Source organism: Saimiri boliviensis, chromosome 10 (assembly GCF_048565385.1).
Source record: "Saimiri boliviensis isolate mSaiBol1 chromosome 10, mSaiBol1.pri, whole genome shotgun sequence".
NCBI lineage: Eukaryota > Metazoa > Chordata > Mammalia > Primates > Cebidae > Saimiri > Saimiri boliviensis.
Genome location: NC_133458.1, coordinates 14,926,985 through 14,997,992, shown reverse-complemented (window position 1 = coordinate 14,997,992; position 71,008 = coordinate 14,926,985). Strand labels below are relative to the sequence as shown.

The following is a 71,008-nucleotide window of genomic DNA, read 5'->3' as shown; positions in this document are numbered from 1 at the left end:
GTCTCAGATTTTTCCACTTCAGATTAAATGATACAGGAAATACGCACGTCTGGATTGATCTAGGTTAAGTGATGCCCCGAAAGGAGTATTTTAAGACATCTTGTGCCCCCTCGTGGAGGGGAAGGAACATTAGAAAGAAAATCTTTCTTTTTTTTTTTTTTTTTTTTGAGATGGAGTTTCGCTCTTGTTGCCCAGGCTGGAGTGCAATGGCGTGATCTCGGCTCACCGCAACCTCTGCCTCCTGGGTTCAAGCAATTCTCCTGTCTCAGCTTCCTGAGTAGCTCGGATTACAGGCATCCACCACCACACCCAGCTAATTTTTGTATTTTTTACTAGAGATGGGGTTTCTCCGTGTTGACCAGGCTGGTCTCGAACTCCCAACCTCAGGTGATCCACCCACCTTGGCCCCCCAAAGTACTGAGATTACAGGCATGAGCCACCGAGCCCGTCCAGAAAGGAAATCTTTTTAAGAACAGGAAGGGATGGGGATGAGGAAGGAAGCTCGGTTGCCAAGGTAACCATGAACCTCTTCCCAGCCATCTACATCAGTCCTTTTCTCTCCTTGATTTCCATCCAAGTGATTTCTCTCTTTTTTAAATTTATTTATTTTACTTTTTAAAATTTATTTATTTTACTTAGGTGCATACTATATCTGGCATTTCTCCCCATGTTATCCCTCCCCTCCCTCCCCACCCTCCACTGTCTCTCCCCTACCCCCCCAACTGCCTCCAGTGTGTGATGCTCCTCTCCCTGAGTCCACGTGTTCTCGTTGTTCAACACCCACCTTTGAGAGCTCAACCATTACACACACTGTCCTCTTCTTTGTCCTCAGTCTTGCGTATTTCTTGGATCACCATCTGTCCCTCTGTTCCCTCTTTGCTACCGAGGAAGGGCTAGAAGATAGTACAACAGGAAGTTTTTTAAAACCTAAAACCCAAAACATCATCAAAATAATTTCTAAGTGCATGTTTCTTTTCTTTGGGTTTTTGGTGTTGTTGTTGTTGTTGTTGTTGTTGTTGTTTTTGAGACGGAGTCCTCTGTTGACGAGGCTGGAGTGCAGTGCTGTGATCTTGGCTCACTGCAACCTCCGCAACCCAGTTTCAAGTGATTCTCCTGCCTCAGCCTCCTGAGTAGCTGGGACTACAGGCACCTGCCACCATGCCCAGCTAATTTTTGTATTTTTAGTAGAGATGGGTTTTATCATGTTGGCCAGGCTGGTCTTGAACTCCTGATCTCAGGTGATCTGCCCGCCTTTGCCTCCCAAAATGTTGGGATTACAGGCGTGAGCCACTGTGCCCGCTTTGAGTGCATGCTTCCTGAACTAAAGAAACCACCCTTCTGCCTCGAATGAGAACAGTCTCCTGAACATCTTGCCTCTTTGCCTGACTCACAGCCTGAGGTCTAAGCTCCCCCAGAATTTCTAGTCTCAGCAGAAAGATCAATGACAGGAGACTCTCCAGGTGATGAAATTAACCAATTAAGTAACCTCAATTGGCATCCTCCCATTTGTTCACCAGCTCACCTCCTGCCACAGGCATATCCTATTTCTCTCAGCCGTGTATGCACAACCCCCTCCACAGGGCACACAGGAATTTGGAAGAATAGAGAATCAGGCAAGGTATAGCTCACTTAGAGGGCTGGAGTATGGTAGCCTAGGCCTGGACACCTGTACATTGGGAACTTGACTATGTGCAGGCAAATCACAGGTTCTGCACATGCAATTTTTTGTTCTCCCTGAGAACAGTAGCATCTTTTGTAGAATTCTAGCTTTATTCCATTGCTTTCACATTGGCCAGCAGTCAAAAACCTAGTTACAAATATCCACCGCCCAGTCTCTGACTGAGGGCTCCTGGGAAGGGAGGTTAGGGCTCAGGAGAAGGTGGGGTTTTTGCACAGATGTCTGCCCCACCCAGCTCAGTGTGACACTCCAGGCACAGAGATAGAAGCCAGAATCACTGGGGAGGAGCTTCTTAGAACTCAGGATGAACTGCCCGTCCTGGGGCCTGGAGGCTGAGAGATTCTGGGTCACCTCAGAGTCGACCTGGCCAGTACTCACTGAGTAGAAGAGCAGCTGGAGGCCCCTGTCTGCAGACTGTCGGTACCAGTATAGGTAGGGGTTTGATGTCCCCTTCACAGTGCACTCCAGAGAGAGGGGGCTGCCCACAGGCTGCACCAGGGTGGCTGGCCATTGATGAATAGTCTGAGATTTGGCCCCTGTGGGAAAGATAAAGAGCCACTTACAGAGGAGCACCCTAGCCTGGCTTGCCTTCCCCAGACAGAGGGGCAGCTCAAACTCTTGCATGGCGCAGGCACATGGAACCCATCATGAGGAGTAGATTGGGGTGGGGGGCGCCAAGGATGCAAAGCATCACCGGGCCAGGGAAGACCAACTGAACAAACTTTCTCCAAGGAGATAGAAAGAACCAAGACTCATCAGGTCAGCCCCTAAGGCTAAAGTCCCATATCTATTTCAGGCAATCAGAGGAATAGACTCAAGAGAGTCAAATTAACAGCTAAGACTCTGCATTCACTGGGTTAGGGTGAAGGTAAGGATCAGAAAAGAGGCTTGCCAGAGAGGAGGGCACCCACCAAGGAAAGTGCCCAGGAGAAGGACAAGGGGAAAGCAGAGCATCATCCAAGCCAGACTTCCCTTCAGTTAGTCTGGGGGACAGATGCCTCCTCTTCTGGGCCAATGATGTGGCCAGCCTGCTTCCTTGGGGAGATCTGCTGTCAGAGTAGAGGAATCCTACCCCTTTGAGCTAGAGAGGAAATGAGGCTAGTCTTTTTTCTAAGAGCATGGTGAATCACCCCCAGCCGCCCTGGGAACCAGCTGTACTCTGCACTTATTATCTTTGCATTCCTGCTGATGCCCTGGTATGTAAATATATTTAATGACTCATTATTTACCTGTAAACTACAGGTAACTCTCTAGCTCCTCCAGGAGATGTCAGAAGCCTGGGAATCCTTCAGAGAAACTGTGATACTGACAGAATGATGAAAAAAAGGATTTTAGTTTATCTGAAATTGGAAACTAGAGCTAAAGATGTTACCTGGGAGATAGAAGGATTAGGGCTCAAGAGATTCAGGTCTTTTGGGGTAATCAAAGCAGAAATGCTCAGTTCTGAGGGCACGAAGCTGCTGTGACAGCCGAACAAGGGATCATCTGCATCATTTCATCCCTCGCAGACAGGTATTGAGACCTGGACAGGCAGAATTAACTCCTGAACTGATCAAAGTTGGACTATGTTCCATGTGCCTCCAATGGCCCAACTAGATCTAATTTAGCCTCTAAATACAACATGAGTATCAGGAAACATCACGGAGCCTTGGAATCACAAGGATTTGGGTTCCTTTCACAGCTCTGCTTCTTGCTGGCTTGGGAACTCTGAAGCAAACTCCAATTTTCAATTTTCTTATCATCTATAAAATGAAAATAATGATGACAATACCTAAAAATTGTTGAAAGATGCATTGTGCCTGGTGCACTGCAGGCAGGCACTCTTACATGCGTTGGCTTTTTTTTTTTCCTCCAGGAAAAGCGTGTGTCTCCAGCAAAGATTGGGAGATTTGGAATGAATGGGGTGGAAGGTGGGGGCTGAAGGGACCACAGAGCCACAAAAACCACTGTCAAGCCACCAATTCATAATAGCTAAGGATTCATAAAAGCTAAGGATGGGAATCTGCTAGGCAGCTGCTAAAACATCATATTGCTAAAGTGGGACATAGGAGCCTGAGATGCTGGAGGACATCAGCACACCCTCAGAAGCTCCTCTTCCCTCTGTCTTTGCCATGCTGTGTACTCTGAAGGATTCATTTTCAGAACAGTTACTCAGTTTGGGTTGGATGTGGTGGAGCGGTCTGAGATGAGAACCCAGGAAAGAAAGCTGTAAAAGCTGCTGAACAAGGACAATAAGCCTTAAGCAAATAAAGCATTTGTAACACGTTCCCATTTCATCAGAGCCTAGTGATGTCATATACTTGTTATTGTTGCTGATGCTACAGTAACACAATTCCAAGTTAATGTTGGGGTTCTTGCTTCTGACAGTTTCGGCTAGAACACATTTCTTGTTTGCATTTGAATACACCATATGTATAGGGGAATGTTTTGGTTTTGGTCTTTTCTAAATGGAATTAATCCTCTTATAAGATGTATTTAAATGATAAATCAAGTGGTAAATGTAGTTTGCTTGTGGTGAACATTTGGAACATATGAAAAACAGCTAGAGCCAACACAAGAGCAGTTTTCATTGGCTGTTCCACAGTTGTTCAATCTCAGTTTTTAATAAATCTGATAATATAATGTCTATGCACCTTAAGATTGCAGGGAGTGAGGCCAAAATAAATATGTGCATACACAGCCTATTCCTCCCTTTATTTCCATTTAATTCTCTTTCCTCTTTGCTTTTGAAATTTTTATTTAGTCCCAAGTGGGGATGGGGTTGGAGAGAAAGTGGACAGGGGGTGGCGAAGAAGTGGTGGGAGACACAGGGGGAAAGAATGAGAATTGCTCTTGCTCTCGAGGGGACCACATAATATTTTCATTTGGCTGGCAATCTTTAACACCAGCATATCCCATAATATCTGACTTAACTCATCAGCTGCATCAGCTCAGTGTCACTGCCATGTTAGAGAGCAATGCAATCTTCCTTCTCAGAGATGCTGCAGCAGATTGGAGGGTGAAGAGACATATCAGTCAGATCAGAGTAACCAGCTGGCTCCTGGCTCCCTGATCATTGTCACAACTCAGTAGCTAGAAGCTCCTTCCATATGGCTGATGCCTTTTAAAAATATCTTCTCAATCTCCATCCCCATCTGCAATACTGTTTAGTTATTCAATCATTTAAGTCATTCATGTATTGAAGAGAGGATGGGGATATGATCCCTCTGCTCTGTGTCAGTAGATCTATAAATGGGAGAGCCTGGCACACATCTGGCCTAGGTGTGGAGGTGTCCTATGGAAGTAAAAGCTGGCTGGGACTGTGTTGTGCTCTCTCCTTGCCCTTCTGGTCATCTTAACATGTTCACCTCTTTCCCAAGCCTCCTTTCAAATCTTTTTGTTACCTTCTTTGGTTTTTTCCCTCCATACTAGATTCTTAATGAATCACTGCCAACAAGAGAACGCTTTATACATGAATAGAATGGCAATAAGAACTAACTCATCTTTTCAATTTTAAAACTGAAATATATTCCTATATAATAGATTTGGAAGATACTTGCAAAGTCTATTTGTTCCTCTACAGAAGAGTTAAAAATTAACTGGGCTAATGGAAAGAAGGGAGAGTCAGCCAATGAGATGCTCCTGAGCTTCCTGAGCTTTGACTTACCTCTTCTCTTCCACCTCCTGATCAAGGAAAGGGATGAGACAGAGATGGAGAGAGAAGAAACGGAAATTCAAAAGTTTTGACGACAGAGGAAAATTGTGCTTATTTCCAGAATGAGATGAACAAGGTCCTGGGTCCTTACATGTCATACTGGTTAGAGACTGGTAAGTAGAAATGACTTGTGGTTAGCAGAATAATGGCTAACAAGGATGTCCACATTCTAATCCCCAGAATCTGTGCATACGTTAGGTTACATGGCAAAGGGGAGTTAAGATTGAAGATGGAATTAAGGTTTCTAATTGCAGGGTCCTTAAAACAGGTAGAGTAGTCACAATTATCCAGATGTGCCCCGTGCAATCACAGGGGTCCTTCAACATGGAAGACGGAAACAGAAGTAAGTCAAAGAAAGAGATGTGGACATGGAAGTAGGCAAGAGAGATGCCATGCTGCTGGCCCTGAAGATCAAAGGGGGTGTGAGCTAAGGAATTGTTGGACTCAAAAGTAAGTGCCTCTTCAAAGGATTTAGTTTATTTAGTTCCCACGTTCTTTATTCCCCAGCTTCAAGGCCAGACTTCCTTATCCTTTGGGCCTCCCTGCCATCGTTCAGCAAAGAACTTTTCTGCTCCTCCTAATCTACAGAGCCCACATCTGCTATTCACTCTGTAAATTATCCCTCCCGCCACAATGACTCTTCCCACCTGTACTGCCCTTACCCCTCATTACACACACATCTGTGCTCTTCAAGTTAACCAATCAGATTCAGCTTAGATTGTGCAGTCCAACTCCAGCCAATGGAGGCAGGACACAGTAACAAGAACAAACCGTATTAAAAATAAAAACCTCTTCCCTTCTTTGTTCGGTGTGCTCTCACGGCAACCAGCCTTGTGAGCAGCACTCTTCTGCAAAAGTAAATGTGCCTTATTGAGAAATCCTTAGCTTGAGTGCTCATTTCTTTTGTGACTCTGAGCTTTTATTCCCAACAGGAACGAAGGTGGCCTCCAGAAGCTAGAAAAGGCAAGAAAATGGGTTCTCTTCTAGAGCCCTCAGGGTAGAATGCAGCTTAGCTGACACCTTGATTTTAACTTGGTGAAACCTGTGTCAGACTTCAGAATCATAAAACTGTAAGATAAGTTTGTGTTTTCTTAAGCCACTAAGTTTGTAGTAATTTATTATAGCAGCAGTGGAAAAATACATGGCTCTAGAATATATCTTAACAAAGGGACCTGAGGTAGTCCTCAAGAATCACTAAAGATCTCAGGATAGATCAGGAATGGCCATTTTCTCATTCATAGGAAAACAGATTAACTGAGAGAAGCCATCAAGCCTGAAGAGGCACCATGTTTGAAATGTATAAGGCACAATGCACCCACCATGGATTAACACAGCCTGAAGGACAGATAGACACACCAAGGGTCAGCAGATATCAGTGTAGACAGGTGGTGATGACCGTGCAAATGAGAGTCATGAAGGAAAGTTAAACAATGACCAAAGGGGGACCAAGTACCTTCCCCACAATGGCTTTGATAAGTGCTTTTATGAGCGCCCCAGAATTTAGACACCACCCAGGGAAAAAAGGAAAGGGAGAAAAGCACGAATTTTCTAAGAAACCCCTGAATTAATCATGTATACCTCAATAGAACAGGGATCTAGATATAAAATAATTTTAATTATAGAACACAAGATTATATTTTACCCACCCATATTTGATGCCAATGAATTTCATATCTAGCTTACATGCACATAAAATTCAAGCTGAGATAGGTGGAAAACAGAAAATTAAATAAGAATTAATATTTGCCTTCTAATAACTTACCTATTTGGAGGAAGTAAAAGATAGGAAAGTAGTTTAGATAACAAATACTAAAAGAGTTTAGGAACTCTTGCTTCCACTTATGATGAAGGAATGTGTACTCAATCAGTCCACTGTGCAATTTTCCTTGAGCTGCTGTAACGAAGTACCAACAACTGGGTGACTTAAAACACATGACATTGTCTTGTGGTTCTGGAGCCTAGAAGTCTAAAATCAAGGTATCAACAGAGCTATGCTCCCTCTGAAACTTGGAAGGAAATTTTTCCTTGCTATTCCTAGCTTCTGGTGATTTGCTAGCAATTTTTGACATTCCTTAGCTTGCAGCTACATAACTTTAAACTCTGCCTTTGGCATTACATGGCATTTTCCCTGTGTGTTTCTGTCTTCGCGTGGCATCTTCTTACAAGCACATCAGTTATATTAGGAGTCCATAGTACGTAAGTACGACCTTATCTTAACTAGTCACACCTACAATGACCCGATTTTCAGAGTCACATTCTGAGGTACTGAGGGTTGGGATCTCAACATATTTTTTTCTGGGTAGGTGGTGGGTATAATTCAATCCATTATACCCCCCAATAATAAACAACTAGAAGACAGGACAATATACATTATAAATTTTTTTTTTTTTTGAGACGGAGTTTCGCTCTTGTTACCCAGGCTGGAGTGCAATGGCGTGATCTCGGCTCACCGCAACCTCCGCCTCCTGGGTTCAGGCAATTCTCCTGCCTCAGCCTCCTGAGTAGCTAGGATTACAGGTACGTGCCACCATGCCCAGCTAATTTTTTGTATTTTTAGTAGAGACGGGGTTTCACCATGTTGACCAGGATGGTCTCGATCTCTTGACCTCGTGATCCACCCGCCTCAGCCTCCCAAAGTGCTGGGATTACAGGCTTGAGCCACCGCGCCCGACTATAATTGTTTTCTAATATTGGACAATAGATGGCAAAAGACTGTGATCCATAAGAGAAAGGAAACAAACGACATGTGCACTGTGATCATGTCTGTTTTCTACCCAGTATTTCCTGGGTTGCTATGCAAAAAGGAGGGACCCAAGCAGAGCATGGTGCCCTGAAATTCTTACTGAGCTGAAGCTACAGCTCAGAGAAGAGACTATGTACGGAAACAGCCTTACAATTTTCATGGGGTCTCATTGAGTTTTTGACTAAATACTAAGCTGGCATCCATTGGGTGAAACTCAATGGGGCAGGCGAAGAATAAATACTGGGAATTCACAACTGCTGGTGAACTGTGGTATGAATAATTACTAGATCTTGGTCAAGACTGAGAGAGATACAGTCTTGTGTATACAGATACAGAGGCTCTGACCAATCAGAATAGCTCTGTTGAACGCCTGAAACATTTAACAGACATCTCAGAAAGCCCATAACTTAGAGTAGGACTCAAATGGCACAGAATAAGCCTACAGTACATTAACCCTAACAAAGCTTAGAAGAGCCCTTGAAAGGAAAAGCAGACAAGTTGATCTGCAAGCAAGTTAACTGCACACTAGAATAAAGCTCAACTCTGAGAGAAGAAAACAAAATTCATACAATAAAAAAAGTAACATAGTGTTGAGCATCCAGTCAGAAATTATGGGATACACTTGGAAACTGGAAAATGTATCTATGCTCAGTAGTAGTATTCGGCAATTGAAATCAACCCAGAAACAACAGAGATGGTGAATTAAAATAATGGGACTTATAAACGGCTATTATATTAAAATGGCTATTATAAATATGTTCAAGGATTTATAGTAAAACACAATGAAGAGAGAAAAAGAAACTATAAAAAAACTAAATAGAACTTCTAGATCTCAAAAAATATCTGAAACGAAAATTTTGCTAGATAAACTTAAAATGAAGCAGACACTATAGGAGAATGTCTATGCACTTGAAATCAGGACGACAGAAACTGTCAAAATAAGAGGAGGAAAAATAATGCTGAACAACTACAAAAACTGGAAGGAGTCTCAAGAACTCTGAAACAATATCAAGCCACCTAGCACACATATGACTGGAGACTTCAATATAGAGGAAAAACAGTGGTGACAGTAAACAAATATTTTTAAAACAGTGGCCAAAATGTTTCAGACATGAGAAATATTATCCACCCACACATCCAGGAAGCTTAGCAAAACCCAAGCAGGATAAACTCAAAAAAGTTTATGAAAGAGATTACTTCCAGGTACGAGGCTCAGTGTAAACTGTCACATAAGAGACAGACTCTGAGTTGGTCTGTGAAAAAGGCAAAGGGTTTTAGACTGATAAAAATGAGATTAAAAGTCAAGAAAGGATGAATGGTGTAACCAAAGATACAGAGGCTGAAAGTAAGGACATCAGTGAAGAATTGTAAGAAGATGAACCTAAGGGAAGAAGATAATACACGAAGACAGGTTACAGTAGAATTTCCTAAAGCTTAAAATATCTGTGTCTCCAAAAGCTTTGACAACAAAAGCCAAAATAGACAAATGGGACCTAATGAAACTCCAGAGCTTCTGCACAGCAAAAGAAACACTCATTAAAGTGAATCGGCAACGAACAGAATGAGAAAAATTTTTGCAATGTACCCATCTGACCAAGGGCTAATATTCAGAATCTACAAAGAACTAAAACAGTTTACAAAAAAAAAAAAAAAAAAAAAACAAGCCCATTCAAAAGTGTGTGAAGGATATGAACAGCCACTTTTCAAAAGAAGACATATATAAGGCCAAGAAACATATGAAAAAATGTGCATCATCACTGGTCATTAGAGAAATGCAAATCAAAACTACACTGAGATACCATCTCAAGCCAGTTAGAATGGTGATCATTAAAAAATCTGGAGACAAATGCCGGAGAGGATGTGGAGAAATAGGAACGCTTTTACACTGTTGGTGGGAGTGTGAATTAGTTCAACCATTGTGGAAGACAATGTGGTGATTCCTCAAGGACCTAGAAATAGAAATTCCATTTGACCCACCAATCCCATTACTGGGTATATATCCAAAGGATTATAAATCGTTCTATTATAAGGACACATGCACACAAATGTTCATTGCAGCACTGTTTACAATAGCAAAGACTTGGAACCAACCTAAATGCCCATTGATGATAGACTGGACAGGGAAAATGTGGCACATATACACCGTGGAATACTATGCAGCCATAAAAAATGATGAGTTGGTGTCCTTTGTAGGGACATGGATGAACCTGGAAACCATCATTCTCAGCAAACTGACACAAGAACAGAAAATCAAACACCGCATATTCTCACTCATAGGCGGGTGTTGAACAAGGAGAACACATGGACACAGGGAGGGGAGCATCACACACTGGAGTCTGTCGGGGAGAACTAGGGGAGGGACAGCAGGGGGTGGGGAGTTGAGGAGGGATAACATGGAGGAAAATGCCAGATATAGGTGATGGGAAGGAAGGCAGCAAACCACATTGCCATCTATGTACCTATGCAACAATCCTGCATGTTCTTCACATGTACCCCAAAACTAAAACACAATAAAATATATATATATTTTTAAAAGTCTGTGTCTGAGAGAATTCTATGATGGAGTAACAGAGGCTGAATTTACCCTCAAACCTGAAATAATTAAAATGCATGAAATACATAAAACACTGGACAACAGATGGCTCAAGATCATGATCCCTGAGAGAAACGAAACAAATAAAGGGAACCCTGTGATGGCCTCAGTTTATAGCCTAGAGATGTTTTTCAGGCAGTATTGCAGGGAGGAGAAGCCCAAACAGTGCCTGATAGTCTCTGTGAGTTAAGGAGACTTGAGTTCATGGGTTGAGGAGGCCAATATGGCTAAAATTCCAGGGAAGAGACCCAGGGAGGAGAAAGCAGTGGGTGGGAAGAGCTCTGGAATGTGCATTGGACTCTCAGTGACTCTTCAACTGCTCTGACCAGTGCATACAAGAAAACAATCTGAAGCCAGGGAAAGACCACTTGATGGATCAAGCAGAAACAACTCAAAGTCCACACAGGGCCAGGAACAGATGGGTCCTTCCATCAGCCAGAGTGGGAGACCTCCTAACACAGAGGTCATTTAGGAGAAGTCTCAGAAATGGATCACCCCAGTAGGGGGTGCAAATTTGCTGTCACTAAAGACTGTCCTAGATACAACTTACAAAGCTTCAAAACAAGACTCAGAAATATCAAATTGTTTCTCTATAATCTGTCTGCATCACAAAATAAAGTCCTAAAGTTCTTTAAGTGATACAAATACTCCAGTAGCTAGAAACATAAAATTCAGGCCAGGTGCGGTGGCTCATGCCTGTAATTCCAGAACTCTGGGAGGCCAAGGTGGGCAGATCACAATGTCAGGAGACTGAGATCATCCTGGCTAACAAGGTGAAATTCCATCTCTACTAAAAATACAAAAAAATTAGCTGGGCATAGTGGCATGCACCTGTGGTCCCAGCTACTTGCGAGGCTGAAGCAGGAGAATCGCTTGAACCCAGAAGGCGGAGGTTGCAGTGAGCCGAGATCACACCACTGCACTTCAGCCTGGATGGCAGAGCAAGATTGTGTCTCAAAAAAAAAAAAAAAAGTTCAAATATCTGATATCTGATTTTAAAAAGTCATATATGCAAAAAAAAAAAAAAAAACAGAAAAATAGGAGAGAAAAACACTCAAGAAAAACAGATCCAGAAATGATGCACATTATGGAATTAGCAGACAAGACTAATAAATACATATTCAATATATTTGGAAGGATAGAAGAGAGTATACCTATGTTAAGAAGAGATACGGACATTTTTAAAGACAAATAAAGCTTCTATCAATGTAAAATACAATAAATGTGATTTTATAATACACTGGATGGTATTAAGAGCAGATTATGTATCTCAGATCGAATTTTAAGACAAGGTAATAGAAATCACCTAACATGAAAAGACAGAAAGAAACTGACTTTAAAGAAAAAATGAGCAGAGCATCAGTGAGCTGTAGGACAACATCAAGCAGCCTAATATTGAGAGTCCTATAAAACTGGAGGACTAAGCTGGGTGTTGTGGCTCCTGCCTGTAATCCCAATACTTTGAGAGGCTGAGGCTGGTGGATCGCAAGGTCAGGAGATCCAGGCCAACCTGGCCAACAAGGTGAAACCCTGCCTCTATTAAAAACACAAAAATGAGTTGGGCATGGTGGCGTGTGCCTGTAGCCCCAGCTACTCGGGAGCCTGAGGCAGGAGAATCTCTTGCACCTGGGAGGCAGAAGCTGAAGTGAGCTGAGATACTGCCATTGCACTCCAGCCTGGGCAACAGGAACTCTGTCCAAAAAAAAAACCAAAAAAACAAAAACAAACAAACAAACAAACAAAAACTGGAGGACTAATACAGAAAAAAGAAATTTAATAACTAATAGCTTAAACAGTTTTTAATTTGAAGAAAAGAAAAAAACACAGATTGAAGAAGTTTTGTGAACTCCAAGTACAAGTTACATGGAGAACACTTTAACAAGATATATTATCATCTAATTGCTTAAAACTAATGATTAAAGAAAAGTCTCAAAAAGAAGTCAGAGAAAAAAGTCACACTATGTACAAGTGAACATAGTTAAGAATGACTGCAGTCATCTAACACTAGAAACAATTTAGGCAAGAGTGTGAAGGAACATCTTTAAATTATTTAAAGCAAAAAAATTCCTGCTAACCTAGTAGTCTATATCCAGTGAAAATATCTTTCAGAAACATTGGCACAATAAACTTCTCAGGCATACAAAAACTAAAATAATTATTCACCGGGAAACACATACACTATAAGAAATGTTAAAGGATGTCTTTCAGGCAAAATGAAAAAAAGTCCAGATGGAGTTGTTAAGCCAGCTCTCTTTGAGGGAAAAAAAAGAAAAAGCCTGGATTTATAGCATTTTGACTTATTTTGTGAATATAAATATTCCCACCATGACCAAATTCAAGCAAACAACAATTTTTAACAACTGGCTCACAAAATTTCTGGATATGTAACGACTGGGTCCTATGAGCTAATGCAAACCAGCTACAGACTATTACAGATAGAATATCCTTAGTAAATATGTGATAAATATAAAAAATCGTATTTGTGTTATTTTTAAAATCTCTTTAATAAAAATAATTGACTTTCTATTTCCAGCAAAAACAAAATAAGGTACAAAATATATAAAGCACTGGTTTTCAAGACATGAGACACTGTGCAAGGAAGGACAAGAAAAAATGAGGTGAGTTTTTATAATAACCCAAGCTTACCACCTTGAGACAACTTCCAGACCATGGCACACAGCGGGGAAATCCAGGGGAAACCATCAAACTCCTCGAGTCAGGGAGACACAGCTGAGAGTTCAAGGAGACTAAGGCAAGTAGAGTTCACAGGGCTGAGGATGGTAGAAGAGAGAGGTGGGCAAAGAGAGAATTTATGAGGTCTTCAGAGGGCTCACTCTTAGTATTCAGTAGGGTATTAACAAGAGCATGAGTGTGAGAAAACCACCTGAGACTGGGAAAATAACTACACAAAGGATTGAAGAGAATAGTAACCGAATTTCATGTAGGGCCAGTAGTAGTGTATAGTCTCACCAGCCAAACTCGAAAACATTAAAATTCACGGGTGCATTGGAACAAGAGCTCAGAAGTGTTTCGACATGGAAGTGGGGAATAATGATCTTTAAACTAAATGCTGCTCTGTTCTCATCTAACAAATGATTAAAGCCAGGTACAAAAGAATCAGATTATTCCAAGAACCATATTTTAAAACATAGTTCAAAAATATTTATAGAAAAATAAAAAGTCCAACACAAAATTAAAACTCAATGTATGGAATAAAATAAAAAATTATTGGGCATGCAAAAAAGTAGAAAAAATACAGTGTATAATGAAGGAAAAAACTGACACAGGTGTCAGTAAAAATAGTAATTATTATTAAATTTAATTTAAAAATAAATAAGTTAAACTAGAGATGTTAAGCAGACATGAAAGATATTTTTAAAAGCCCCAGATCCAACTTCTAGAGCTGAAAATTACAATATCTGAGATGAAAAATACACTGGATGAGATTAATAGTAGATTAGACAATGTAGTAGAAAATGTTAGTAAGCTATAAAGATATAGCAACAAAGGCAAACCAAAAATGGAGAATAGAGGAAATAAAAATAATTTTTGAAAGTAAACAGACCATCAGTTGTTACAGGACAACTTCAACTGAACTCACAAAACGCTTTCTTTTTTTTTTTTTTTTTATTGCATTTTAGGTTTTGGAGTACATGTGAAGAACATGCAGGATTGTTGCACAGGTACATACATGGCAATGTGGTTCGCTGCCTTCCTCCCGATCACCTATATCTGGCATTTCTCCCCACCTTATCCATCCCCAACTCCCTACCCCTCACTGTCCCTACCCTAGTTCCCCCCAACAACCTCAGTGTGTGATGCTCCCCTTCCTGTGTCCATGGGTTCTTCCTGTTCAACACCCGTGAGTGAGAACATGCAGTGTTTGATTTTCTGTTCTTGTGTCAGTTTGCTGAGAATGATGGTTTCCAGATTCATCCATGTCCCTACAAAGAACACCAACTCATCATTTTTTATGGCTGCATAGTATTCCACGGTATATATCTGCCACATTTTCCCTGTCCAGTCTATCATCGATGGGAATTTGGGTTGGTTCCAAGTATTTGCTATTGTAAACAGCGCTGCAATGAACATTCATGTGCATGTGTCCTTATAATAGAACGATTTATAATCCTTTGCATATATACTCAGTGATCGGATTTCTGGGTCAAATGGAATTTCTATTTCTAGGTCCTTGAGGAATCACCACACTGTCTCCCACAATGGTTGAACTAATTTACTCTCCCACCAACAGTGTAAAAGCATTCCTATTTTGCTACATCCTCTCCAGCATCTGTTGTTTCCAGATTTTTTAATGATCACCATTCTAACTGGCGTGAGATGGTATCTCAATGTAGTTTCGATTTGCATTTCTCTAATGACCAGTGATGATGAGCATTTTTTCATGTTTGTTGGCCTCATATATGTTTTCTTTTGAAATGTGTCTGCTTATTTCCTTCGCCTACTTTTGAATGGGTTTGTTTTTTTCTTGTAAATCTGTTTCAGTTCTTTGTAGATTCTGGATATTAGCCTTTTGTCAGATGAGTAAATTGCAAAAAAATTTTCCCAGTCTGTTGGTTGATGGTTCACTCTAATGATTGTTTCTTTTGCTATGCAGAAGCTCTGTAGTTTAATTAGATCCCATTTGTCTATTTTGGCTTTTGTTGCCATTGCTTTTGGTGTTTTAGACATGAAGTCCTTGCCTATGCCTATGTCATGCATGGTATTGCCTATGTTTTCTTCTAGGGTTTTTATGCTGTTCGGTCTTATGTTTAATTATTTAATCCATCTGGAGTTAATTTTTATATAAGTTTTAAAGAAGGGGTCCAGTTTCTGCTTTCTGCACATGGCTAGCCAGTTTCCCCAACACCATTTATTAAACAGAGAATCCTTTCCCCATTACTTGTTTTTGTCAGGTTTGTTAAAGATCAGATGTTTGTGGATATATGGCATTAATTCCAAGGCTTCTGTTCTGCTCCACTGGTCTACATCTCTGTTTTGGTACCAGTACCACAGCATTACATTAATTTTTATGATAGTTTCCCAGGTGTCTAAATATGTCAAAGCTTGTCAAATTGTACATTTTAAAGACGTCTATTGTTTGTCAAGTGCATTTTAATAAAACTCTAAAAGAAAGAATTATTTTGGATACAGTGTTTGAACAACAGAAAACCACTGAGAAAGTTTAAGCAAGAGAGTGTCAATAATTAAGATCACCGTATATTCTCACTCATAGGTGGGTGTTGAACAATGAGAACACATGGACACAGGGAGGGGAGCACTACACACTGGGGTCCATTGGGGGGAAATGGGGGAGGGGCGGGGGGGTGGGGAGGTGGGAAGAGATAGCATGGGGAGAAATGACAGATACAGGTGAGGGGACGGAAGGCAGCAAACCACACTGCCAAGTGTGTACCTATACAACAATCTTGCATGTTCATCACATGTACCCCAAAACCTAAAATGCAATAAAAAAATCACATTTTAACGAATTAATCACAATTAATCATAAGCAGTCAGGAAGAAAAGGTTTTGTGCTGCAGATTTTCCAGAGAGACAAGTAAGCTAGTGTATCATGCATGCAGTGCAGCAGGGCAAAGCTTCATAAAATCCCTCTTAAACATGTCTGTTCTTTTGCCAAATTTCCATTCTGGTTGCCAGCTACCTTTTTCCTCCTCTTTCTTTCCACAGCCACTGTCATCCTCATTATAGCTGCAGACAATTCAGCTCTTGAAAGCGTATCCAGCAAAACAAAAGTGTAACAGCAGATCAGCCCCACTTGGAAAGCAGTTGCATAGAAGCCTCTTTCTATACAAGCTCAGTCCTTCCTTACTTTGCCCTCTTACCTATTCCCCTGCATCTAAACTGACTCACCAAAGTATTCAGGAGACAAAATTAGTCTTTATCCAGAGAGAATTTGCTACTTGGAAAGGAAGATGTTCTCTTTCTCATTACATACAAAGAAAAAAGTTGATAAAATCACAGAAATTAGTTTGAGAGAGAGGAAGATAATAAATGTTGTTTGGTGTTCTGACCTTGAAGTTACAGTGGTCCAATTCAATCAGAAAAGTGCGAGTGAAAATCTGGATTTTTAATGAGACATCAGGACTAGAAATACTGACTTTGGGGGTCATCTGTGGAGTAAAAATAGTTGAAATATTTGGAATGGAAGAGATCTCCAAAGCAACAAGTGAAGAAAAAGGAACAAAAGTCCAAAAATAAAAACTGTTGAACATCCACACTTACAGGTAAAAGAAGGGAAAAAATAAGCTTAAGAAATTAGGAAATTTGTTCTAGAGGCAAGACAAGAAATGGGACGTTATCTTGGAAGTTCAGAGAAGACTGTGGGTACAAAGAAGTGGCAGCAGGATCTAAAAGAACTTTTAAAACTCAGTAAAATTAGGACTGAATGACCTCACCGATGTCATCGACTAGAGGAGGTGAGAGTAGCAGATTCAGAGCACTCGTTTGACAAGTTTAAAAGCAGAGCGAGCAAGGGATAGGATAAAGGGAATGGTAGAGTTGAATACAGACTTTCGTTCCAACATACTTGCAGCCTGAGGAAGAACTATGAAAAGACAGGAAAATTGAAGATGCTTAAGAAAGAAGGTATTGGCAAAACAAAGAGGCGTTAAGTATTAATTCTTGGACATCAAGAAAGGAGAATTTTTTTCCTCTGAAATAGCAAAAGAAGAGAAAATGCATAAAAGATAGACTTGCACTGAGAAAGGCCAACATGCATACAGAAAGAGGCTATATCTAATGATCGATTGAATGTCATATTTTTTAAAAACCACCATTTCACCCATCAGATTGACATAATTAAAAGAATTAATAATATCTGATGTTGGCGAGCACGTAGGGAAATAACATGCTCTCATGCACAGCTAGAAAGCTGCAAGTCTTTGTGGAGGGTAATTTGGCAATGTTTATTAAAACAGCACATAACATTTGACTCAACAACTTACTTCTAAGGAACAATTCCGTAAAAATACATGCACATGTGGGAAGAAAATTTTGCCAGCATTTCTGTTATAGGCTTATGAAGGGGAAAATACAGACAATATGTAAATATCCATCAGTAGAGAAATGGACAGATAAATATCCATAGCATAAACTACATTTTAACAGCAGTTAAAATGAATGAAATAGAACAAGATGTGGTAACGTGGACATATTCCCAAGAGATGTTGTTCAGTAAAAAAAAGTTGCCAAGTAATTAGTACAAAGCAATATCATTTATATCAAAACACATTCAAAACATACACAAAGCAGTCAGCATATATGTGTTTGTGTGTGTGTGTGTGTATATATATATATATATATATATATATATATATATAATTTGTGACCACACACACATATACACAGATACACATTCATTCATTCAACCAAGAGTAATGGGGTATCAACTATCCATTTCCATGAAGTTTATTTTAGTAGAGAATGCAAATATTTAGAGAGAAAATGGACCGGAAAATGTACACAAGATTGATAATAGTGGTTATTTCTGGAAAAGAGAGCAAGAAAAAGAAGTGTCAAGATAATCTCTGTTTGATCTGCAGTGTTTATATTTTTGAGGTACATGTATTTATAGACTGTGTATTGAGAACCACCAATTATGAGTTCAAGTTGCACTCCACTGTACTTATCTGAACAAGTAAATAAAAGAATTCAGAACATTGGGCTTGAACTCCAGTTTCTTTGCTTCACTCTATAGTAAATGCCTATTTAGAATGTCACAAAAATGTGTCAGAGTGAGAAGAAAGAAAAAGAAGAAATGATACGAATGGATGATCCAAGAGAGAGTGATATTATGTGGAATGAATATGCTGGAAATTTTTTTTTAATGTCAAGAAAGACCTATCTTGTCAGACAAAGGCAGGCAGTTTTTGTCCCAAGTGGTATAAGATTTAAGATCCTGAAGGGTTACTCAATGGATAGACTGTCCCCATAAATAAAAGCCAGAGAAACAGAAACTAGAAAAGAACATGAATCAGTTACTGAATCATCTTTGGATGCCAAAATAGGTCAACAGAGAATGATAAGTCACAGATTTCAAGGGATCTGTAGACATTAAACGCAAAGACCTCAAAGAATGACGAGAGAGATAGGGTGGTAGAGATGGCCAAAATCAGTTCCCCCCACACACCCACCCACCAGGGCCCGTCCTGTGGTGCTGGTCTTGGAGAGCTCACTAGTAGAAAAAAGTAGAAATTTTAGTATCCAAAGGAGAAAATCATGGTTTAGATAGGGCAAGGATGCGAATCTAGAAAACACTGAGAAAACAAGAGAACAGTATATAAACACAGCAGACAATAACTGCATAATGTGAACCACAATAGGGATGAGACTGGGTGTGACCAACAGGATGGCTCAAAAGAACCAAGTCAAAACAGCCAGGATGAGGGTCCAGTGCACTGGCTCCGGGTGTGGTTAATTGGGATAATGGAAACACTGGGGCAGCAAAAAGAGGAACCATTCAGAAGAAAGTCAGAAGACAAGGATCTAGGCGTCTGGTGGCTGTCACTCCCAGAGCAAGATACATCAAAGAAGGAAAATCAAGTTCAAGGAGCAAGAGACCAGCATACCTATGCACAAACACACACACACACACCCCTACACACGCACACATACATGCGCGCGCGCACACACACACACACACACACTCACTTTCTCTCATACATCCACCCTAAGTTTCCAACCGTAAGGTTTTTGATGAATCATACCAGTAGCAACAATCACTTGACCTATCAGGCATGTTTATTTGTGACTATGTTATAAAGAGAAGTGAGAATACAAGGAAGTTTTACTTCATATCTCTGTTTAAAATGGTGTTGTGCTGTGCTAAAAGTAACGTGCTATAATATAATTGAACTGTCACCGACTAGAGGGTGTGGAGACAGAAGAAACGTGGAAAAAAATCGGGGAAAGTAAGGAGTTCCCAAAAGAGGTGTCTTATGAAAAACAATAAACTTCATGTGCAAACTGAAAATAAATGACAAAGAAAGTCCCAAATCGGTTTTAAAATTAGTAGACTAAAGAGATATAACGAATGGATAATTTCTTTTATTCTAACAGATAACATATTATATTATGAACATTTGCTGGGTCCAGGTGCCATCTAGTTGTTTTTAACATTATCACCCTTAAAGTAAAGCTACATAACCCTGAGAGGCAGTTGTTATTTATCCCATTTAACAAATAAAGGCATTGAAGCTTGGAGAGACTAAATTACTTGCCCAGAGTCACACCACACAGGCAGCATCTGGGTCCAATCTAATGCTAACTGTCTGCAAAGGTCACGTGTTTAATCTATGCACTGTATTACTCCCTATCATAGAGCAAGAGCAGCAGGGATTTGCATCACAGCTGTGCAGACGCACTGCAGTTCCTCTGAAATCTATTAGTTCTTCTTGTTCCCCAGGCACTGTTCTTAGTGTTGTGCATATTTAATTCAACTTTATCCTGACAGAGGCCCTATGCTGTAGGTGCTTATGTTATCAGCTCCACCCCACAGATACGAAGCTGAGGCAGAGATGAGTTAGATGATTCTGCCCTCGGTCAACAAGATTAATATTTGAGCCAAGCTACCAAGCCAGGAATCTGACTCCAAAGCTCTCAGTAATAGAGAAAAGTAGAAATATTAGTATCCAAAGAGAAAAAAAAAATCGTGGTTTAGATAGGACAAGGATGGGAATCTAGAAAAACACTGAGGAAACAAGAGAACAGTATATTCTACACAGCAGACAACACCTGCATAGCATGATCCACCACAGGGATGACACTGGGTGTGACCAACAGGATGGCTCAAAAGAACCAGTCAAAACAGCCAGGATGAGGGTCCAGTGCACTGGCTCCGGGAGTGGTTAACCGGGATAATGGAAAAAGTAAAGGATTGGAAGGTAAGAAGGAAAGAGAAAAGAGCATGAATCAGCTACTGAATCATCTTTGGATGCCAAAATAGGTCAACAGAGAATGGAAAGTTACGGATTTCAAGGGGTCTGTAGACATTACAGGCAAAGATCTCAAAGAATAACAAGCAGAGACAGGGTGATAGAGATGGCCAAAAGCATCAGTCCCCCGCCACCCACCAGGACACATCCTGCAGTGTTAGACTCTGTTACAGAGATAAGAAAGCAAATAAGGAGGGTAAAGAAACTACCTGCAGAGGCAAGTAGCTTGTGAGATGTGGGCAGAATTCATGAGGTGTGCTAAGTATAGATAAATAAGTTTGTAACCTCTGGGGCACGTAAGACCAGATAAAATGTTGTCTGAATGTGCCAAACATAGACAGCAGAGAATGAAAACAGCAAAAACAAACAAACAAAAGGAACAGAAAGAAAGTAGTTGGTACAAGCGAGACTGACCACATACACAAACGGAAAGAACCTTGCGAGCAGGCTCCAACGAAGACAGAGTGGCAGACACAGGGAGGATGAGTAATGATGAGAATCTCATTAAAGGAGTGGCACTCGGCAACAGGACCTACAGGAGGGAGGGCACTTGGCTCTTACACAGGACATTATCACAAAGCATTAACCATTGTTTTTCTAGACTGAATAAGTAAAACAATTATCATCCGGGAGTCCTTGAATTATATTTACATAAAAAATAAAATCATCTCTTTGGTTGATTATAGTAGAAAACAATGGTTTAGGTAAATTGTCTCCATTCACCATGAGTCCATATATTCATTAATTCCCACCATGAAAGGTCTTCATAGTTCATTACGGTCAACTCATTATATTTGTGGGTGAAAATAATGAGGACTAAAGTTGTTAAGCAATTTTCTCATGGTCTATTCAAGCTCAAAGAAAAGGTTGCTGTATAAACTAGACCATCAATTTATAAATTTAAAATTCAATAATGAAAAACATGATTTCCATGGATCCTGGGGATGTGCTCTTCAGCCAGTACATTATTTTCCTGGAGTGGAGACATGTAAGAAGACAAATGATAATTGGAAGGTCACTTTGTGAGCTCGGGTGGTTCAAATGATTTGTTATATTAGCCTGGCTTCATCCGCTATGAATACTTAAGAGGAATTCTCTTGCTTTAAAAACTACTCATTTATTCATGTATTTATCTATACCTCTATAGCATACTTTTTGTATTATCTCATTAGATCACAGTCACATCCTCTTAGCTTTCTGAGAGGATGAATGTAGAATTAAAATGTTAGGTCCAAAAATTATAGGATAATGGAGAACTTGAGTTGAGTAAGTGGATTGATTGTCCAGATGCACCGATGCTTGACCTTTTGTGTGACCTTAAGATCTTTGGGAAAAAATATGGAAATTGTATATTAAGAGTCTTATTTTTTCTTCCTTTTCTCTTCTTTCTCCCTCTGATTTTCACATCCTAGAGTCCACCCTAGCCACATAAATGAAGCCGTCACCAATCCACAGAACTGTCCTCTCCACTCCCATATTGAGTAATGTGGTGTCACTTCCCATGGGAAGGGGAATAGAGTTTGTTGAGATAGTCTTAATAGATAATTATTTAGTTTACCTTATCCGTTCTTCTAACTAAGCCTCAATGCTCCCACATAATTATATCCCTATTCATAAGATTCACTCTTAATTAGTTATATCCCTCTAAGCAATATTCACACTTCATATATCCTTACATCTTTTTTCTTTGAGCCTTTAAAAATCCGTAGTATCTCTTGACTCTTCACAATATGATGATATTGGGATCCTCAAACTTTTGTTTCTTCTATTTCCTTCCATTCAATAAATTTGCCATCTACAATTTTACTTTCACACTGTCAGGGTTGATAATATTACATTCTTTTTTTTTTTTTTTTTTTTTGAGACGGAGTTTCGCCCTTGTTACCCAGGCTGGAGTGCAATGGCGCGATCTCGGCTCACCGCAACCTCCGCCTCCTGGGCTCAGGCAATTCTCCTGCCTCAGCCTCCTGAGTAGCTGGGATTACAGGCACGTGCCACCATGCCCAGCTAATTTTTTGCACTTTTAGTAGAGACGGGGTTTCACCATGTTGACCAGGATGGTCTCGATCTCTCGACCTTGTGATCCACCCGCCTCGGCCTCCCAACGTGCTGGGATTACAGGCTTGAGCCACCGCGCCCGGCGCGATAATATTACATTCTATTAGGTAGCATAATCAAGTATGTTCATGCCTTGTCTATAGGTTAATTCTAAAAGTTGAAAAAGATTGTGGGTTTATATTATTAGGACTTCATAAATACCTGGTCACTACAAAGTCATACAGATACAATAACAGTTACTCTCTTTTATAATTTAATTTTTTTTCCTGGAATAAAATTCTATTTTTCTTAAAACAGTTGACTTTATCATATCCTTAATTCATTTATTTTGATTTATTTATTTGAGACAGAGTTTTGCTCTTTTCCTCCAGGCTGGAGTGCAGTGGCACGATCTCAGCTCGCTGCAACCTCTGTCTCTTGGGTTCAAGAGATTCTCCTGCCTCAGCCTCCTGAGTAGCTGGGATTACAGGCACACACCACCACGGCCGGCTAATTTTTTTGTATTTTTAGTAGAGATGGGGTTTCGCCATGTTGGGCAGGATGGTCTCCTGACCTCAGGTGATCTGCCGGCCTTGGCCTCCCAAAGTGTTGGGATTACAGGTATCAGCCACCGCGCCCGGCCTCCTTCATTTATTTTTTATGCTATCAACCTAAAACGTTCTACTGTGGCAAAAACAAACAAACAAACAAACAAAAAAACCCGCTACTTGTCCCCCCAGTATCTGTTCTCCAATTTCTGCTCCAGCAAACCAAAATTAAATTTAATTGGGACAAGAGACATTTAGAATTTAAAAAATGATGACACATTTTTCAGATTTGCTTATAGTCAGGTCTAGTCATTGACTTAGTTCTGATCATGGACTGTCAGGTTCAGTGTGTGCATCTTTCAAAGAGTCCCAAAAAGACTCTTTCAGGACTGTGTGGCCATTCTTTTTCTCTTCCTCTATTCCACTTTTTGGTATCGGAAGGATGGCTTGCACTCAACCTAGTACTCCAAAGACAGCAATGCAGACCGTTGTTCTGGCTCCTACATTTTGACGTAGATGCTACAGCTGTCTGAACTACTTACACTCAGTCTTTCATGTGAAAGGAAAATAAACTCCCACCTTGCCAAAACTGCCCTGCAGCCTTCCTAACAGCTCAAGACTGCCTCACTCTGGGCTTTTTTTTATGTGACAAAAAGAAAGAAAGAAAAAAAAAAAATCTTTTTTGGGGGGCAGGAGTTGTTTGAGCTATGAATTTTTAACATCTCTTGCTAGCAGAAAAATTATAACCTAACTGACATAAACTGAGAAAGAAACTTGAATATGTGCTTGACTCATTTACTTCATAAAGCAATACATGGAGGATGTTCAGAGTTTATTTTGGGGCACAGATGTAGGAAATAAAGTAGGACGCAAGGATAGCTGGAGTGAATCTAGTGACAGGTATTCCTAATCAAATGTATTTTAGAGCTGGACATCAGTGGAAAACTATGGCTTCATTTAACTGGCCAGGGTGGACTTCACGACATGAAAATCAGAGGGAGAAAGAAGAGAAGAGGGAAAAAAATAAGGCTTTTAATATAAAATTCTCCATACAGTCCATTTTTATCCCAAAGAACTTGAGGTCACAGAAAAGGTCAAAGCAGAGGGACAGCTGAACAGTCAATCCACTTATTCAACCCACGTTCTCCAATTTCCTATAATTTCTGGACCTAAGTTTTTAATTGTACATTCACCTTTCCATATCCAAGATTATCCCTTTATCCACAATACCACCCTATTTCTGCTCACTTTATTCTTTTCAAAACTCTGTCCTTCCTTCCTGCCAGCTTGAGATCAAAATCCCCAGAGCTCTGGAGTAGACCAGAAATATGGCCTCTGTGTACCTTTGTCATACTCATATATAGACACAGTGGGAGTGGGGGTGAGTAGAAAATCACTTAGCCACAGCGATGGTGTGCAGGAAAGAGACGATGGCAGTCTTGTGGATAAATTGCTCACACGCAGATGCTCAGCTGAATCTATAATGAAAAGGAAATCTGAATGCTTGGCCAAGGGGAAGTAAATTCCCTGAGGTCAATCCTTTGTTGGGCTCTCTGATCTTCAGTAGTGGGTCAGTCAGACCACCTGCCCCGAAGCTCAGATGCTATCCACATGATTTGTTTGCTGTCACTGTGTCCTAGCCAGAGTCTTGGGATTTAGGTTACTCTTGCATTTAAGAGAACTTCACTGGGAAAACAGATAATAATACTTAACAATGATACACTACTTATATACCACTTCTGTGTATTTTTACATATATTATCTAATATGATCCTCCCAACCAACCTGAGAGACAGGCAGGTGGTTCATTTTAAAAATAATCTGTCATTTTAAAAATAAAATTTACTGTATATTTAGTTTATAATAGGCATGCATGAGGCATATGTTTAATCTTTACAACAGCCCAAGACCAAGACCATATTTTACAGTTGAGTCAACCAGGGCACCCAGTTAGTAAGTTCTACTGCTATAAATAAATTGGCAATGATTTTTAAAAATGACAATGTCTACTGCTGATGACCTATGAAACAGTAGCATGTGTATTTCTGTAGAGCAATCTGCTATACATATATGAAGCCATAAAAAAGCAAATATCTTCTGACTTAGCAAATCTTCTTCCAAGAATTTGATCCAAGAAAATAATTAGACATCTAACACCTCAAGTACAAGAGTATCCATTGCAGAGTTTTTTAATTGTGAAAAAACAATACTGGCCGGGTATGGTGGCTCACGCCTGTAATCCCAGCACATTGGGAGGCCAAGGCAGGCAGATCACCTGAGGTCAGGAGTTCAAGACCAGCCTGGCCAGCATGGTGAAACCCCATCTCAACTAAAAATACAAAAATAAGCTGGATGTTTTACATCTCAAATACTATAACCAAAATACTAATAAAGCATTAAGATAGAATAAAGCCATTTAATATATGCAGAGATGGGAAGTTTTTCTGCAAAGTATATTAAAATGTGAATTCCAGCACAAAAAATATATATATGTAATCCTAAGGGGGGGAAAAAGATGAAGATAAGAAATCAAAGTATAGTGAAACAAACTCCAAGATTCAGTAAAATTAAACCTCAGGATGGCCAGGATGTTGGTTCTGCGGTAAAACCAGGGGATAAAGAAGCTCAAATTAGAACCAGAAGTAAGAGCATTCCGCTAGAATATCTTAAGGCAGGAAATGAAATTTTTTTGGTAAGAAATAGCATGCTGAGGAAGATAAACGAACTTAGTGAGAAAGTGAATGTATGCTGCAACCTAGGGCTTTCTTCACGAGCTCACGTGCAGAGCTGCTCCAAAGCCATCACGGGAGTGATACAGGGGCTCAGCAACACGGGCTTCCTTTGCCAAGGCTAATCAGGGTTCTCAGCACTGGCAAAAATAGATACCAAAGTTTAGTCCCCATCTCGGCACCATTCCTCAGGTGTTTGAGGAGATCACCCAGAAGCCTGATGACTTTGAATCCTTTCTATCATTAGAGAGACATAGTTTAATTTAATAGGCATATGTACATATTCTCAAGAAGAATTTCCCTTCCATATTCACAATGTTTCTATCAGCACCAACATTCTTGGACTTACTGAACGACTTATTCATCATTTTGATATCATCTCTAACCAAAGAACTTATTTTATGGCATTGTAAGTGCAGACAGAGTTAGGCCCATAGAATTGTCTAGTTTTATCATGTGCCACACCACCTAGAAGCAGCTTGATTGGTAGAAAGATAGAATGGCCTACCAATGGGCCAGTGAGAAGACCACCCTCTGAGAGGTCGGGACAGTATTCTATAGCAGTAGCGTATGCCCTAATCTAGTACACAATGTATTGCTTTATCTTTCATTGCCTAGGAAACAAAGAGTGGTGATAGGGATAGATTCTTCCTACCAAAGTGAAATTTTGCTTCCTTTCCCATACCTTGTACTAATTTCTGTCCAAGGGAGAAATTTTTCCACCAAGAAATAAAGTCATTGTTTCATCAAGTGGGAAGCTGATACTGGCTTCTGGTATTTGGAGCTCCTCATGCTGCTAAAATAACAGGCAGCAAAGGTGGTCACTGACTTAAATGAACAATCCCATGACCATTCATAGGAAATTCAGTGGCTGTTCCATAACAGTGACAAGCAGAACAATGCCTGGAACCCAGAGAATTCCCCAGGGTGCCTTTTAGCATCCCCTTGTCCAATATATCTAGATAATAAACTCAGCAGCAAGTCAATGAAGCAAGGTTCCCAAGGACTGTGGACTCAGAACCTCTGGGAATAAAGATGCAATTCACCCTACCAAAAAAGAACTCTGCCCTACTAAGGTGCTGGTAGAGGAAACAGACAGGGACTAGGAGGTGGAATAAGGTTGTTTAGACTATTAATTTAAACTTCATGATCAGCTACAGAAGCAAGGACTGGGGCAGCGATGTTTTGTGTTGTTTAATGCTTTCTTTTCCTCCCCGCCCTACAAGGCACACATTATGGGGTGAGCCCTGGAATAGTGGCTAACGCTTTAGGTTTCAGGAGGATCCAACCCAAACCTCTGTTCAATCTCCTGGCTTCTTAATGCAACTCAGACATTTGCTTTCCCAGATCCCTATACTCCTGCATCCACATTTACAAGTTCTGTTTCCTCCATACATCAATTTGCACACAGAGTATATTCATTAGGGTAACATTAGCTGCTGTAATAAGCAAACTCCAAGCTACTAAATGGCACACCCATGATGGAAGCTTATTTCTTGCTCATGTAGACTGCTAAATGGTTGCATTAGGATAACATTAGCTGCTGTAATAAGCAAACTCCAAGCTACATAATGGCACACCCATATTGGAAGTTTATTTCTTGCTCATGTAGAGTCATAAATGGTTGTTCCTGGTTGATGGGAGTTGCCTCTCCAAGGAGCAATTCATAGACTAAGGAGTTGTGATGGTTGTTCCCATCTGTCATTTTAAAAATGTAACTTCTGAGATCCTTCTGCTCAAGGATCCTTCTGTTCAAGTGAGTAAAAAGAAAAGAAAACAGAGATAAAGCACACCTGTCTATTGAGCTGTTTGGTCTGGAAGTTTTGTTTTGTTTTGTTTTTAATTTAAAGCTGGGTGCAATGGCTCATGCCTGTAATCCCAACACTTTGGGAGGCAGAGGCAGGCAGATCACCTGAGGTCAGGAGTTCAAAATCAGCCTGACCAACATGGTGAAACCCTGTCTCCACTAAACACAAAAATACTTTAGCCAGGCATGGTGGCACATGCTTTTAATCCTGGCTACTTGTTATCTGTGACTGCAAACACAAGAGAGAATTAGTCACCTGAGCCTCTGGTGATATCTCTCTCTCTCTTTCTCTCTCTCTTTCTTTCTCTCTTCTCCCTCATCTACCAGCTTTACTGTGTCTTTTGTATTGCCCTAGACCCCCCTCCCTCTATCGCATAGCCCATATGAAAAATTCCAAGTGGCCCTCCAGGCAAAGCCATATTGTGATTTTGCTATCTTAAGTAAAATGAACAGAGGTACATAATTATAACTAATTATGACAGATTATGACCATTATCTAAAAAAAGATAACCCAGGGTTATCTGAACCTTTTCCTTAAAAATGCATGCCTGTCTGTACTGGAAAAAAAAAAAAATGAGGCTTCCCCACCAATATTTTGTTCAGAAATCTTGTTTGCTTCCACTTTTGCTTCTTTAATTGATTACAAAGAAAGTTGCCTTTTAATATCCCAAGGCAAAAATAATTGCTAATGGATTTTCCCACAAGACACCTGAGGAAGCACACATCAGGGTTCTACTCCACAAAGAGTGACATTAATGACCATAGTAAACCCTCTTGGTTGGTAGACTAAGAGCCTGCGAAAACCCAGCTTAAGGCCACCAACAGTTCTTCCATTGTTAGCACTCACTCTGTCCCCAGCAGAATTGCTGATGAAGCATGGAGACCTGAAGTAGCATAGCCGATAGCTGGATCTCTTTTGATCAGTAAATTTTATTGACAAAAAAGAAAGCGTGATCCTCTTTGACTGCCCTCACTTTTTTGATATAATGGATATAATGAAATATACATCTTCTTGCTTTTTTAAAAAAATAAACACAAAACCTTAAAGTCTCACTCCATTATTACATAAAGCAATTCATCTCTGATTAAGCAATTATACCCACATTGATATATGCAGCACACGCGCACACACACACATACACATACACACACACACACACACACACAAAGGTGAGTCAATCTGATTTAGTCCCAGGATTTAAAGAGCAATTTGAGAGTAGTTTGCAGTACTTAAGCACGCACATTGGAATCTCCCTTGCCCCCAGTGTTTTACCAACACATTTCCTCCAAATAAAACAAAACAACTCTTCCCAAGGAGAATTTTCAAACCAGCTGCTAAGAGGAAAAAACCAACAACATTCTTTATCACTTTACATTAACTTATACTGCAGGAATGTCTCACAAGCCAGCTTATCATTCTGCCAACCAGTTTATCTCTCTGCCAACCAGTTTCTTAGAAGCCTTTTTTTAAAAAAAGAAAATTATTTAATGGTGTTTAGCAGACGGAAAAACCCTAGATTACAGAGAAAGGCACAAATTATAATCATACACAAACTTCTGAGTTCCAACAAAATGTCTTAAAGGCCCTAGTCATCTATTTACAAATATGTGAAATTATGTGTTTCCATTTGGAAAAATAGACTGAGTGACATAACTGAAGAGCACATTTATTACTAATAAAGCAGATGAAGCAAAAGTAGGCACCTGACATATAATAAGACAACTTCGATATAATTAATGTAAACTACAGAAAGTCCCCATTTTTAGGAGTATTGAATCCACCATCCTTGCCACCACCACCACGACCACCACCACCACCACTACCACTAAAAAAAGAAAAAGGTATTTAACTGGAAACAGAATTGTTTTATAAAAATACTTACAGAATAAAATTTTGTCAATATTCTTCTGAGTGTTCAGAGTTTAACGCATTCACCAAGGAAGCTATTCTAAAATCTTAAATTGTCTAGTTTTAAATAAGAAAAGAAAAATAAAAATAGAAACAGACCTCATCCCCCTTTGTTGTTGACCTCTTAAAACAGTCAGTTGCATACAAAGTTATTTCTAGTTATGAGATATAAAAGTCCATAATATTTCCCACTGACTTGGCTTATTTGAAGTCTATCACAAGATATATATAGATTCTCCTAGGACACTGTTAACTTACCATCGCTATTAGTCTTTAGAATGAATTACATAAAATCAGAATGCATTTGCTATGTCCTTTTGTAATCAGCTGCCTCACTCAATTCCTACCAAATTCAAATTAAAGAAAATGATGGCTCTTGGAGACCATTAGGAATAATTATCCTTTCTACAATCCATAATTTAATCGTGGATAATTATGTGATATAACAATAGAATAATTAGATTTATTTCTCTATCTGTGTTTGTGTGTGGCCTAGTCATGCCATGTTTGCCAAATTATATTTTTAAATGACCTATTAAAATTAGTCAACTCCATAAATGTAACAGCTAGAAAAGATTTAGATAATTGCAATGGATGTGGTACTCAAGACTGTATTTTATTTTCCTTTCTTATTACTAAAAATATTAATTCAATAAAAAATGTTTTATACTGAATTCTTTCAATAGGCTAGATACTATTAGTAGATAAATAAGCAAGTCTGACTTGGAAATTATTATGGAACATCAGTCCTGAGGAGGAGAAAGACAATCATCAAAAACCACACAAAAATAAATATAGATTTACAATTAGAAACATGATGAAAGAAAAAACAGTCTTCTGTGAGTGTGATTTCAAAAGGTTTCCCTGAAACAGCAACCTGTGAACTAAGACTTTTTTTCATTGCAGTAAAACATACATGACTTAATATTTACCATTTTTACCACAATTCACTGACATTATATATAGTCACAATGTTGTACAACCATTGCCACTGTCTATACCCAAAATGTTTTCATCATCCTCCACAGAAATTATCTACACATAAAACAGTAACTCCTCCTTCTACTCCTGTTATCTTCTCTCTGTTTTCTATCTCTACAGATTTGCCTGCTCTTGCCACCTCATCACCACAGTCTGAATGTTTGGGTGCCCTGAAATTTTGTATGTTGAAATTCTAACCCCCAAGTGAATGCTATTAGGAGCTAGGGCCTTTAGGAGGTAATTAGGTCATGAAGTCAGAGGCTTCATAAATCAGACCAGTGGCCTTATAAAAGAGGCCCAAGAAAGACCTCATACCCCTTCTGCTACATGAGGACGCAACAAAAAAGATGATCATCTGTGAACCAGGAAGCAACCCCTTATCAGACACCGAAGCTGTTGGCATCTTCATCTCGGGCTTCCCATCCTCCAAAACTGTGAGAAATACTAGTTTATGGTATTTTGTTCTAGGAGCCTAAACAGACTAAGACATTGATACAACTGGAATCATACAGTATGTGTCCTTCTGTCTCTGACTTATCTCACTAAGTGTAATGTTTTCAAAGCTCATCCATCTTGTAGCATCACATAGTTTGGATGCTTTTTCCCCTCCAAATCTCATGTGGAAATGTGATCCTTCAATGTTGGAGGTGGGCCTAGTGGGCAGTGTTTGCATCATGGAGGCGAATCCTTCATGAATGGCTTCATGCTGTCCTTGCAGGAATGAGTGAGGTCTCAGTCTATGAGTTCATGAGAGATCCGGTTGTTGAAAAGAACCTGGCATCTACTCCCATTCTCTCTGCTGGCTCCCCTTCATCTCCACCATGACTGGAAACTTCTTGTGGTCCTCACCAGAAGCAGAGGTGGGCACTATGCTTCATGCTCAGCCTGCAGAACTGTGAGCCAAATAAACCTCTTTTCTTTATAAATTACCCAGCCTCAGGTATTCCTTTATAGTGTCACAAAACAGACTAACACAGAACACATATCAAAATTACATTCTTTTTATGAGTGAATAATATTCCATTGTATGCATATACAACATTTTGTTCATCTATTTATCTGTTGATGGGCATGGATTTTTTCTACTTCTAGGCTATTGTGAACAACGCTGCCATGCCAATGGGTGTACAAATATCTGTTCTAGTCCTTGTTTTCCTTTGAATGTACACCTAGAAATAGAATGGCTAGATCATATGGCAGTTCTGCGTTCAATTTTCTGAGGAACTGTCATACTGTTCTCCACAGTGGCTGCCTCATTTTGTATTCCCTCCAGTACTGTACAACAAGAGTTCCAATTCCTCCACATCCTCACCAACACTTTCTGCTTCCTTTTTTAAAAAAAAATATAATGACCATCCTAGGAGGCATAAAGTAATACGTCATGATTTTAATTTGCATTTCCCTAATGATTAACCATGCTGAGCATCTTTTTACATACTTGTTGGACTGTATATCTGCTTTGGAGAAGAGTCTATTAAAGTTTTTTGACCACTTTTTAATTACTATGGTTTTTGTTGTTGAATTGTAGGAGTCCGTTATACATTCTGGATACTAATCCCTTGGCATATATATAATTTGCAAATATTTTCTCCTATTTGTTAGAATGTGTTTTTGCTTTCTTAATAATATCCTTGGATGCACAAAAGTTTTTTTAATTTTGATGAAGTTCAATTTATCTACTTTCTGTTTTGTAGCCTGTGCTTCAGGTATAATATTTATTAAATTGTTCCTAAATCCAATGTATTGAGGATTTTTCCTAATGCTTTCTTCTAAGAGTTTTATAGGTTAAGCTCTAAAGTTCAGGGTTTTTTTTTTTTTTTTATCTATTTTGAGTTCGTTTTTGTATATGCCATAAAATAACGGTCAAACTTTGGTCTTTTGCATGTGGATATCCAGTTTCCCCAGTACCATTTGTTGAAAAGATTGTTGGGTTTTTTTTGCCACTGAATAGTCTTGGCACACTTGTTGAAAATCAGCTAACCATATATGTGACAGCGTGCTGCTGGGCTCAGAGCTGATGTTTTAAGGAGGAACTGGAGTTAAATTAATCTGGCATTTAAAGTCTCTTTGGGGTAATTCTGAGTTATTCAGTTTACTGTGGTTTTCCAACAGAATAATACATGGTGACACTAAATCCATTCTTATTCCTTGTCCTGCAACCAGTCTGACTCATAAATATGCCAATTTTTCTTCTTTCTAGTATCCAACAGGTCATGGTGATTCAGAAAAGCACAATTCCCAAGGCCACCTATTAACGCTCATAAATAGTACAGAACAAAGTTGCAAGGAACAAAAACCTAATTATCTAACCATTAGTGAAGCCCATCTCACCTACAATAAGATTAGTAATTTACGCTATAATCAAGAGCAGTATTAGAAAAACTCCTTCTAGGCAATTAAAAGATTTGTGGCAGGAGAAGGGAAGGAGAGTTGGAGTTGTCAGTGGGGATTTAATGAGAGTTAACGTGGGAAATTTCCATAATTTACACTAATTATATTTTAGATTCTATATTATCTATCAAATGTCTCTTCTTTATTAATTTACTTTGAACAAAAGGAAGGAACATACCAGTTAAGGAATTTATTTTCCAATATGAAAATAAACAATTTCATGTCCTCACTTAAAGTGATTAAAATTTTATGCCTATATTTTTGTAGAATTTGAATATGAGTATACCATAATTTTCAAAATCATGTTCCACTTTCAAACTGCATCTTCTTAGGATTCTAATAAATAAAAAGTGGGCTCCAAGTTATAGACCTTTTCATAATTGCTGCTTTAGCTACACAAAGACTTAGATGAAGTTTGAAATTATTGCTTATAAGAGCCTAATCAATTTTATAGATAAGTCAACATTACCTTCCTGTCTCTCCTTGGGTTGTGAAAGTACAGGGAAGAGGAGAAGAGAAAAAGTGGGAAACAGGGTAGGGATGGCAATTCCCTCCCTCCAATTATGTGTGTAGATACGTTTATTTAAACTCCATGACTTAAATATTTTTAAAGTAAACATTTAATTTTAGCAGCATTCATTTGTACTGTCACTGATGGTTGCATTGCTATTTGAAAAGTGAAAGGGTCAAGTGACCCCAAAATATTGTGTCTCTTTTATAAAAGACATGAAAATATTGTGTTTTCTTTTATATAAACGTTTTCAGAGATGCAATAGACAACAGTTCATTTATGTGTATCATGAAATGGGAGAGAAATTTTTTGCTATAGGGAGAAATTTCGTGACATACTTATTCCAATGACTTATCATAGAAATTGTTCTGAAATATTATGCTTATTAAGACCTTGTACTTAGTTTGACATCTGTCATTTTAATTATGCTTTCTATATTTCAAGGCTTCCTTGTTATCTTTTATCTATTTTGCTTTCTGATGAAGGAACCATGTCCATTTGCTTTTATCTATGACTTGTGAGGTTAACACCGTATTTTAAAGGTCATCTTTCATGATTATCTTAGAACATTAAAATTCTTTTACCTAATTATGTCTGCAGTAACTATTGACTTCCTCTGATGGATGTCAAGGAATTTTTCACTGATGACATCCCTGTCTTTGCTATTTCTCTTTTATATTTTGCATTATGTCAACCTGGAGATTTAAAATATTATTTTAAAAAGAGACTTTCTTATTATACTTACATATGGTATTTTACTTTTGTTGTCATAATTACTCTGAATTACTTAATTTTCCTCTTACTACTGATTCATGATTTGCAAGTTTATATTTTGTTTTGTGTTTTCTTTATCCTACAATTTTAGATAGTTTAAGTGACTATAACCAGTTTTTTTCTCAATCACAACTTCCCTAATGGAGAATGCAATTGCTTATTCATGTCTTAATTGTTCAGAGTATATTTGTAATGCATCTTGCTGGAAAATACACTTGAGTGGCAAATTTTCTAAGAATTGCAGATTTGAAAATGGCCTCATCTTGTCTTTTAAAATAATTAGCCCTGGGCTGAAGATCTAATGTTCGAGTCTCTATCTACTAGAGATGTGTGAAACTGCAAGTAACACAAATTGCAATCACAGGTGTCTATTTTCCTCACGCAGCAAGAATTCTCAAGGTATTGGTTGCTAGCTTTGGCTCAGATGCCAAAATGGTGCTGCAGCTCCAGCCCTCTTGTCTGTGGTAGGCAGAATATTGGTCGTAAAGATGTCCATGTCCTAAGTATTGGAACCTCTTGTTATGCTCATTACATGGCAAAGGAAAATGAAGGTTGATAATCAGCTAAGCTTGAGATGGGGAGATTACCCTGGATTATCCAGGCTGGCCTGACATAATCACGGAAGTCCTTAAAAGTGGAAGAAGGAGACAGAAGAGAGTGAGAGGAACGACAGCAGAAGGACTTAGTTGATGTTGTTGGATTTGAAAATGAGGAAGACCTCAAACTAAGAAATACAGTGGCTTCCAAGAACCGCACTGGGAAAAACGAGGAAATACATCCTCCTTAGTGACTCCAAAAGGAACACAGCCCTACCAACACCTGGATTTCACCCTACGGAGGTCCACTTCTGACTTCTAACCTTCGGAACTGTAAGATAATAAGTGTGTGTTGTTTTCAGCCACTAAGTTCTTTTCTAGCATTGATAGAAAACCAATACAATGTTCATGTTTATTTCAAAGCAAGACAGAGGAGAAAGGGCCATGCCAGGGACTTTTTATTATTGCAGGGTATTCTAAGTTTAAATTTAGAATTCCCTGGCCAATTTTCATGTTTTTAATAAAGACAGTGTTTCACCATATTGGCCAGGCTACTGTCAAACTCCTGGTGATCCACTCGCCTCGGCCTCCCAAAGTGCTGGAATTACAAGCATGAGCCATTGTGCCCTGCTTGACTGTTGTATTTTTTCCCCCACTCCCTTTTTATCTCAACCTTTTAATATAGCTTGCACATCCACTTTTAACTAATAAAGTGAACACTTTTCCTTTGAACTCTTACATCTTCATTCCTTTTCTACTTTGCTTCAGATTTTTAAAAAATCTCTCAAGTGTTGTTGCTATTTATTCATTCTTAATGTTGACTGGTTCCACTTTTTTGGTGGTGCTTTAAGTTCTGATGGGATAGATCAGGCGTCCCCAAACTTTTTACACAGGGGGCCAGTTCACTGTCCCTCAGACCGTTGGAGGGCCACCACATACTGTGCTCCTCTCACTGACCACCAATGAAAGAGGTGCCCCTTCCTGAAGTGCGGCTGGGGGCCGGATAAATGGCCTCAGGGGGCCGCATGCGGCCCACGGGCTGTAGTTTGGGAACGCCTGGGATAGATTCTCAGAATCCATATGAATGTAGAGAGAGATATATACTGTAAGACAAGAGAATATGAGAACTGGAAAATGTGTCAGCCGCATCCACAAGTAGAAGGCAGATCTTGCAGAAATGCAGGCCACCCTTTCAGTTTAGGAAATGCAAATGTTTCCAGAGAGCACTATCTGGAGGCGAAATCCAGAAAAAGACTTCGTCCTATTGGAAGAGCAGACCAAGGGACCATCTACTCCACGTCATGGATCACCCCGTCTCCTATATGCATACGCACCTGTATCAAAACAATACAGACCAGGAAAGGAGCAGAGGATGGTGTGAAGTGTTGATCAGTTCTGCTCTGCATATGAGGACTGCCCAAGATCTTACTAAAATCTAGAATGTTTTCAAGTTCTGTTGTTTGTATGGGTAACTGCAAATGATTTGTTATTTTTCTTTTGAGATCGTGTCATGGTTATTTCAGAAAAAGGAGACTCCTAGCATTTCCCTTCACTCCACTAACTTCCTGGAAACCATCTGTGAGCCTTAAACCTATGCAAAGACAGTGGTCTGGGGGAAAATACCAGCAAGTATCTCCTATGAAAAGGAGATGGAGATCTTTGTTGATTGCAGGGGAAAATGTAGATTACCATGATCATTTTATCTCATTTGTGGTAGAGGCTGCTGGTTTTCTAGCTAATATTCCTTCTTTCTTCCTCTCTTACATCTAACAGCTTTAAATTTATTTTTTACAGCATGTATTTTGCAGGTTTCAAGCAGGTAGGGGTGGTCATGTGACACTGTCATGGACAAGACGTAAGAAGTCCCTAAATGGATCTTCCAGAAAGGTTCTTTGAACAGTGCTAACTCAGCTGGATGTAGCGCTTTAATCCTGTTCCCTTCTTTTCCTTGCCTGAAATTTGTGGACATTATAACTGGAACTCTGGCTAAAATGTTGACAATCTGAGAACAAGCCCTCATCCTAAAGTTGAGTCTTATTGACTTGGGACCTTCATAGTATTTCTATGTTATCTAGTTCGTTTAAACCACTGTTGTACAACTTTTCTGTTACATATAGCTGAAGTCAACCCCTAACTGAGAGAAGAGCCATCCTCTTTCTCTCGGAGGCACTAATTCTCTGAATATCTTTTTATTGTTGCATGGTTAAAGTAATATCAAAGTGTAAGACTATGATGGGTAAACTTTAATATCACCATGAAGGGTATCCACTACCCTTAAACCAGTAACATAGGTGAATTCTTGAACACTCTAGAAGTTTCTGAACAGAAAACAATAAAAGCTTTAGTTGTACAAATAGGCATTGGACACTTCCATTGGTAAAACGTTTGGAGACTAGACTCCAGCTTTTAGGAAGTAGAATTGCACTTAGAGGCCACAAACGTCAAGACAGTTCACTGAAGAGCCTGAGTCCTGTGAGGAAATGCATTGAGAGCTATAACTAATGTTTTAGCGATAAAACAAGAATAAGAAATAAGAGATCGGGGGCTCAGGAACAAGAAATAAGAGATCGAGGGCTCAGGAGACTCCTTTATTGCCTTTTACTTATCAGTGGAATTATTTGTAAAGCTCTTTGTTTATGACAACATCAGCTTACATGAGCTGTTCTAAGGGGAAATAAGAAGCAAATTGCACATCCTAGGGGAATGATAGATATTAAAGAGAGAAAAGTCCAAGAAGGAGGCAAAAACTCAGAAAAAAATGTGGCAGAATCAATCTAGGAACCCTCTTATCCCACCTGGAGTTTTCTACTCAGCAGTTCCTTTTGGCTCCAAAATTACATAAATGATGAATTCTGTGAGCCACAAACTTCATTAGGTCCTGCCTATTAGCACAGAACAAGATATATATATATATATACACACATACATAGATAGATATAGATATAGATATAGATATAGATATAGATATAGGTATAGATATAGAGAGTGTCAGTCTCACTCTGTCACCCAGGCTGGAGTACAGTGGCACAATCTTGGCTCACTGCAACCTCCACCTCCTGGGTTCAAGCAATTCTCCCACCTTGGCCTCCTGAGCATCTGGGACTACAGGCACACCTGGCTAATTTTTGTATTGTTTCGTAGAGATGGGGTTTCACCATGTTGGCCAGGCTGGTCTCAAACTCCTGACCTCAAGTGATCCTCTAGCCTTGGCCTCCCAAAGTGCTAATATTACAAACATGAGCCACCGTGACCAGCCACACAGCAAAAATGTAAATATTATTTTTTATTGATTCATTCTATGACACTTCTAAGCAAGAGTGTGCCAGGCACCGAACAAATTATAGCAAAAATGTATGTTAAACTTTAAAAAGGAATTCATTACTTTGGTTTTTAATAGCTGCAAGTTGCAGCATACTTTAACAAGGTATTCTATGCTATCGACCTACCATTAAAACTTGGTTTGATAAGACATAGGTAATTATGATGCAAAGCCGACTAATCCCAAATTTAAACCTCTTTGCCTGCTGAGTACAACGACACTTCCTACGAAAACTAGATGCCTCTCAAATTTTATTAACAAGACGAATACAACTAATTACATAAGCCTTGAGCAGCAAAAACGTCATTTCATATTATAGTCACCTAATATGAGATAATATCATGCAATAAAAAAAGAATGCAGATATTTTAACTGTATGTCAATACGGGATATGTTGCAAATTACTACAGGAATTTCTGGGTTTTAAAAGTAACAAATGTGGTTTGATTTTGTCGATATTTTTATTTTAACATATTTAGTTACGTGCCTTTTTTTTTTTTTTAAGTTTTCAGTATAACCATAGATGTCTAGCGATCAGGCATGTTAATTCATTAGTTATGTAATTCCGCAAATAATGCAAATTTCTTCGCAGAAGTCTGAAAACCTTGGAGATAACTAATCAGAAAATGAAGGAAGCCCTCCGCCAGAGTCCAGGGCAAAGGGAAGAGACAAGATAAAGCAGACCCGCCAGTACAGGTGGAATTATTAATGACGTCCAAATGCAGAATCATTCAACATTATCAGGCTTACTTATTGACACCTGATATTGAGGGAACAACCCCCTCGCCAAGTGAGAACTTGTTACAGTAGCCTTTATCTTTCTATCACTCATTCGCTCAATCCATTAAAGTCTGTTTGGCTCTTCCAGGTGACTCTTAATGAGTTTCATTGTTTTGTTTATTGTGTTTGTTGGCTCACAGATCTCTTTCACAATTTTCTTCGGCTTCTGAATGCTCTTTAAGTACCAGTTTTGATCAGCCCATTTGCAGCTAGTGCTTTAGTAAACAGGTCCTTGAATAAATGGAAGAAGTGGGAAAGCAAGATGGGACAGGGCGATACGGGGAGAAAAGGGGCCAAAGGGAATGGCCCGGGCTGCCTGTGTTCCCCGGAAAAGCCAGCAGGTGGTAGCAACAGTTCGTGAGAAGGCCCCAGCCCATCTCCGTAGGACCCAAACAATAGACCCCAAACCCCGTCCTCGGCTAGAGAAGGGGTTACGGGTGGGCGGAAACATTTTTCCTCGTGGCGCCCCCCTCGGTTCCTCAACCCTGCCTCCAGGCGCCAGCTGAGAGGACCTTGCACCGCCCGTCCTCACCGCAGGGAGGTTCTCTCCCCAGCGCGGGCGAGGGAGGAGGCACGCAGAGGTGCGGCGACTTGCCCAGCCTCGTCAGCGCCGGGCGCGCAGCAGACTTCCCCTTTTCAACCCGACTGCCCTGCCCCTTGGGGAGGGCGGATGGAGACAGGTTCGACTCAGAAGCCTCAACGTTGACTACGATCCAGACACGAAAAGAGAGAAGAGTTCCAGGCTAGCACGGCGTCGCGTTCTTACCCAAACGCCCCCCTCTCCCGCTGCCTCGGCTCCCCCCGCCACCGCCCGTGCTCGCCCAGATTTCTCAGTTTGTCTTTCCCTCCACCCCCTGCTTTTCCTTCCTTCTCCCTTGCTCAGCTCACGCCCACCTTAGTTCAAAGCTGAGTAGAAGCGCCACTGTTTTAGTTCCTAGAGTTAAAGCCGAAGAGGAGGGAGGCGCGAGGGGGTGTGCGCGGGGCTCTGCCCAGCCCAGGACTGCCGCGGTCCGCCAGTTGCGCTTCGCTCCACGGGTGTCCGACCCGGGCCCGAGCCCGAGCCCGGGGGCTTTACAGACGCCGCTTCACTTCCCGCCTCCTGCAGGCGCCCCACGCGTGCGATCCTTACGGCCCAGACCCGCCGGAGGAGGAGGCCCCCTCCCCGGCGCACAGGCGGGGCCCCGGGCGCGCCCCGCGTCTCCCCCGCGCGCCGGGGCGGAGGAGCGGGCGCCGCGCACTGGTCGCCTAGGCCGGGAGGGCGGGCTCGGCTCCCCGGAAGAAGGGAGTGGGAAGGAGGCCGAGGGGGTTGGAGGGGCGGGTCGGGCTGGGAGGGGACGCGGAGGGGGCGGGCCGGCCTGCGCTCGCTCCAGCCGCGGCTCTAGAGCAGCGGGCGGCGGGACCCGGGACCCAGCTTTGCGACGGCGATCGCGACGCGGGCCCCCAGGACCTCCCGGCGCCCCACCTCTGGAGCAGCCCCTGCTGCCAGCTCCAGGTCAGCCCCGGAATCCCAGGGACTCGCGGCGCCGAACGGACCCGGGCCGGGGGTAGCGGGGTCCCCGGACTGAAGAAGACGCGGGTGGCACCTTGCGAGCTCCGGGGCTCCACTGCGAGGCCTCGGGGGCGCAGACCTGCAGAGACTGCGGCCAACGGGAAGGTGAGCCCGGGAAATTCGCAGGCGGCAATGTGGGGGTCGGGGGCAGTATGCTTGGGGACAGGGGAATTAAGGTTTGCAAGGGTAAAGGGGCTCCCCAGCCCCTAGGAGGCTTCCTGGGGGAGGACTGAGGATCCTTCCCCAAGGCCAGAATGGGGTTCATAAAGGATGAGGAACGGGTCAACCTGGCTACCCTTCACCGCGGGTCTCGCTCCACTCTTATCAGGCATCACTGACACCCCAACACTCGCTGTTTGGATCCCCCAGTTGCATTCCCGGAGACCCTCCTCTGGCTCTGGCTTGGGAGTCCTGTCCTGGGAGGGTCCTCGCAGAGTCTGAGCTCCCAGCTTGGAACAGGATTGCCACCCCTCAGACTCCAGTGGCAACACTCCAATCCCCTTGGAGCTGGGAGGAGCCATGAGTCTGACCACACACCTGTCCCCAGCTCCTGACAAGGCACTCTGCCCACCCCAGCCCCATGACCACAGTTTATCACTGGATGTGGAAGGAAGGCTTGGTGCCTGCTGCCCAGCCATCACCTCCAACGTGCAACCAAAGTCTACTGCGTGCTCCTGTCCCAGCTCCATCCCTCGCCCTGCTCCCTCCATCTGGGTGCTTGGCCCTGCTTGCCCCACACCCCCACCCACCGATCTTGGCCGTCTGGCACCCTCTCTCCTCCCATCCCTGGGGGAGCTGGCATGGACTCAGCATAGAATGTTGTAATATCCCTGGCAGTGGCCATGGAGCGGAGCGGCTGGGCCTGTTCCCAATCAGTTAACCCAGGCTCTCCACCCTCCAGGGGAACTTGACTCAGGCTCTAGGAGGGGAGATGCTGGTCCTGAGCTGAGAAGCCGGTGGGAGGGAACTGTGCGGGTGTCTTAGTGGACCACAGAAGCTGCCCAAGTTATGGAGCATTGGAGAACTGAGGCTTCTGAGTGCTGCTCAGGGGGCATTTGGCTTTTTCAGGGCAATGGGCCTTTTTTCTCAAAGAAAGATGAGGATGGGGGTGCCTATGTACTTACCTGGTGGCCTTAGGAGGACTTGTTTGGAGCCTATTGCTCCATTCAGGATGCAAGAAGATGGCTGGCAGTGACGCTGAGTTACCAGAATGCTGGGGAGCAACAGGCTGCGGTGGGCTGAGCATGGTAAAGGCAGGATCCTCCTTCTGGGACAGCTGTTCTCCCAGCCATCACCCTGTCCTGAGCCTGGGCCCTAGACGCTGAGTTCCCGCCCCACTCCCCACTCCAGGTGGGAGGAGGACGGCAGATTCTGGAGGGTTTGGGAAGCCTCAGGTTTCCCTTTCTTTCCCTCTCTGCTTGGCTCCCTCTCCCAGCCCAGGTGTTTCTGCAGAAGAACCTCCTGGGGCCAAGAGCGACTCACAGCCAGACTGGGGAGAGAGCAGGGGCCAAGAGTGAGAAAGAAGGGCCCGTGGGACCACTCCGGACCCAGCACTGATGCACATCTTCTGCCACAGGAAAGCACCCCCTTCGACACAGACAGCATCTACTCCCGCCCACCTCCCCTCCTCCACATTCCCTTACACACTTTGCTAGGTAGACACATCCTCAGGCACTGCTGACGCGGGTGCTACTCCTGGCACTCAGGGGCCTTCTTCCACAACCTTCCACTTACTCATCTCTCAGGCACATTTGCCTCCTGCCCCTACACCCTCCCTTATGCTCTTTTCCAGAGCCACACATGTCCCCCATCAGTGCAGAGAGTGGCTCATTCTAAGTGGCTGTCTGGCTAGACCTAGACACTGCCTGCATCTGAAAAGCCTCCCCCAGCTCCACAGCCTGGGAGTGGGAGGCACATTTGTCTGAGTCACAGTGCTCTGGGGGACATTATCAGGGACTGGAGGCCTCCGGGGACACAGGACTGTCCTCTGCTAGGTAATCTACACATTGGCTTCTCCAGCCAGGGCAGCAGGGGATAGAAGAGCCGGAGGACAGCCACCTCTTCACTGTCTGTCCTGGATGCCTCCATAAAGCCTGATGATGGGATCCTTCTCAAGGCAGGAGGCCAGATCACGAAGAGATCTCCAAGGTGGAGATTAAAGGATAGAGGGTGCAGCATTAAGCTGAGCAAGGATTATGCTGGAATTTCCTGGGCATTTAACAGCTGTGGAACAGGATGGTGGGCAGGGCCTGTGGTGCTGACCCCTCCCGCATTGACCTGGTGGCTCACAGGTGTAAGGACCAGCCCAGCAACCACACCAGACATAAAATCTCAAGCCCTCTTGCCCTTGGGACTGTCCTGTCCCTGCTGGACTCTGCAGCCTGCTTTGTCTCACGAAACTGTTCCTGTCTGGGCTCACTTTGGGACCATGCCCCTTACTATGTGTTCCCAGTGGACAGTCCCCTGGGTTCCCCTCTGTCCCTTCATCGTCTCAGCCCTTTGCTTGACATCACTGAAGAGAAGCATGCATGATACCAGCAGCAGGACAGTAGGAACTTCTTGGGAGGGAAGCTTGAAGTCTAGCCAGGCATAAAAATTATTTTGCTTTTCTTGTTGGCACGATGTCAGTCATTCATTCTCAGCCTCTACTGTATCTCCATCTCTACCTTCTTCTTACAGAGGAACATTTCTGGATATTTTGAAACCTAGAAGGGAAAGGGTGTGGAGAGTGAATAAAATGTAGACATATGCTCATTTGTCTAGGTTTGACAAATATTTTCCTTTTTTGTTTAGATTTTAATTATGAGATCGTATGTTAATTATAAAAATAAGGTACACTTACTGTAACAAGAAAAATAATTGAATTATATATGACAAAATTAATGCCCCACCTACAATCCTTCATTTCTACCTCCCACAGTAACCCATTTTAATGACCTAATATGTCTTCTGCCTACCTTCCTCTAAGTTTATTTGGATTACATTACTTAATCTTTAAAAATTCACTTTGTGGATTGAGGTGCATAAACTATATTAAGTAAGCTTGATTTGCTCATGAAAGTATCATATTTAGCATTTAATTGGAGCACGGTTAATTTTTTAAATTCTTACCGATTTACCAATTTAATTTACTTTTAAATCTTTCCTTTTTATAGTAACATAACTCATAAGCTATGCTTTGTAATCAAAGCTCCTACAAACCTTAAATTTTGGCCAGTTTCTGAAAGCAAAACACAACGTTGATACCTAAGAAACTGTCTTATTTTTGTAAACCAAAGAGATGTAGCAGGCTTGCGGACCCCTCATCCCTACTGTATCAAAAAGATATGAAATGATATATCTACAACAGAAGCTGAGAAAATACGATAAAGTCATAGACTGCAATTTTTGTTACCTGAAACTTTGTCTAATCAGTCTCATTTTCTCCACCATTATTTTATATTCACATTTCTGCTGCTTCTGGTTTTGTATTTTTAAAACCTTGTACACATCTGAAATGTGAATGTTTTTCTAAAGGAGAGAAGTTCTTTCCCACATCCTTGTGTTAGAGAATGTCTAAATACTGACCAGTTCCTTTCATGAGTTGAAGGAGAGAGGAATCTCAAGCAGGTCGTGAGAGAAGAGCAAGGGGCCTGGCCTTGCAGAGACTGTTTCCCGTCTCTGTGGCAGGAGAGATGTACTGGCCTGTGCCTGAGATGCTCTCCTGGACCCAATGCAGAAGGTGCTCCATGCCCATAACCATTGAAGACACCTTTAAAAAATCAGGTTCTGAGTCCTGCTGGCTTAGTATTCCAGGCATGTGGAGCAGTGTGTTCTTGTCACTTATGTTTCTGCCTTTGAAATTGGCTTCAAAAGAATCTGCAGTGCGATGAATTTGCTGACGGCAATTTATTCCATATCTTAATAAAGTTTTCCTTTTCTTTATTTGGATTCCTGCAACAGGGATACACCCATTTTTTTTTTTTTTATGTATTAAAAACATAAAAGTCTTGAATTCATCTGGTTTGTTTGATAAGCAAGAACTCACCTAACTTCCTTGTCTGACTCAGCAACATTTTTTTTTTTTTCTGAAAAGATTTGTTTATAATCTTCAATCTTCTGGAGCTGAATATAAAAGAGTCCTCATGAAATATTAGAAGTATCCTTCTGGGTACTTTTAAAATCCTCAACCATTTCTTTTTAATGAATATCTTTGTTCTTAGTAAAATTGCGAAAAATTGTTAAGTGGCCATCCACAGGCAGTGTCTCCAGTTTCTTCTTTTCTTTATGCTGCTTCTTGATGGCAGAAGCTGAGTGGCCTTAACATGCACGTTTCATAATTGCTTTTGCTCTTTTCTGGATCTTCTGGAGGGAAGCCAGCTTCATGTTGTCATTACGAGGCATGCTAAACCTACGCGAGCACGCCCTATTGCAGCCACAAGTGACTGTGTTCCTTGTCGTTCGGGTCATCAAAGCAGATATCTTGCTATTCATCTTCCAGAGTGTTCCACATTGGACAGCTGATATTATCTGCAGTGCATCTTCTCTATCTTGCTCATCTGTCTTTCAAAATAATTCGTTGAAATATTTCCAAAATATTTATTATTCCTTCTCCATGATTATTTGTCTAGTTGTAAGCTTGGGAAGACACAGGGCTTATTGTTTCTTCTTTGTACAGATTACGGAATCCATCTATGTTCAGACTGAAAGAGATTATTTTAAAGAGTAACTTCTGGGCGAATGGTAAAATAGCCTTCATTGTTTAAAAACTTGCTGCCGGCATTTTCTGTCCCTGATAACAGTGTTTCTAAGGACTCTGTGACTCTGGTTTGCTTCAGTGTGTCAAGCACGTCACCAAATTAAGCAATTGAGAGTTTGAGGGGGTGCACTTACAACGTGAATTACTTCAGGATATTTATTAAACAGCCATTGGTGATGGTGCCAGGGTTACAGAATTTGATAGCTATGCGTACTTTTTACTGCGTGATCTCCCCATTCTTCTGCAAAGCATTTATTTCATCTGTGAAGCATCCTAGTAGCATTTCAGACAGTACCTGCAAAGAACATTACTTAAGAACAATTTGCCATATGGAAATGCTCCTTATTTGTCTTCAAAGGCTGTAAACTGAACTCTCTGTTTCACAAATAGGGTTAAAGATGTATAAAAGGTGAGTTTCAAGGGCAAGTAGGCAGGTATCCACTCCGCATCAGCCCACACGTATGTAAAAACGGTGTCTCTCCATGATAAGTTCATGGAGAGCACAGCCAGAAAAACAATCAATAGGAATCAAATTATGATTTTCATGTTTGTCACAGTTAAATAAAGTTTCATAGTTTGTTTTTAGTTTTATCATAGTTTTCAACAATCACAAGGCCATATAGATCCAGGAAAAACAATTCACAACTTCTCTTCTAATTGGCTTTTTTTTTTTTTTTCCTTTCACTTCTGTGTCTTTTTAGCAATCCGGACAACATGCGTCTTTTTCTTCTCCACAGAAATAAAGAGATTGTACTGCTCTAGTCCACCCGATTCATGGACTTCTGAGATTCAGTCAGAGGAGAGACAGAGAACCACCAGTCTCTAGATCGAGATGCAAACGTGGTGACAAGCCTGTTTGTCTTCATTGTGACACTGGAGGTAGCTCTTCCCTCTGTTCTTTTGCTCATCAGTTCAGTGGCGTGCCGTCTGAAGGCACAGGAAGGTTTTACATAAGAGGTGGCTTACTGCATAGTTCTGAGACGTCGTTATGAGGGTGTGAGCACTATTTTGATTAACTTTACTAAACAGTTATTGTCCTATAGTTTTAAAAAAAAATTTTAATGATTTCGTTGAAAAAAATAATACATATGCAAGAGTTAAAACGGATACAATTAAAGAGACTGCCACAAAATTAAGTCTCCCTTGACTGGCTCTCAGTCTACTTCTTTTGCCTTTTTTCACAGATTTTGGATGTTCTTCCATCGATCCTTCCATGTATATGTATGTGTACATGTCCTTAACAAATGGGAGCGACTTCACACTGTTCTCCACTGTCCCACTTTCACTTGGAACTGATTTTCATATCAGTCTATAAACAGTTGTCCATATTTCTTTCTACGAATATTTCATAATTTTTAACCATCTTGCAATTGATAGACACTTAGTTTACAGCCTTTTCTCTTATAAACAATTTGCAATTAATGTCTTCGTTCAAGCATCTGTGCAAACCAATACAAATACACAGTACCTGAAGGACAAATTCTTACAATGTAGCTGCTGGAAAGATAGTACCCAATTGTCCTCCCAAGAGAATATTCCAATTTGAACTCAAGCAGAGTATGTACAAGAGAAACTATTTCCCATGCCTTCTCCAACATGGTAAAGATGCTGTCTTAGGCATCTGTGGCTGCCGTAACAAAATGCAATAGACCAAGTAGCTTATGCACAGTAGAAATATCTTTCTCACAGTCTGGATACTGGAAAGTCCAGGATCAGGGTGCTGGCATGGTCAGTTCCTGGCAAAAGCTCTCTTCTAGGTTTCAGACTGACCTCTTCTTTTCTTCTTCTTCTTTTTTTTTTTTTTTTTTTTTTGAGACAGAGTTTCGCTCTTGTTACCGAGGCTGGAGTGCAGTGGCGCCATTATCTCTGCTCACCGCAACCTCCACCTCCTGGCTTCAAGTGATTCTCCTGCCTCAGCCTCCAGAGTAGCTGGGACTACAGGCACGCGCCACCATGCCCAGCTAATTTTTTGCATTTTTAGTAGAGACAGGGTTTCACCATGTTAGCCAGGATAGTCTTGATCTCCTGACCTCGTGATCCACCCACCTCATACTCCCAAAGTGCTGGGATTACAGGCATAAGCCACTGCACCCAGCCTGCCTTCTTTATTGTGTCCTCAAATGGCAGAAAAAGGGTGAGAAAGCCCTTTGGGGTCTCTTTCATCTGGGCACTACTCTCATAATTAGTGAGGACTCCACCCTCATGACCTAATTACCTCCCAAAGGCCCCATCTTCTAATACCATCCCCTTGGGAGTTCGGATTTCAACATATGAATTGGGGTGGGGGGCACAAATATTTTTTCTATAACAAATGTCCTGTTGCTATGGATTTAACATGGTTTCCTTTAAATGTGAGCACACAAGAAGCATCTTTTCACATGCTAAAGCCATAGGGTTATTCCTCTGTAAGCTATACGAAAACATGTGCCCCTTGGGGCATGAGGATCTTTGTTGACAAAGTGTTTGCCAGACCTCCATAGCTCTCCCCGTCCCTGTACTGTCTCATTTATCAGCCTGAATCTTTATGCCTGTGTTCTTTCTGCATTTATTCTGGTCCCTTCCCTCCCATCATACCCCACAGCCATCTTCCTGGGTCCCTCCCGCTTCACTGCTTCACTGCCTCTGTGAAATTTCTAGAGCATCCAGGTCCGTCGGGGGGTGGGGCGGTGTTGTGAGAATTCAATTCATGCCTCCGTAGGATGGAGCCGCTTCTTAACCAGCTGCCTTTAATGAGAATCTTCTAACTTCCAGTACAGGGAGGCTGTTGGAGGAAGGAAGGCACGTAAATGAAGAGAAAGAACTGGAATAACTCCTTCCGGGAAAAAAAAAAAGGGTAAGATTGACCCAGAACCATCCTGTGCTCCATTTCTAGGAGGGAGAGCGGTGAGGAATGAACACAGAGACAGGGTCAAGACAGTCGAATTTGCACAGGCTCGGGAGAGGCAGTACAGTATGCAACCTGGCTCCTGTCCCATGGTGGGTGCTGGGGCGATTTGAGAGCTGAAGAGGAGACACAGACACACACGGGGTCAGCTTTTGGAGCTGGGGCTGTACGTGAAGAAACACTTCCCTCCCACCTGTCTCTTCTGGTCCTCTGTGTCTCCTCAGGAAGCAAGCTTAGCTGTACACCGAGTCTTGCAAAAGCTGCAGCCCCACCCAGGAGCAGGGTGGAGGCTGGGGCGATGGTGGACACCCTGAAGATGCCCCATGGCTACTGAAGGGGCTGCCCAGTTAGGGAACAGAGTGGCGGGCATGGTGTGTAGCCTATGGGTCCTGCTTCTTCTGGTGTCTTCAGTTCTGGCTCTGGAAGGTAAGAGTGAGTGGAGGCAGAAGAACCCGACCTGCCAATGAGACCCAGTGCAAGGGGCAAGTGGGAAAGATTCAGAAAAGGTAGATAAGGGTGAACACATCAATAAAGGGAATGGCATGGTGAGGGTAACGAAGACCTACATAGATTTGTCAGAGAAAGGACCCTGACGGACAGCTGTGCTCCTGCTGGCAAAGACATGTGCAGAGGAGTGGGCGGGGGGGTGTTATTTTGTTTCCAGTGAAATGGAGTAGGGGCTGGCAGTGCTGGCTGGAGGCTTGGCCACTGTGTGCGCCTCTTATTTCTGGACAGAGGTATTGCTGGACACCACCGGAGAGACATCTGAGATTGGCTGGCTCACCTACCCACCAGGGGGGGTGAGTGCCACTCTAATTCTGAACCTGAATCCCTTGTCCCTGTCCCTCCCTGTTCCCTGGAGAGTGAAATTCATGAAGGAAACCCTTCGTGAGGATTATAGGATAAGACTCCCTCCCTGTAAAGCACCAACAGGTCAAGGCATCCTCTCTGCTTCGTTTGTCATTAATTTTAAGTCTCAGTGGAAGAGATATGTCCCCTTCCCTATACCCTCTACCTCTCCTTGCTTCAGTCCGGAGCCCCTAAAGCTTCTCCTGGCCCTTCCTGCAGTGGGACGAAGTGAGTGTTCTGGACGACCAGCGACGCCTGACTCGGACCTTTGAGGCATGTCATGTGGCAGGGGCCCCTCCAGGCACTGGGCAGGACAATTGGCTGCAGACACACTTCGTGGAGCGTCGGGGCGCCCAGAGGGCCCACATCCGACTCCACTTCTCTGTGCGGGCCTGCTCCAGCCTGGGTGTGAGCGGCGGCACTTGCCGGGAGACGTTCACCCTTTACTACCGCCAGGCAGAGGAGCCCGACAGCCCTGACAGTGTTTCCTCCTGGCACCTCAAACGCTGGACCAAAGTGGACACAATTGCAGCAGACGAGAGCTTCCCCTCCTCCTCCTCCTCTTCCTCCTCCTCTTCTGCATCGTGGGCTGTGGGACCCCACGGCACTGGGCAGCAGCGGGCCGGGCTGCAGCTGAACGTCAAGGAGCGGAGCTTCGGGCCTCTCACCCAACGCGGCTTCTACGTGGCCTTCCAGGACACCGGGGCCTGCCTGGCCCTGGTCGCTGTCAGGCTTTTCTCCTACACCTGCCCTGCCGTGCTCCGATCCTTTGCCTCCTTTCCAGAGACGCAGGCCAGCGGGGCTGGGGGAGCCTCCCTGGTGGCAGCTCTGGGCACCTGTGTGGCCCATGCGGAACCAGAGGAGGATGGAGTGGGGGGCCAGGCCGGAGGCAGCCCCCCCAGGCTGCACTGCAACGGGGAAGGCAGGTGGATGGTCGCTGTTGGCGGCTGCCGCTGCCAGCCTGGACACCAGCCAGCTCGAGGGGACAAGTCCTGCCAAGGTGAGAACCCTCCTCCTGCGCTGGCCCAACACTCCCACCCACCCCAGCCTTTGGGCTCCTCTTCTGAACACCCCAAAATTCGTTTTATCTGCAAAAGGTCAGGAATAAGTCATCTTAGGAAAGGGTCCCTATTTTCCCTAATTTTCTTCCCTAAAGCATTCAAACTTGCTCTCACCCACCCATCTGAACTTTCTGGAATCTTCTGGAGCCTTTTGCAGCAAGTGCCTTCTCCCAGTCTGAGACGTGATGGAGACCGGAAGGAGTTTTGCTCCAGGGTTACTGTGGAATGGAGGCCTTTGGTTCCCATTCGCCCTTCAGTTGGGAGGGTCCCTGGCTGGCAGGACCAGGTGACAGGGACTCAGGTAGAGGAAGGCAGTGGATGGTAGCTAAGAAGAATGACAGTGGCAGCAGGCCTCCGCAGAGGGAGCTTATGCAAGAAGCCAGAACACCCACATTGGGCACTGGGCCTGCCTGGAGCCCCCACCGCACCTCACTTTCTGCATCCATGGAAATGCAATTCTGTCCCAGCAAATGGCAGGAGAAATCTCTGCTTGAGGGGAGAGAGGGTGGGGCTCAGTCTTGGAAGAAAAGGAGAACCAGCTCTGGGAAGGAGAAGGCTGCGAGGGCCCCTGCCTGCTGTGTGTTGGGAGCTCAGGGTGGGTGGACGGAGCACGTGATGCCCCCACTCTTCTCTGCCTTCTCAGCCTGCCCTCGGGGGCTCTATAAGGCTTCTGCTGGGAACACCCCCTGCGCACCGTGCCCTGCCCGCAGCCACGCCCCCAACCCAGCAGCCCCTCTTTGCCCCTGCCTGGAGGGCTTCTACCGGGCCAGTTCTGACCCACCAGAGGCCCCCTGCACTGGTGAGTTCCTCACCCAGCCCTGAGATGGGAAGGAGCCTGGGAGAGGGGCTAGAAGTGGGGGAAGCCAGCAGCGCTGGCGGAACTCTGCATTTGGAGTGACTTGTTTTCCCCTGTTTTCTTGGCTTCCTCCCCTCCGTGTTCTCCAACACTTCTGTCCCTGGCCCATCCTCCCCGGGCCCGCCTCCTGCCTCTCTCGACTCCCCCCACCCCGTGCTCCTCTGTCTCCTTCCCTCTGGGCCACCCACCCTCCCCTGGCTCCTTCCTTCATCACCCCATGATTCCTGCCCTCGTGGCCTTTGGACCACCACTCCCTCCGGCCCCCCAGGTCCTCCATCGGCTCCCCAGGAGCTTTGGTTTGAGGTGCAAGGCTCAGCGCTCATGCTACACTGGCGCCTGCCTCGGGAGCTGGGGGGCCGAGGGGACCTTCTCTTCAACGTCGTGTGCAAGGAGTGCGAAGGCCGCCAGGGGCCTGCCAGCGGCGGTGGGGGCACGTGTCGCCGCTGCAGGGATGAGGTCCACTTCGACCCTCGCCAGAGAGGCCTGACCGAGAGCCGAGTGTTAGTGGGGGGACTCCGAGCACATGTACCCTACATCTTAGAGGTGCAGGCTGTCAATGGGGTGTCTGAGCTCAGCCCGGAGCCTCCCCAGGCTGCGGCCATCAATGTCAGCACCAGCCATGAAGGTGAGCCCTTCTCCCTGGCCTCCAGGGTCCCCTGCCTCCGCTCCTTTGGGCCCTTTCCCTACTCCTGATCTCCAGCCTGGTCCACCCTGCCACCCTCCCCGCAGAGCTGCACCTGCTCTCAGGGACTCGCATTGCCCTAATGATTTCCCCTTTGCACTCCAGTGCCCTCTGCCGTCCCTGTGGTGCGCCAGGTGAGCCGGGCATCCAACAGCATCACGGTGTCCTGGCCGCAGCCTGACCAGACCAATGGCAACATCCTGGACTATCAGCTCCGCTACTATGACCAGGTGCGCAGGAGGAGTCGGGGGTCCACAGCAGGGGTGCAGGAGCTCACAGTCCCCGCAGTGGGGGCCAGAGACCTGCAGCACTGGGAATGTGTCTGAGAGCCCTGCCGACCAGGGAGGGTGGCTGGGGGCCCTGGGGGCAGAAGCAGGAGCACGAGGGGGCCAGGCAGGGAGTGAGTGGCTGTTCCCCCCAGGCAGAAGACGAATCCCACTCCTTCACCCTGACCAGCGAGACCAACACGGCCACCGTGACACAGCTGAGCCCTGGCCACATCTACGGTTTCCAGGTGCGGGCTCGGACTGCTGCCGGCCACGGCCCCTATGGGGGCAAAGTCTATTTCCAGACGCTGCCTCAAGGTGAGCCGGGGTGGTGGGGTGCAGACGGGCAGGTGAAGGCCCAAGGGGGTAGTGAGGAGAGGCCCAGGGACCATCTGGCCTTGAACCCTGGCCCAGTGTTTCCCAACCAGAGGTTCTGTGGGAGAAGAGAGTGCCCATGGCTCAGAGGCTTACCTAGAGGCTACCTGGGGAGGGGACAGTGTATGTGTGTGGTGTCCCTGTGTGTGGATGTGGGAAGGCTGTGGGGATGTGTGGTGTGTGTGTTGTGTGTCCCTGTGTGTGGTTGTGGGAGGGTGTGGGGATGTGTGTGTGTGTGTGGATGTGGGACATTGTGGGGATGCGTGTGTGTATTGTGTGTGCCTATGGTGTAGGTGGGTACCTGGCTCACCTGTGACCCTGGTGGCTGGTCCCCCAGGGGAGCTGTCCTCCCAGCTTCCGGAGAGACTCTCCTTGGTGATCGGCTCCATCCTGGGGGCCTTGGCCTTCCTCCTGCTGGCAGCCATCACCGTGCTGGCCGTCGTCTTCCAGCGGTGAGTCCCCACCCCTGCCCAACTCTGCCCAGCACCATTCACTCCACAGCCAAACCTCAAGCCCTGCCAAGTCCGGAGCCCCCTGCAGAAACCCCAGGCCAGTGCACCTCCCATCACGCAGCCCCTGCCCTGGGCCCCGCATGGAGGTGGGCAGGAGGGCGAGGCTGGTGTCTCCCCTCAACAGACTGAAGAGCAGCCTTCGAGGGCGACAAGGGGACAACGAGGGGGTGGAATGGGAGTGTCACGCCTGGTCACCATTTGTCCCGCAGGAAGCGGCGTGGGACTGGCTACATGGAGCAGCTGCAGCAATACAGCAGCCCAGGTGGGGATGAGGAGAGGAAATGCTGGGCTGGGGGAGCGGGAGCGCATGGGCAGGGCACATGTCAGGCAAGGCTGGACCCCCCCTAAGATTTGGGGAGCTCCTTGGCACAATCTTCTGGAGGTAAGTGGGCGTGTCTGGGGTGTGCAGGCAGCGCGCGCCTGGCAGCACATGCTCATAACACACTCCACACCTCTCCAGGACTCGGGGTGAAGTATTACATCGACCCCTCCACCTACGAGGACCCCTGCCAGGCCATCCGAGAACTTGCCCGGGAGGTCGATCCTGCTTATATCAAGATTGAGGAGGTCATTGGGACAGGTACAGAAGGGGCAAGGCAGGGATCAGAGTGACGGGGCTCCCTTGTGGCCTCCCCTGGCCAGAGTCGCACCCAAACACGGCAGGACGCTGTGAGCCTTGACCCCCACCCCCAGCCTACACTTATTCTCCCAGGATCTTTTGGAGAAGTGCGCCGGGGCCGCCTGCAGCCTCGGGGACGGAGGGAGCAGGCTGTGGCCATCCAGGCCCTGTGGGCCGGGGGTGCTGAAAGCCTGCAGATGACCTTCCTGGGCCGGGCCGCCGTGCTGGGTCAGTTCCAGCACCCCAACATCCTGCGGCTGGAGGGTGTGGTCACCAAGAGCCGACCTCTCATGGTGCTGACGGAGTTCATGGAGCTCGGCCCCCTGGACAGCTTCCTCAGGGTCAGTCCAGCCTGGGTAAAGGAGGAGGGTCCGTGGGTCCAGGACAGCTTCCAGGACACAGCGTCCTGCATCTTTGCTTCTGCCCACCACATCTTCCATGGTCTCCATCCTTCCTTCCCGGGCTGTATTCTGGTTCCACGCCCACTCCCCTCTCATGCTGTTGTCTGCCTCTCTTCCCATCACTGACCTCTGCCACCTGCCCCTGTCCCTCAGCAGCGGGAGGGCCAGTTCAGCAGCCTGCAGCTGGTGGCCATGCAGCGCGGAGTGGCCGCTGCCATGCAGTACCTGTCCAGCTTTGCCTTCGTCCACCGCTCACTCTCTGCTCGCAGCGTGCTGGTGAATAGCCACCTGGTGTGCAAGGTGGCCCGTCTTGGCCACAGTCCTCAGGTGAGCGTGCAGCCCTGGGGACACAGCCTGGGGCCTTGTGGCATGCCCCAGCAGGTGCTGGCAGGGGGTTGAGCTGGAATCTGGGGTGGGTACCTCAAGTGGGATGTTATAGTCCGTGAAAGGAGGGAGGCTCTCCTGTGTGATGGGAGGATGAAAACCTAGGCGAGGGGGGTTGAGGGATTTCAGGGACTGAGACAAAGAAAGGGGGCGACGGAGGGGAGGAGACCTCCCACCCTTCCCCCACTGTGGAGGTTACACAGACTCCAGAGTCAGCACAGCTGGGTACACACTCTGAACACTCTGCTCTCCAGCTCTGTGACCTTGGACAACTTCGCATTCTCTAAGCCTCACCTTCTGCTTCTGTGAAATGAAGATAATATCATCCACCTTGGAGGCTTGTTATAAAGATTAAATGAGATGCTTGATGTAAAACTCTTGACATATCTGAGAACATAGTAGTTGCCCAATAAACGTGACTATTCTTTCTGCTTCTGTGAAATGGAGATAATATCATCCACCTTAGAGGGTTGTTATGAGGCTTAGATGAGATGCTTGATGCAAAACCCTTGGCATATCTGAGCACATAGTAGTTGCTCAATAAACGTGACTGTTGCTATGATTATTACTATTTGCTCTTGACTTTACCCCTCAGGGCCCAAGTTGTTTGCTTCGCTGGGCAGCCCCAGAGGTCATCGCACATGGAAAGCATACAACATCCAGTGATGTCTGGAGCTTTGGGATACTCATGTGGGAAGTGATGAGTTACGGAGAACGGCCTTACTGGGATATGAGCGAGCAGGAGGTGAGCACTGGCCTAGACACTGCTGATTTCCCACCCTATCCCTCCCATGCTGGAACATTCTAGGACCTCCAATCTCGACTCCATTTGTATTCTAAGATCTCGTGGCTCTTGGATTTCTATCTTTGAGTTCCTTCTCCACTCCAACTTCATCTTCCACCAGATTCCAGCCCCACCCTCTTACCCAAGAAAGTACTCCCCTCTACGAGCAAAACTTCCCATCGTCATAATCTTCCTCTGACCCCTGCTCCAGGTACTAAATGCAATAGAGCAGGAGTTCCGGCTGCCCCCGCCTCCAGGCTGTCCTCCTGGACTACATCTACTTATGTTGGACACTTGGCAGAAGGACCGTGCCCAGCGGCCTCACTTTGACCAGCTGGTGGCTGCATTTGACAAGATGATCCGCAAGCCAGATACCCTGCAGGCTGGCGGGGACCCAGGGGAAAGGTGTGGAACTTGGGGCTAGAGCCTGGGAAAGCCAGGGAGGGTAGATGCAAACCAAGAGAAAACTGAGGAGAGGGGCTGAGACGAAGAGGAGACCTTGACCCTGCTTGCCCCTCCTCCCTTCTTAGGCCTTCCCAGGCCCTGCTGACCCCTGTGGCCCTGGACTTTCCTTGTCTGGACTCACCCCAGGCCTGGCTTTCAGCCATTGGACTGGAGTGCTACCAGGACAACTTCTCCAAGTTTGGTCTCTGCACCTTCAGTGACGTGGCTCAGCTCAGCCTGGAGTAAGCAGGGAATGGTGGGGTGGGGGCGAATGCTCCGAGCCCCTGGCTGGGGGTCGTGTTGGGGATTTCGGAGAAGCTGGCCCAGATTTGACCCCCTCCCTCCCCACCAGAGACCTGCCCGCCCTGGGCATCACCCTGGCTGGCCACCAGAAGAAGCTGCTGCATCATATCCAGCTCCTTCAGCAGCACCTGAGGCAGCAGGGCTCCGTGGAGGTCTGAGGTCGCTGCCAGGGACTGACGATGCCCGTGACTCACCCCTGGACACTGGTCCGAGAAGGGACCTGTGGGACATGAGTGGGCTCCAACAGCCTCTGTGAGAGATGCCCCACACCAGACCCGCCCCTCCCGATGCTGCATTGCCCGGTCCTCTGCCTCGCCACCAGCCTCCTCCTCATTAAAGGGAAAGAAGGGAATTTGCAAGTTCAGTGTGGTGAGGCCTCAGTCTGCAAGGAAGGGTGAGGGAGACCTCGCGGGAGGAGCAGAGGAGTGGGCAGGCAGGTGGCACCCCACAGATGCAGAAGGGGAGCTGGGCAGGGATCGGAGAACGACTTTATTGAAGGTGGAATTGGCAAGACTTAGCCCCACTCCACCCCAGCCCAGAGCCCATCCTCTCTCTCTCTCACACACACACATACACACTTTCCACAAGCTCTGTGCCTCCCTGCACCTGCCTGGTGCCCTGGGAAGGGTGCTCTTTCTCTCTCTCTCATTCTCTCTCTCTCTCCCCCACCATGACCTTGGGGTGGAGATTGAGTCTGAGCAGGCTGGCCTGTTTTTAAAGTGCTCTGACGTGCAGTGCTACTGTCGGAAGGGGTGAGGAGCCGGCTGCAGGAGAGCTTCTCACGCCTGCCAGTCCTGTGCTTGGGCTGGGCTCCGTCTGCCCCAGGCTGCGAGAGGGATTCTCACGTGCATTCCTTGGCATTGATGCTACTCCCCTTTCTTCCCTGGGGCCTGGGAGATGAGACCTCTGGGTGTTTGGTTTTTGTTTTGTTTGATGCTCCCAGGAAAGTGAGAGCACGTTCCGGGAAGCCCAGCGACAGCACACAGTCAGATCTGGTATTCCCAGCCCTCCCCGTCCTCCAGACCCCTGTTGATTATCCCACGCAGGTCGCTCCTCAGGGTCCCTTGCCGAAGCCTTTCCCAGTTGGCGCTGCTGCGGGAGGTACTTCGAGACACTGAGGGTGTAGGAAGGGGCAGGTGGGGGCTGAAGGGACAGCCCAGCTCCAGTTTTTCCACCGAGTCTTTGTCCGAGTCCTCAGAGCCCCGGGTGTGGAAGGCCCGCGCGTAGCGTTGGATCCGCTGCCGGTTGAGATCCTGCCTGTCTTCCACCCTGTGGGATGCAGGCGGACTTCAGAGACAACCAGGACTTGAAGAGAAGATCCCAGAAGGATGCTTGTGTCTCATCCCCTGGTCTCCCCATCCCCGCCATTGCTGGCCTTTCCCCTTCTCTGGACCCTCGGTGGATGCCTGGGTCCCTGGCCCCTTGGCAGCCAGGCCTCAGGAAGCAGCAGCTCTCCCACAGGCTCCCTAGATGCTTTGAGAAGCCCAGGCTCCAAACGGGGCCCCTTCCTCAGCAGCTCAGTCAACAAGCACACAGCCCAGGGAGCACCCAGGCGTCCTCGGGGACCCCAGGAACAGGATGTTGTCTGAGCAGAGGGACACCCAGCCGATGAGTCTTCTCAGGGGATGCCTACCCCCCACCACCCCACGTCACTCACCGCAGGAACCAGCGGTCCCCCAGGCCATACTCCCGTCCACAGATCCCAGAGCGAGGCCACAGGCAGCGAGGCAGCTTCCGCTCCAGCATCACCGTGGTGGCCACGATCTGCGTATAGGGACAAAGGGGAAGTCAGAGATGAGGCTGGGTGCAGACAGAGGAATGAGAACTGCAGACTGAGAAGGAGGAGAGGATGCGGGCAAAGGGTAACAGTCTAGCAATGGCAAGGAAACGTGCGAGCTCGTGGTTTCCCGGGGGGTGATGAACGATGCCCCTGGATCTGGGAGGTGGTGCTGGCTTTGTTGACCCTCTTCAGCGGGAGAGAGTTGATAGGGCTTGAGGCCAACAATTCTTTACCCAATGACCTGACATCCATGACACAGCCAGGCCAGAGGCAGGAGAAAGGAAGCAGAAGCCCCATTCCCAGGAGCACAGGAACCAGAGAAAGCAAATAGAAAGGGGTCCTCCTAAGGGCTCCTAGATATTTTGACCCTCCAGACATAAAGGTCACTTAGCAATATAAAAATCTCACTTAGAATATCAATATATATTTCTGGAGAAAATATTTTCCTGAGCGGACCTTATTTCCCAGCTTCGTTTTTCCACTCTGTTTTCTACACACCACAGTTAAACGCCTTCCAGTTTGGGAAATTTCCATTTTTATTTTGCTGAATTGATTTTTTTAGATAAATTATTTTCTAGGTGTTTTTTAAATGAGGATTTGATTCATCACATGATCCTCTCCCTATCTTGAAGCTCTGGGCTGAAGATAGCTTCTGCTACTACAGGAAGTTTTTGTGGCATTATTTTTAACACATCCAACTTTCCACATCAATTTTTTGCAGACTTAAAAATTATCAAGAAGACTTGATACTCCAGTTTTCATTTGGGAACCAAATGTACTGAGTGCAGTTTTAGCCACCGTTAGCTTTATTTTCTGTTGATTTATTTCTTGTTGATTCCTCTAGAAAACACTGAGCTTTTAATTGTTGAGAAAACTGTGAGGCATTCTTCTCAGCGGTTCCAGTATTGCCCGGTTGAATTGCTAATCAGTGCTTCTGTGCACTCTGCATGATTTTGCTTGCTTTGCCACAACTGTCCAAATGTAAGTAGGGTCGAGAGATTCCGCCTGTCCCTGAGTTTGGCAGATTCCTTGGTAGGAAGGGGAGGAGGTGCCCTAGCCCTCCCAGCCACCAGGGGGCTCACCTGGGCCCTCCACAGCTCATCCCGCTCGTGGGCCACTCGCCAGTGAGTGTCGCCCATCATGGCGATGAGGAGGTTAAGCATGAGCAGCGTAGCGATGATGGCGAAGGCAGCGTAAGTGATGCTGTACATGAAGGGCAGGTCCACGTTGTAGTTGGCGGGACCATCGATGATGGTGAGGAACAGCTCGAAGGTGCTGAACAGGGCCATGGGGTAGTCGTAGAAGTGGCCCAGCTCCTCCGGGTCTTCTGTCTGGAAGATGATATAGAAGGCTGCTCCACCCAAGGGGGGTGAGGGTTACCATGGCAACCGTGCAGGCGACCAGCCCACCCGGGCTCCACGTCTGTGTCCATCCTGGTCCCTTCATCTCAGTATCACCAGCCCTGCAGTGCTCCAGACTTTGGGTTTTTTTAAGTCCCTAGTTTTCTACGAGCCTCATCTTCTTGATCCCAAGAGCTACCTCTCCCTCACACTCCTGATTCTTCTCACCTCCGAAAGACGTCCCATCCTCTGACATTATATGGTCTTCTCTGATCTCTGCATTAATCCTCCTCCCCAAGTTTAGCCCGAGCCAGTGCCCCCTAGATTTTCTCATCTCCTCCCTGCCGTGGCCTCTGATCCTGGACAGATGATTACCTGAAGCAAAGCCCAGGATGACCACAGCCATCAGCCAGCAGAAGCGCATCAGGTCACCAAAAATCATCTAGAGGGAGCAGGAGGCAGAGAACATCTGCATACATTCCCCAAGCAATTGCCCTGTCCAACGTCTAACAGGTCTAATCCCGATAAACCTCACAGCTCCACCCTCTGGGACAGGGATTGGCTAACTATGGCCTGCAGGCCAGATCTACCTGTCCTGTTTTGGTGTGGCCTTTGAACTGAAAAGAGTTTCTCCATATTTAAAGGATTGTTTAAAAAAAAAAAAAAAAGAAGAAGAAAAAAAAAAAACATACAATGAAGCCATGTGTGGCTTGCAGAGCCTGGAATGTCTACTGTTCGGCCCTTGATGGGACTGTCTGCTGACTGCCACTCTGGGGCCTTTCTCTAGGGAGCATGGGGGGAGGACTGACCTTCTGGATCATGATGGTGAAGGGGCCCAGCATCTGAAATCCTCGGGCGAAGTACATGACGTTGCACCAGCCCAGCACCAGGGCAAAGGACATGGGCACCACCTCACCGTTGGCACTGGTGAGCCGCATCACCATGGTCACCAGCACCATGAAGGCATAGGCGATGCTGGGGGAGCAGGGAGACGGGTGATGAGGGGAGGGCTGGGATGATCCTGGGGACCCGACAGCAAGCATGTAGCTGGGAACGTGCCCACACATGCAGACTCAGCCTCCCCACACTCCAGGCACAGGGTCATTCACACAGCACTAGAGAGGGAGCTCTGGAGCTAAAGTTCTCGAGAGGTCAGGAATCCAGGGAGTGCAACTGGAGCCCTGTTGGGGGAAGGGATGGGAGTGAGAGGAAGGAAACTCACATGAGGACATGAAATGGACCCCCAAGGATGGTCTGTCCAAAGAAGCGAGTGACCCCCATTCTGAAGATGTCTGGAATCTAAAGAGAAGTCAGGGAGACACAAAGGCACTCAGAGACCGGAACTCAGGCTGGATTCCTGGGGCAGACAGCCTCGCCCAGATTCCATCCACACCTCACCTCTACCAGCAGGATGATGACAGCCCCAATGACAGTCACCAGCTCCCCCACCAGCCGGATGTCATCCTTAGGGGTCACGTAGGCTTCCTGAGAGGGGAGAAGAATGGTCAAAACACTCAGGGCTTTGAGGCATCTGCCCTGGGTTTCCATGGTGCCCAGGGTCACCAGCCCCAGCAGATTCTTTTTAATCTGTGAGGTGAGGCTCTTCTCAAGCTCTGTTCTCAGAGTAAGAGCCTATGTATGTTTCTGTGGGTATGCATTTGGAGTTTGTACTCATGTATTTGAGACTGGAACGAGAGGAGAAATGGTGTGAGGAAGGGAAGGGACACGGGTCTGAGAAAAAGCAGAGACCCAAGTCCTGCCTTGCTGATCTGCTCCTCCGAGGGTGTCACCTGAAATAACTTCTGCTGTAAGAGGGTGTTGTCCCGGGAGCTCGTGCGGTTATTGGTCCTGGGCTTCAGGGGGCGGTTGACGCAGCACATGGTAAAGCAGATGATGTACAGCAGGTATATGGCACCCAGCACGCAGAAGTACGGCCGCCCGTACCGCTTCCACTTGAGGTTCACCAGCTCCTTCACTGGCGTCTGGTCCAGGATCTGGCGAGCCTGAACGGAAAGAGAACAGGCAGCTCAGAGACCCTGACACCCCTCCCCAGCCACAGCCTGCTGTGACAAGCCCTACCTCCCGCTTCTTGGTGGTGATGATAAGTTCCAGCAGAGACTGCTCATCCCCCGAGGAGTCAATCTCCGTGAGGTCATAGAGGGTCGAGGTCAGTGGCCCATACGTCCACTGGGTGTGCTTCCGCTTCTGCATCAGGTGCTGGAACATCTAAGGGAAAGTGGAGGTGACTCAGGAGCAGTAAGCAAATGTGAGGGTCACGGAGTGTGAATGGGATGCACATGCAGGAGGGCAGCACCCCTGGAGAGGGTGGCTGCCCTTTAATTTTGACCACAGCGCTTAGAGGTTGTCCTCTCCCTCGACTCCCTCCAGAGTTTGGAAAGGGGAGATGAGAAGCTGTAGGGCCCTGCTCTGGGGAATGAAAGGGCAGGTGGGCTGGGTTATGACACACAATCCCAGCACGGGATCTAGGCTGTGTAACCCCCAATGCCTCAGGGAAAAAAGAGTGGGCAAGAAAGGGAACAGGTAGCAAGAGTGAAAGGGGTTGAAAAGTTTCTGTCTAAGCATATGTTCACCTCTATTTCTCCCATGGCCAGCGGGGTAGGTTGAGGGTCATTAGAAAGACACTTCAGGGATGGGGAGTGTGTCTCACCACAGTGTTACCCTCCACTCCAGCCAGCTTGAAGGGGGTGAGACCCTGGTGATTGGGCACGAGGTCCAGGGGCTGCAGGTGGTCCCCATGTCTGTCGTAGGACAGCACCAAGTTGTACATCTGGCAGGCAAAGGTTTTGTTGGGCTGGAGGATGAGGATGTGTAACACTGTGTTTCCTGGGGAGGACACAGGGTATCATGTGGCCACTGGCCTAATGTCCCTGACGTCCCCATCCCCACCGGGGGGTCTTCCTGAAGATCCCAGCCCCTCTCTTCACCCTGCCCCTGGCTCCCTGCAGCATCCCGGCTTCCCTCCCCATCCCAGCTCTTACCCAGGGAGTCCTGGGCCCGGATGTCGGCTCCATGTTCAATGAGCAGCCGCACGATCTCCTCGCTGTTCACACAGGCAGCAAAGGACAAAGGGTGCTCCCCTGGGGACACAGAGAGATCCATGGCAGGAGAGTGCAGGACGGAGGATGGGGTGGGCAGTCTCCCCCAAGTGACAGCCTTCTCCTCCTCCCCATCTCAGCTCAAGGCTTGGGGCAGAACCAGAGGAAGGGTGGTGGGGGAAATTGGCTCCTCACCTAATTAAGCCCTAGAAGGACTGCCCCTCCCAACAGATAGAGCTGAAGGTGGGATCCTCCTCTGCCTGGCCTCCCTCTGCCTTGCCCACCTCTCCAGCTGCCCCTCCTCCAAGCCCAGCCCTGCTCTCACCAAAGTAGATGAGGTTATGGGGACTTCGACGGAAGGCAGTGCCGGTGGCTCTGGCAGAGACACTGGCCCTGTGGGCAAGCAGGGCTCGGACCAGGTTCACGTTCTGGTTCACAACAGCGATGTGCAGTGCAGTCTGACCTGGCCCAGAGACAGCCGTCAGTCACAGTTATGTCCCCAGGATCCTGCATGGGGTCCCTCCCATGTGCACCCCTGGTCTGTTTCCCTCGGGGGCAGCCTGGGATGGAGAACAGGGAGCCCTTGGGTGTTCAGGATTCCCAGGGGTTCCAGCTGCCGCCCATCTCTTCCACTTCTCCAGGCCCCTGGCATTTCAGGGGGCAGGCATTCTAGTGATGTGCAGTCAGGACTGACGTGGAAGAAGGGAGGCAGAGAAGAGAAAAAAGAGTAGGAGACTCAGACCCCCTCTTTGTCTTTCCCAAATTATCCACCACAGAGACTGACTTGAAATACCCAACCACTCGCTCCTGCTCTCCACCCTAGGCCCATGGGCCCCTCACCCTCATACAGCTCAGATGTCATGGGCTCCAAGACCAGCTCCGGGGCAGCCTCCATCAGCACCATGGCGGCCTCCAGGTTGTCGTAGAGGGCTGCTATGTGCAGCGCAGTTTCCCCCATGGCTCCTGGCATTTACAGAGAGGTGGGTCACGTGTCTTCCATGGGACAGGGGCTAGGGGGCAATAGATTCAGAGGCCAACAGCACAGCACAAGGTCCTGGGCACTCCTGGGAGGCCGTGGGTGTGGGGCTCACCTAGGACACGGTGCTGAGGGTCTGCTTCCTACCTCTCTGGTGCACCTCGCAGTCCTCATACTTGAGCAACTTGCTCAGGGCCCGGACATCATTCTCTTTGGCAGCTAGAAGGAGAGGAGACTCCCAGATCCTACAGAGGAATGGAATAGGAAAGGTGGAAGCAGGGAGCATAGTTGCGGAGGGAAAGGCCCTGGCTTCACTCCGTTATACACAGATGTGTGTGGCTCTGCATCAGGAACCTCAAGGTCTTCAGTCAAGGCAGGTGGGGCCACTGATGTCTTTTCTCTTTACAGTCAGTAAACATGAATCAACTTTTTGCCCGTGTGTTTGAGACTGTCCACAACTGGCTTCCTACCCCCCGGGGCCTGGGGCCAGAATGTACTGCGTGTGCATGCATTATCAGTGCACTTCAGGTACGGAAGGGAGGGGTTCGACTTAGACATGTGCTTACCTGCTAGCCAGTTCACCCCTGGAGTGGTCCTGTTTGACCCTCACCAGGTGCCCTGAGATTGCCCTCTAGGATAAGCCTTGTTTTGCATGGACTGAGGGGTGCAAGGAATTCCTGTCTCATATTTGCGGAGGAAGTCACACACAGAGGCTAGCAGGACTTCTGTTGCATCATCCTCTGCCCACTCGACCTTCTCAGCAGAACACTTTGATACCCTCCCAACAATAGCATCTTCAGGGCTTAACACAAAGGAACAGTGGCCCATAAGAACAAGGCTGGCTCCAGGCTTCCCTTCCTCCTAGGTGATCACTCATTCATTCACTCATTCATTCATTTTCTCTGTCTCTGCCTTTCTGTCTCTCATCTTTCTTCTCACATCATCCCCACGGCCTTCCTTCTAGATCCGCAGCAGCACGTGAGCCCTTCTAAGAAACAGAAATGCTCAGGCCAACCCTTCCACCTAGCAAATCAAATCTGCAGTTTAAGAAGATTCCCAGCTGATTCCTGTGCATAGGAAAGTTTGAGAAGCACTCAAGGCAGTAGTTATTTGCACCTGGACCCTGCATGCAAAAACTGGTGTCAACAAATCAGAGACCAGCTCAGGGATCTCAGTTTCCAAACAGCTCACATTAAAGCTTGTGAAGCAGCATTCTCCATCATTTTCAGACCAGCTGTCGAGAGGGCTTCAGGTGCTACTTTATTTTGGCTATTGGCCCCTAAGACATAAACTATGGCCAACAATGATAGATGCAGAGAAAAAAGAGAATCCAATCTAGAGGATTGGTTCATTGAATTTCATGTGAATCTGAATGCTCCCATTCTGCTCTCTGATGCTTCTTGGGTTTACCCAATTTGGGATTCATGGATCCCTTTTTTGTACCTGAGTCAGATTAGTCTCTCCTTACTTATCCACTTCTCACTTGTTTTAGGCCAAATTATCTTCTCTGACTCCCCAGATCATCTCTTTATTCTTATCCCCACTGTGTGCTAAAAAATGTCTTTTAAAATTAGAACTTACCCCAGCTAAGACACATGGTCTCCTTTGATTCAATTTTCTCTCTTTCCCTGGAGCTATTTGGTCTTTCTATGGGAGTAAATGAAGTAACTCTATTTATCCATAGTTTGACAGTCATGTGATACACAAAACGACATAGACAGGAGCTTGCATTCTAAAGCGCTGGCAGTGACAAGAAGTTGACTCCATAGCTGGAGGTAGAAGGACAATCAGAGAGAAGACATCAGCTCACTCATCTCCTCTGCCCTGGACCCCATGCACGGCAGCAGCCACCAAGTCCTGTTGGTTCAACATGGAAAGCTCTCTCTCCTTTCAGTCCCTACCTCCTTGCTCCTGCTAAACTTCATTAATTCATGTCCTCATTCTCTAGCCCAAGATTAACAAAATATTCTTTTCACCAGTTTCCCTGTACCCTATCTACCCCCATCCATCCTTCTCGATGCTGTTGAGATAATCTTTCTAAATGGCAAATGCAAAAGTCCAATGGGTCCTCAGCTGCTAAGGAAGGAACACAGAAGCTCTTTAAGGTCTTTGTGTGGCTGCTTTTCCACGCCCTGCACTTCCCACCCACTCCTTGTTCCTGGCATTTTGGTCTTATCATGCCTCAGCACTGCAGAGCACACCATTCTCCCTAGGTCTGTGCCCATGGGGCTCCTTCCTTCTAGACTCCAACTCCCCCAGCCCACCAGTTTGTTCACTGTGTCTTCTGCAGTGCCTATGGCTAGAAATACACCCAGAATGGTGTAAATGCCCACTGACATCATCTGTGGAGTGAATGAATCAGCAGCAATACCAAAAGGTGGTTTGGCTCAACTGCTCCTCCTCATTATTTTCATCAGCTGCCCCCTAAGCCAACCTTCAGCAAGCATATAAGTACCCTTGGTGTTCAGACGCAACTTCAAAAGGTGTTTTCTGCATCCCCCTAATCATCACCGCCACTTCAACCATATGCACAAAGCCCTCCTCTCTAGACACCCTAGACTGGGGGAAAACCCATCCCTAGCACCACACACACACACACACACACACACGCATGCGAAAGTTCTTCACTCTCTCCTGTGGCCTTCTATTTCAGCATCTTTCACTGGGGGCTGTAATTGCTATGCATCTGTCTCTTCCTCTGTACTAAGGGTCCTCGAGGGCAGAGACCAGCCACTTACTCATCTTTATATCCCTTCTCTGCTCTCCTCCAGTACGCTTCCACTATCTGCCAGTGCCCCCTAGAGGCCTCCATTCCCTGTCAATTCCTTTTTTATCCTCTGCTGACACCCTAGTGGCCTAGGAAAAACAAAAAGCTACCGTCAGACCTAGAGTTGCTAGAGTTACCAAATAAAAATACAACATGCTCAGATAAGTGTGAATGTTAGATGCACAATTTTTTTTAGAATAAGCATGTCACATGCAATATTGGGGATACACTTACACTAGCAGCTTATTTGGTGTTTATCTCAAATTCAAACTGAACTGAACGTCCTGTATTTTATCTGGCACCTAGTCAGACTACACCCTGTGTGAAGAACCAGCTGATGACCCAACCCAGCAAGGTTTGTAGAGAACTAGCCTCCTCTGACTGTAAACTCCAGAATCCAGCAAAAAGGGGGATCCAGTGTGTGGATGGGTTTAGACTGGGGTATCAGGCTGAGCCATTACTTGCAATAACACTATCTGTCCACAAGGGGACAGCAGAGAAAGCCTTAGCTCACCTGCTTGGCAGTAAGGCTGACCCCCCAAACACCTGACTCTCTCCTTGGGGTCACTGAAGGAGGTGCATAGAGCCGACTTACCCAGAGATTCCCGTGCTTGGGGGACAAATAGTTTTTTTGGTAGAAACTCATCACAGGAGTTTAGATCACAACATGGGGGTCAAGGACAGGGACAGCCCTCACCGCAAAGAATTATCCTGTCCAAAATGTCATTAGTGCCAAGGTGAGGAAACCCTGATTCAGAGGTACAATTATTCACAATCCATTTGAGAAGAAATCTTCACTCTAAAAGGAATCAGAAATTTCCTATACATAAAAATGTTTTCTTAGGGCTCATTAAATACTCAACTAAAGGAGAAATTTTTAAAAAGGTGAGGCCTTTTAAGCACTCACTGATCAAGCACTCAAAAGAGATTATAGAGCAAATCAGAAACTGTAACAATATAAAAGGTATGTTCGGATTCTAGAATGTTTTCTTTTACTGGATAACAAATTATAATAAAATTGAATGGTCTAGTTCAATATTAGACTGGTGAAAATCAACTAAGGGGTTCCTGGCATAAAATCTAGCACATTATTTGTTCAGCAAACAAATCAATGGCCTCCCTCTGAGCCACCAAGGGAGGATTCCTGACTTCCTCTCTCTGGCTCCTCCATCCCATGCCCTAATCAGCACCTCCATCTTCGTAGATGTGTGTACCGTGTGCATGAGTCCGGTTTGGCTTTTAGTTGCTGGGAAGCAAGGCAGGATCACGAGACTCCTGAGAAAAGTTCAAATACGATTTTTAGAGCCAGAAAGCCCCCCAGAAATTGAGTTAAATCTGCTCATGTAACAGATGGAGGAAGCAAATCAGAGACAGAGGCAGGACCCGTGCCCCACTGGCCATTTCTTGGTCACGATTCTCAGTGTTAATCAGGGCTGGAAGAGGAGTTAGAGAAGACAGGCACGGGTCCCACTGGTCTCTCTTTCCCAGCAGGGAGTGTGCCCTCTGGGCAGGGATGGGGCTGGTACGCGACATGGCTGGCTGCTCGGACTGCATGGCCTCTCGCATTCCTGGGTGATACAGTGCAGTGCGGGTGAAGTTCGTGACCCCACTCACTCCCGCAGCATCTCACTCATGATCCCTTGTGCTATTTACCACCCTCTAACACAGGCCAAATATTTCTCCCAGGTTTCAGAAAAGGAAACTGAGGCGGCATGACCAAATCATTGCCAGAAGATCACACAAGAGTTAAAGGCAGGATGCTTGGCCAAGAATCCAGCCTCGGGCTCTGACCACTAAATTATGTGGTTCTTCTAGTTTTATGGCTCCTCCTGATTTTTCTTGGGGGTTGGGGGGTAGGCAGGCCTGAGCAGTGACCACAAATGAAGGAAAGAGCAGTAATGTGTGGGGCGGAGGCACACGGCGGGCCACCTCCCTCCAGCTCAGGCTCCCGGCGATGGGATCAGGAAGCCAAAGTGGTTGTTGAAAGACTTGGAATCGGCTTCCGTCCTAAGAGTCATAGCTCCTTTTGTGCACATAAGTAGACATCTGTGCATTTGCAAGCAGGCATGTGTGCAAGCATTTGCCAAGGCAGGAGTGCACGACATACCAGAGAAGCGCAGGACTGACTTTACAGACACTGGATTCCCATAGTTCACAGGTGTTTAACCCCGAGCTCCAGCAAACATGGCCTTGTTTCCAAATTGCTCCTTAGATGACAGAGTGCCAGCATGGGGGCGGGAGTGGGGTTCAGGGTAGGCAGCCTCATGAAGCTGCCCAGCACACCCCACAGCAGCCGGAATCAGGTCTCACACTTTCTCCTCTGTGCTTCCAGAACACGTCTATATCCACCAAGCTCACCTTTAGCCCAAGTACCTGCCTGTCAGTAAACTTTGCTCATAGGGATGAGAACTCCCTGACGGCAGGGACTGGGTCATACTCATTTTCTGCAGAAAGGTGAGGTGTCTGATGTTCAATAAATATGTAATGCATTAAATATCAGGAAGTGAGAAAATCCAAGCCCAAGGGAGAGATGACCTGGAAGAAATGGGAGAAAGTTGAGAGCTCAACTTGAATCCCCACCATGTAGATTTAAGCAGAGGGGGCTGCATGCTAAGCTCCAAGAAGCGTCTACTGTAGAGAGAGGGGAGTGCTGGGCTCCCAGTCACCCTGGGGAGGCCTCAAAGCCTTCCTTTCTCATGAGGCCATCCTGTACCCGCTGGAATCACACCCAATCCCACCCCACAGTTCTCCCTGTGAGTCCCCTTTGGAACAAATTCATCTTCACCATTTACTTACTCTGGGGTTGTGGGCCTGCTCCATTTGTAGGGGGATAACAGGACCCACCTTCATTATGGTTACTGGGATTACGGAGATAAAGCATGTGTAGTAACCAGCACCACACTGGGTTCTCAGTCCATGGCGCACACCTTCCCATTAGCTCACCCCTCATTCGTCCATATTGTTCCTGTTTACGTAGTCATCCCATGTTTATCTCACTGCCCCCATGCCTTCTCTTTGGTTGACGGCACAGATTAGGAAACTCCCCTTGCAGGCAATTTCAGCATCCTTCTGGGAAGTGCCCATCCAAAGGGGAGTCACTGCTCTGGATACCTGATATCCAGGAAAAAGAAGCCCAAGAAAGTATGGATGCCACTGGGGAGATCAGGGCAGGGAGAGGGCATCCCTCCCGAGGGTGGCATCAAGTTTTTCTAGCCAAAGGCTGCAGAGGTGGCCCCCATACGACCTGAGGAACGGTGGGGGCAGACAGGACATGCGGAAGCAGCCTGTTCCCAGCCAGGCTCAGCTCAGGCCTCCACTCTGCTCTCCCCTGACATCGCACACAGGGTATCTCCACCACCCCTTCCAATCCCCCAGGCCTTTGTGTACTCTGTGCCTGGCTCCCCCGGCCCTGGGGTCCCAAAAGTGCGAAGAGGATGAGTGAAGACAGTGACGATGACCGACTGTCTGACAACAATGCCATTCTGTTGTCCCAAGATGTCATCGGCCAAACATGTACTCCAGTCCCCACTCTCCCAGGCCTTGGGGGAGAGGTGGGTGGCTGGAGTGAGAGACGGAACCACGGTTCACAGCAAGAGTACAGCTCCAGCCCAGAATCCTTCAGCAAAAGAAAACACAGGGGCCTCCAGGCAGCCTCCCCGGTCAGGCTAAAACAGGCTCCTTCTCTTAGGGATAGAGGAAAACCCTAAGACACCAAGACTTCGGCTTTCCTCTATGAACAGACATGGTGTCTGCCTCCTTTGTGACCCAGGGAAAGCCCCAACAGGCAGGACTTCCTTCTAGACCACCACCAACTGGGTGGAGAAATCTACCAGAGACCACATGTAGGGATAGCCCTGAGTTCCGATTTCCCCCTCATCTCTGGCTCTGTACTCCAAGCTGCCATGGTGAAGAAAGCAGCAAATGGGTTTAGGGAAGTTTTCAGAGGTTGGAAGCAGCCAGCGGACTTCCCTAGGGCTTAAACTCTAGAGTCTCAAACTCCACCGCCTGAATGAGAGTGGGGGAGCACAGGGCCTAGGAACATCTGTTATTTTGACCCACTTCCCCCAACCCCAACCCGCCCGGAGAGAGAGAAATCAACCCCAAGGTTGGGTATGAGCTTTGTGAGTCTTCATATCCCCCCAGTGCTGGGCAAATAGCAGGGTCTTAGTCAATCTCTGATGAGACAAATGCACCGGAATGGCAACTTTTTCACATTTTGTCTTATTTTCTGGTTGCTAGTGTCTGCAGTTCTCTCTGCTTCATTCAATCATTCATTCATTCCTTCATGCGAACATATGTATACTATGTGTTCCTGCCAGAGAGACTGTGCTAGAGGCAGGGAGTCGAGATACAGAAGGCACTGTCCTCACCCGCCGTCCCCTCCGTAAGGCCCTATCCTCACAAGTCCAGCAAAGCGCCTAGGCCTTAGAGACGTACTCACAAGAGGCCTGCAGAATCGAATTAGATCTTATGATAGTGAACACCTGTGCCCATCTCGGCTCCATCCTCTCTCACCAGCCCTACAGGCTGAGGATCTTGAGACAAAATGCTCCCAAGGAGCCAGTCTGGGCCTGGGCGCACCATCTGTCTAGCCAGAGGTGCCAAAAAAGACAGGAGGTGAGGGAGGGGTGAGGGGTAGAGGTACAGGCCTGGGGCGGTGGGGAGGGGCGCAGACCAAGGGGGTCTTACCTCTTCTGCTGCAGTAGGTTCTGCTCATCTCGGCTCTGAGCCCAGGACTCCCGTCTCTGGAACCATCTGCAGAACTTGCTCCAGAGGCAGAGAATTAGCCCTTTCTCCTGGGGCAGTGACAACCCCATGGGGTGTAGGGCCGGCTCCTTGGGGGGCTGAGGCCGAGGCCAGACCCTGACGGGACTCAGCCTTGGGGCCACATCGGCCCCCCCAAGGGCCGGCCCGCCCTCTCCCTGTAGAGGTCCCGTCTCCTGTCTCCTGCCTTCGTGACGAGTTCCCTGGGAGTCTCCCAGCAGCCCCAGCCAGGCTGCAGAGGACTGCGAGTTTGTTACACTTGGCAGAACCAGCCAGGACTCTGCAGGGCTGGCCTGTCGGGAGCTCCCGCTGGGAGTGAGCCGGAGGAGCTGCAGGGACACTCCCTCCCTCCTCCCAAATTACCTGAGATTTAAAGAGACAGGCCAGCCGCAGACCTGCCTACCAAGGGGGCCTTGTGCCAACTCCAATTCTTTCTCCACCCAGGTCTCTCTCCCTGCCCCCAGGCCAGACGTGACCGGGGAGACCTTCAAAGAGACTGGCGAGGCCTCCCTTGGACGTCAGGACACCCCGTGACCTACCTGGAGAGACTTCAGGCAGTGAGAGAAGAGGGGAGGGGTCAGGGCAGGCCGTTCCCAGGGTTGAGGGCCGCCAGGAGGGAGCGCCCCACTTTCCCA

At 45.7% G+C, this 71,008-nt stretch overlaps 2 protein-coding genes across 3 annotated transcripts; one reads left to right on the top strand and one right to left on the bottom strand.

Moving 5' to 3' along the window:
- Nucleotides 1-40,309: 40,309 nt before the first annotated feature.
- On the top strand, nt 40,310-56,049 carry EPHB6 (EPH receptor B6). The gene is made up of 19 exons (XM_074378983.1): nt 40,310-40,637; nt 46,008-46,149; nt 48,022-48,103; nt 48,379-48,580; nt 48,890-48,954; nt 49,223-50,003; nt 50,708-50,863; nt 51,189-51,545; nt 51,708-51,832; nt 52,024-52,186; nt 52,581-52,695; nt 52,965-53,017; nt 53,216-53,335; nt 53,468-53,715; nt 53,929-54,102; nt 54,755-54,904; nt 55,155-55,348; nt 55,474-55,629; nt 55,740-56,049. Exons 4-19 carry the CDS (start codon nt 48,478-48,480, stop codon nt 55,846-55,848), a joined length of 3,069 nt encoding a protein of 1,022 aa, XP_074235084.1. The 5' UTR covers nt 40,310-40,637; nt 46,008-46,149; nt 48,022-48,103; nt 48,379-48,477; the 3' UTR covers nt 55,849-56,049.
- Nucleotides 56,050-56,161: 112 nt separating this feature from the next.
- Nucleotides 56,162-70,683, bottom strand: TRPV6 (transient receptor potential cation channel subfamily V member 6). Of its 2 annotated transcripts, XM_003929795.4 has the most exons (15): nt 70,299-70,683; nt 62,990-63,087; nt 62,707-62,829; nt 62,192-62,329; nt 61,810-61,908; nt 61,479-61,654; nt 60,890-61,036; nt 60,601-60,813; nt 60,209-60,295; nt 60,033-60,109; nt 59,620-59,785; nt 59,186-59,252; nt 58,553-58,821; nt 57,348-57,454; nt 56,162-56,959 (listed from the first exon to the last, which is right to left on the bottom strand). In XM_003929795.4, exons 1-15 carry the CDS (start codon nt 70,424-70,426, stop codon nt 56,677-56,679), a joined length of 2,178 nt encoding a protein of 725 aa, XP_003929844.1. In that variant the 5' UTR covers nt 70,427-70,683; the 3' UTR covers nt 56,162-56,676. The 2 variants fall into 2 exon arrangements, with proteins under 2 accessions (XP_003929844.1, XP_010338708.1); XM_010340406.3 differs by lacking the exons at nt 62,990-63,087; nt 70,299-70,683 and having other exon boundaries at nt 62,192-62,324; nt 62,707-62,795.
- Nucleotides 70,684-71,008: the final 325 nt, after the last annotated feature.

What these genes read in the sequence shown, in the direction of transcription:
- EPHB6 (XM_074378983.1), top strand. Translation starts at nt 48,478, where the DNA reads ATGGCTACTGAAGGGGCTGCCCAGTTAGGGAACAGAGTGGCGGGCATG. An exon ending in AGCTCCGCTACTATGACCAG is followed by an intron (nt 51,833 to 52,023) that starts GTGCGCAGGAGG and finishes TGTTCCCCCCAG; the next exon opens with GCAGAAGACGAATCCCACTC. An exon ending in CTGGCCGTCGTCTTCCAGCG is followed by an intron (nt 52,696 to 52,964) that starts GTGAGTCCCCAC and finishes TTTGTCCCGCAG; the next exon opens with GAAGCGGCGTGGGACTGGCT.
- TRPV6 (XM_003929795.4), bottom strand. Translation starts at nt 70,426, where the DNA reads ATGGGGTTGTCACTGCCCCAGGAGAAAGGGCTAATTCTCTGCCTCTGG. An exon ending in TCATCATCCTGCTGGTAGAG is followed by an intron (nt 60,110 to 60,208) that starts GTGAGGTGTGGA and finishes ACTTCTCTTTAG; the next exon opens with ATTCCAGACATCTTCAGAAT. An exon ending in CATCCTGGGCTTTGCTTCAG is followed by an intron (nt 58,822 to 59,185) that starts GTAATCATCTGT and finishes TGGGTGGAGCAG; the next exon opens with CCTTCTATATCATCTTCCAG.